Genomic DNA, 60,948 nt, shown 5'->3' with positions numbered 1-60,948 from the left:
CGACTCCAGTGGTTAAATCCATATCTTCTGAAGTGATATGATAGGTGTGAGTGAAAAACAGATCAACATTTAAGTCCTTTTTTGTATTTTGATTTATGTACAAGCCATGCCTTTTTAATGAATGAAACTACGTCTTTTCGAATTTTGATCCTGTTGTATCCCTAATATTAGAATATTTACGGTAAATGCTTTTACTATAAACGATTGTGTGTTGCTTATAGGTATTTAGCACTGATGAAGGGTTGATCCCGAAAACATTTTGCTACTGCACTTGGCAATTTTTGCACATCTTTTGCTCTGTTGGGACCTATGTAAAAATTAATTGATGTGAGAGATTTTTTCCTATTTTGAGTACAAACTCATCGTTTTACAGTCATGACATGAACCATGATTTGCTGCTCACTATATGCTCTCTAGAGTGCATTTTATCGTACAAAAATGTTGGAAATATCAATAGTTTTTTCTGCTAAAAGCTTAGTTTGTTAGTGGTACACTAGCATATACATGACCTCAGAGCTAACATGCATAAACCCTCAAAACAGCAATTTTTATTTTATGGGGTCTTGTGCCTGGGGACAGTAAAATGAGTTAAAGAAACAATGCTGTTTTTATCCAAATGTTTTATTATAAAAGACTATCTTGAGCCCCAAATTATAGTATATTTTCCTAATAAACATGACAATTAAATTAAATTTAAAAGGAATTTGAATCAAGGACTTAATTGAGTCCCAAAATCATATATTTTTTTAAAAGATGACAATAAAATGACATTTAAATTGACTTCAAAAAGAGTGAATTTAAATATTCGGTAAACATTTAGATTCAAACTAATACAAAATTTATATTCATGTGCCTGGGGTCACTGAAATGGGAATACAAAGGGGGAAAAAAGCTGCTTTTTATCAAAATGTTTTTATTACAAAGGCCCCAAATCATATAAATATATATTTTTAAATAAAAGATGACAGTAAAATTACATTTTAATTGACCTAAAAAGGAATTTGAATCTAAGTATTCAGTAAACATTTAGATTTAAATAGAGAAAAAATATACCCATGTGCTTGGGGACAGTACAATGAAAACAATACTGCTTTAATTCAAATGTTTTTAATTACAGATTAAAAAAACATTTAGATTTAAACTCCATGGGAACAATAAAATGAGTAACAACAAAAAAGACTTATATCAAGGTATTAAAAGTTTTAAATCAAATAAAAATAGTTCTTGGCAACAGATAGTTATTGGGTGCTGTAGTGTAAATGGTCCATGCTGTGGCACTTTTTAAAAGTCTAATTGGCAGCCAGTCATTGGCACTCAGATCCAGTGAACCAGTGCCACAGAGAAGGCCGATCCGACAGCTAGCCCAAACGTGAGGAAGAAGGACATGATGACACCAGCAGGCTCGGCCAACTCCCGCGGAACAACTTTAGGCCCGTAGATCATGGGAAGCGTGCCCAGGTACCCATTGGAAATCCCCAGCAGGCAGACGAACACCACGGGGAAGAGGTCATGTGCAAAAAACACATTGTGCAGGTGGTACCGCGGTTGATAGTTGCAGAACACGAACAGCGGAACCAAGACAGTTCTGAAGAGGACCAGCAGTGGCAGTTTGCGACTGGTGGGTCCCGGTACCTGAAGCCAGGCGGTGACCTGACGGCCGCAGAAGTCTGCGACATTATACAGTAAAAAACTAGTGAGGGGCACAAAGTACGTAGAAGTCCAGGGGTTTCCAGAGTCTTTATTCAATGATTGGATCCCAGAGGAGACGGCGGGGAATATCATGATGGAGATGAAGAAAACGTAGAAGACACAGAGGCCCAGCACATAGATCTTCTTCAGTATTGGTATGAGGGGTGGCACAGATACATTTGTTGGGTCTGAGCTGCTGTTGTGGGTGTTAGACTCACTACAGGATATAGAAGCCACTTCCATGTAGTATCTGAGAGACAGAGAGAGAGACTCACGTTAATTTCAGGTGTAAACAGGGCCATTGAGGTGACATTCAGTTCTCATAGCAGGGTCCTGGGACAGAAAGAACAGGGTAAATTAACAAAACAAAAGCAGCAGCACACAGCCTCGGGATATCCTCTACAAAGAAATAACAGCATCTTCAAGTCACTACTGTATCGAGTTATCAGGCCGTTAAGCATTCCCATGTATACCCTCCTGAGACCAGGGCACGACTGCTTTGTGCATTTTTCATTTCCCTTTTTGATTTGTAACTAGTACTGTTTTTTTGAAGAGCAAATAGTTTTCCTAAAATGTATGTCCTCATATGGGGACAGTGGGACTAAGCAATGTTAAATAATACCAAATAATACATTTATTATATTTCCAGGAGTGTTAGTTATTCATGTTTTTGAGACGTTACATAAATTACAGCTAATTTTCTGTAAAGCTGCTTAGGACCAATGTGCTTTGGGAAAAGCACACACTAAAAAAATAAAAAATAAAAAATATACAAAAATGATTTGACTTTTGTCACAAAACTTTTTTTTCTACTTTGACAACAAAATCTCAATGTTCTCTCTTTGCACTGTCAAACAAACAAGTGCTAGCAAGTGCTGAAGCATTTTATCAATCAGAAATTAATTCTAATCAAAGTAATGGCCAGCATTATCCAATCACTGCCAACCATGTTAAAATAAAATTATACATTATAAATTCTGAATCTAAGTACTGATTACTATTGTCCCATGTCTACCAAACATGCTGAGTGGTCCAAACATCATCTGCAGCCTGAAACTGAACTTTTGACCGGAAGTCAGGAGTGAATGCACTTAGCTGCATAGGAAAGCTATAGGATGCTGCCTTGCTCCCTATTTAGTGAATGACTTAACCTCCAGTGTGCTGTCTGTCTGCACTGCTCTCAGAACAGTTTGAAATGCACCTTATTTTCATCCTAACTCCGTACAGCCTCTGAAAGTTAAATTTTTTTAGCTTTTGGATGAATACATCGATTCTCAGTGTGATAATGCACAATGAATATAGGATTTCTTAGGTGAAAAAACAAAACAAAAAGGCCTATAGTCCTCGCCTGTGGTCATTGTGTTTAACAGCGTGCAGCTTCGCGATAAATCAATGAAATTTTCAAAATGGCATATCGGATGAAACTAGAGACTCTAGTCTTTTGACTCAAACAGAGTTCGGTTTAAAAAACGTACTGAGGTTTCTTACCAGATGTAGTTTTTTTGCCATTCTCCCAAAGACATCTGTGATCAGTGTTGTTTTGTTCCATGACATGGTGCATCAAATGTTTAACCCCTTACTGACAGCCCAGAGTGTCCTGAACTGAGATAGTCGCTTAAATGAAATTAAATTATGCATAGCGAAGACAAAACACACAGTCCACGCAGGAAGACGCGGGGTCGCATGAGGATACATAATGGTAGAGTTTGTTGTACTGCCTTTATGATGATTTTAATTACAAAAAAAAACAAACATTGTGTTAATGATATCTTGGTTCTAGTTGCACATGACAAAATTAACGACTTGCAGTTCAGTAAGTTTTTGATTCACTAAAAAGAACAGGCTGATAAGTCTTTCATTCTATCCACCATTTTCCTGAACACAGAAGTGTTCCATGATTTGACTGTTTTCAATTTCCGGTCTCCAATGTTTTCACTCGCATCAGCGAATATTCTTAGCGGGTAATGTAATGTTTAAGGTATTACATTCATAAAAATAGCTGAAACTTCACAGAGTCGAGATGACTATTTTTTTTTTTTATAGACAGGGCCTCACCTGAGTGTGTAGATGACATGAAGCAATGGTCAGAGGTTAGTTACATTGATATCATAGCATTAATTATTGTTGTTATGACAGCCAACAACCTGCCCCTCACACAAAGGTATCGTATGTCTTCAGAACACTAGGAATATAGTGCATGAATATAACAGAGCATTTAGTGAACTACTTTTATGGTGATTTTTTGGAGCTCAACAGAATTTGCCACTGAGACGATTGTGCTAAACCGCTTTTGTTCCAAATACTCAAACCATATTTTTTTATTTGTATCTATGTTTTATTTATACAGTGCATTCAGAAAGTATTCAGACCCCTTCATTTATTTCCACATTTTTTTATGTTGCAGCCTTATGCTAAAATGCTTTAAATATTATTATTTTTTTTACATCAATCTACACTCCATACCCCATAATGACAAAAAAGCTTTGGAACTTTGGATAACTTTGGAAATTTATTAAAAAGAAAACACTGAAATATCACACTGACATAAGTATTCAAACCCTTAACTCAGTACTTTGTTGAAGCACCTTTGGCAGGGATTACAGCCTCAAGTCTTTTTGGGTATGATGCAACAAGCTTTGCACACCTGGATTTGGGGATTTTCTGCCATTCTTTTCTGCAGATCCTCTCAAGCTCTGTCAGGTTGGATGGGGACCATCAGTGGACAGCCATTTTCAGGTCTCTCCAGAGATGTTCATCTGGGTTCAAATCTGGGCTCTGGCAGAGCCAGTGTGCTTAGGGTCATTGTCCTGGTGGAAGATGAACCTTCGGCCCCGTCTGAGGTCCTGAGCGCTCTGGACCAGGTTTTCATTAAGGACATCTCTGAATTTTGCTGCGTTCAGCTTTCCTTCAATCCTGACCAGTCCCCCAGTCCCTGCCACTGAAAACACCCCAACAGCATGATGCTACCACCACCATGCTTCACCGTTGGGATGGTATTGTGTTGGTGATGAGCGGTGCCTGGTTTCCTCCAGACATGACGCTTGGAATTGAGGCCAAACAGTTCAATCTTCGTTTCATCAGACCAGAGAATCTAGTTTCTCACAGACTGAGAGTACTTTAGGTGCTTTTATGCAAATTCCAAGCAGGCTTTCATGTGTCTTGCACTGAGGAGATGCTTCCGTCTGGCCACTCTGCCATAAAGCCCAGATCGGTGGAGTGTTGCAGTGATGGTTGTCCTTCTGCAAGTTTCTCCCATCTCCACACATGATCTCTGGAGCTCAACCAGAGTGACCATCGGGTTCTTGGTCACCTCTCTTACCAAGGCCCTTCTCCCCTGATTGCTCAGTTTGGCTGGGCAGCCAGCTCTAGGAAGAGTCCTGGTTGTTCCAAACTTCTTCCATTTAAGAATTATGGTGGCCACTGTGCTCTTGGGAACCTTCAATGCAGCCAAATTTTTTTGTAGCCTTCTCCAGATCTGTGCCTCGAAACAATCCTATCTCTGAGCCCTGCAGGCAGTTTCTTTGACCTCATGGTTTGGTTTTTGCTCTGATATGCATTTCCAGCTGTGAGATCTTATATAGACAGGTATGTACCTTTCCAAATCATGTCCAGTCAATTGAATTTGCCACAGGTGGACTCCAATCAAAGTGTAGAAACATCTCAAAGATGATCCAGAGAAATGGGATGCACCTGAGCTAAATTGCAAGTGTCATAGCAAAGGATCTGAATACTTATGTCAGTGTGATATTTCAGTTTTTTCTTTTTAATAAACTTGCAAAGTTATCAAAAATCTGGTTTTTGCTTTGTCATTATGGGGTATGGAGTGTAGATTGATGTGAAAAAAAAAAAAAAAAATCTAAATAATTACATTTAAAGCATTTTAGCATAAGTCTGCAACATAATAAAATGTGAAAAAAATTAAGGGGTCTGAATACTTTCTGAATGCACTGGATCTATTTTTTTGAATTGTATGAAAAATCAAACTGAACTGAGTAGTCTTTATATTCTTTCCTTAAAAAGGATAGTTCACCCATAAGTGAAAATGTTCTCATCATTTACTCACCCTCATGCCATCCCAGAGAACACAAATAAAGATTTTGAGAAAAACATTTCAGCTCTGTAGGTCCATACAATGCAAGTGAATGGTGGCCAGAACTTTGAAGCTCCAAAAATCACATAAATCCAGCATAAAATAATCCATTTGACTCCAGGTGTTATATTCTATCTTCAGAAGCGATATGATAGTGTGGGTGAGAAATAGATCAATATTTAAGACTTTTTTTATCTCCATTTTCACTTTCACATTCTGAAAGTTTAAGTGGACATTTACAGTAAAAAGGATTTAAATATTGATCTGTTTCTCACCCAAAATTGATTAGATTGCTTCAGAAGACATGGATTTAACCACTGGAGTCATATGGATTACTTTTATATTACCTTTATGTGATTTCTGGAGTTTGAAATGTCTGGCCACCATTCACTTTCATTGTATGGACCTACAGAGCTGAAATATTCTTAAAAAAATCATAAGTTGTGTTCTGAAAATAGAAAATAAAGACATTTTATACATGGCATGAAAATGAGTAAAACACATAATTCATGAGAAAGAATTTTCCCTATCATAATGTGCATATTTAAAAAAAAAAAAAAAAAAAAAAAAAACTAGAGCTAAATTAATTGTTTAATATAAATTCTAATAACTAAATAGGGACAGTTTCATTTTATGTGATTTGTGTTCAGATTATGTGAAGGCCAAAAAAGGTTATGTAATATTGTCTATTAAGTTTTTAAAAGTCAAAGACCTGATACAGTATGTTATAAAAAAAAAAAAAAAATTTAAAATTAATCTTGAGATGAACTTTTAAAACTTTGCAACCATAATCCATATATTTTAAACAATACAGTCTGGTAAATGGCAAAGCAAGTGTGTTTGCTTTGCCTATAATTTAACTAATTTTATTACACGGCTCTCTGGAATACTTGATTCAGATTGGTCAATGGCGCCATCCAGTGATCAGATATTGCTCTGTAACAACCGTATATCTGGGAATTAAGACATATCAGACCACTAATCTCTCTCTTGATTCTTGGCTCACTGTGCAACCTCTACAAGTAAGCTAATGAAATAATTTCAACTCAAATCAACGTTTCAGGTGCATTTATTTATTTATTTGGCAAGTAGTCTTGTAATAGGCTGGATAATGAGTTGTCAGACGGTCATTTTTACAGAGTAAACACCAACAGAACTCCGACGCACGCCGGAGGTGGATTTCAGGTGTTCAGCGATTTCTTTCTTCTCAAATTACATAATTTAAAAGCAAATCAATATTATATGTCCATGTATTTATTAATTTGGTTAGTAGCTGATCACCCTGTCGGGGTTTATTATGCAATAACAACTGGCTGACTGTACATTATCCCTTACTTATATTTTTTGAAAAGTAAACATATTTAAATGTTATTTAAATCCTACTATTGCCAGAACTATTTTTTATTAATTTTTTTGAGTGAAGAAAAGTCAAATGGGTATGGAGTGACATGGGGGTGACATTACATTTCAGGTGAACTATTCACAAAGTGAGCACCAGTAATCTTCAGGCTTCATACAGTGGTACATCAGCAACTGCTGATCTTTACATCATAATGGTGTCATGAAACTGTGGTTTGACCCCAGACCAGTGATGAAACTCATGGACTCACTAACAGCACCACAGTTCCTCTTTCTGCTCTCACTCAGTCAAAGAACAGTGTGAATATCAGTGGCAATTTCTCAGGGTCAGCAAAGCCTTCTCTGCTGGCGTAACATACCTAATAAATAAATATATTTTCATCCTTTTCATTTACCTTTTTGCCTATGTATTTTCAATTGCTTTCCACTCCTAATTCATCTACAAACGAATAGCAAAAAAAAGAGAAAAAAATGTATCCAATCAGAATTTATTCCTCGATGCTTACAAGCAAAATGTGACAATTGTTTCACAAATCACATGCCCGAAGCCGAACGCGAGTCTGAGCTCCACCCCTTAAGCCTTCAGAATTTCTGCAGAATCCCGCAACACTGCAGAGAATAGGCATCTAAATTCAGATTGTCAGATTCATCAGCCAATCAGAATGATTTATTTGTTCTTGGTGGGTGTGGTCTTTAGGATATGTCCCAGTCCAGGCCTTCTAGCTGGCCTTGAGTGACACAATCACGCTTTAAGTTCTGTACATAATTTGAAAGCAAAGAATACGAGATCTTGTTGATGAATCGCTGTCATCACTGCAGCTATAGCCATTGAGAAAGAGATCCTTATGGATTTAAAAACCGGAGATGTTCTGCATGATCGTGCGATTGATTAACTAAATAGGAAAGGAGGACTGATTTTCACTTCAAGCAAATTGGTAAGTGCTTTTTCATTGTTATAGCAACATCAGGAGTTTTCTAAGTGTAAATTAGTCTGCTTGAGCATTCAGTGTCGGATAAGTTTTGAAAAGTAACCATGTACCCTGACGAAACAAGATTTATTGCAAGCAAAATTTAAATCGCATATATTATTAGAGAGCTTTTTCTTGGTATTAGACCTCCTTGGTTCTGACTTTCGGTTTTTAAAATGTCAATTGGTATTATTAGTTGATTGCCACGTAGCCTAATGTATGATAGGCATACAGTCTCTAATTCATTGTGAAACTGAGTTTTCTTAATGGCATGAATTGCACTGAAGGCCTAGACTTCAAATGCACGGGCCGCGGCTGGTGAATATCATGTGCAGTGGTTGTATAAGACATACTCTTGAGGCAAATGGAAGACAACCCAGTTGTACCTGTATTCCTGTGGTCACGTGAAGTGTATTGAAATGTTCATAATGGTGAGTGGAGGTATGATGGTATATAAACCCCTTTCTTCTGTTCATAACTCATGAGGGATCTGTGCTACATGTTAACGAGACTCACTCACCGTGAGTAAGCCAGTCTGGGCAGCAGCAGGTACATGAAGATACAGAGCAGAGTGAAGACATCAGCGGTGAGGAAGTAAAACAGCGCACTGTTGGACACGTCACTGGCGGCAGCCAGATCCACTATTGAAGCCACTGCGCTCAACATGCCGCCCATGGCCTGACCTGAACACAAGGGAAACAAGCTTACAAGCTTATTTTTATAATAATAATAATAAAAAAGATTAAAGCAATAGTTCACTCAATTTAAATTCTGTCATAATTTACTCACCCTCATGACCTTCCGAAGCCATCTGACTTTCATTACTTTCTTTCGGGAAACACAAAAGGAAAATTATTGTTGAATATCCTAGCTGTTCTTTACCATAAAATTAAAGTGAACAGAGACTGGGGCTGTTAAGTTCCAAAATGACAAAAAAGCACAGTAAAAGTGGTCCATACCACTCGTACGCCATATTCTAATCTTCTAAAGCTAGCTGATGTCAATGACATTTAGTGACGAGACACTTTAGAACCAATGACATACCACCCCAATTCCGAAAAGGTTGGGAGAGGATGAAAAATGCTAATAAAAACAAAAAGGAGTGATTTGTAAATTATATTCACACTTTGATATATTGAAAGCACTACAACTAAACATTATATGATGTTTTACCTTGTGATACTCTGTCATTTTTGGGCATACAGATAAGTGTAAAACATCATTAGAGACTATAAAGGGTTTACTTTTGTTTGTGTACATTCACAATAACAACAAAACCTTGTGCTTTTATAAAATAAAGAAAATAAACAGGGTGCGCTTTCAGCCGTCTCTGTCTCCACGAGCATCTTTCTGAAACACGTCACAAAAATGAACTGAAACTCAGCGAATACTTATCAAACAAACATGAAACATATGTATAAAGAAAGCTTAAAATGTCTACTTTTAAATAAAACTATTCAAATTTAAAACAAATATTGCACGCTATTCACACAGTAATGTGCTGAGGCGATCAATGCAAATGGTAAACGCCCCAACAATGCCTTAAAAAACATCAAGTTCATCCTCAGATTCATTCACTTTCCTGCATGTTTGGAAGATGGCACGCTACACAGGTGAGGAAGCTCTACAGATGGTCCTGGATAGTGACGAAGAGTTCACATTTTCCTCAGAAGAAGAGCGGGACTCTGACGATGAACGTTTGCATTTTGAAGAGCGACTTGATCCAGCCGAGGATACAGTTTCGGATGAGTAAGTCTTTACTTACATTAGTTGACATGCTATTTTATATAAACTTACATATTTTACTAGTTGGACTATTTCCAGAATTGCCAGCCAGTATTCAGAGTATTGAAATTTGAAATAAGTCCTAATAGGCAAGTTTTAGTTACATTTAAATGTTGTTTCAGCTAAACCAGGTATTTAAATTGTATGCTGTATGATATCAATATGATATGTAATATGGTATAAAAATAATATGAATGTTTAGATTATATTTTAACTAGTGTTTATGCTGCCTCATTATCATCAATGAAGCTTGTGCTTGCAAATATCTGTTCGGGTGTAAATGTGTAAAATGTGCTTGTAAATATGCCCATATTAGAAAATCAGCATTTTAGAATGATTTCTGAAGGATCATGTGACACTGAAGACTGCAGTAATGATGCTGAAAATTCAGCTTTGATCACAGGAATAAATTGCATTTTACAATATATTCAAATAGAAAACAGTTATTTTAAATTGTAAAAATATTTCACAATATCAGTTTCTGCTGTATTTTGAATCAAATAAATGCAGCCTTGCTGAGCAGAAGAGACTTCTTTTAAAAACATTAAAAAATCTTACCAATCTAAAACTTTTAAATGGTAGTGTAGGTCTAAAGTTTTTAAGTAAAGTCTTTATGTAAAGAAAATGTCAGATTACTTCTTTTAACTTAAACTTGATTTTGTGAATAAGCTACAAACAATACATTCAATCATTAAGTCTCCTCACTTTCATTCTCTCTCAGGGGAGGGGTCTTTGTCTCCTCAGGTGTGAATCACATCAATATTCATGATCATCCACGCCTCCTTGCATATGGCCTTTCTAACACGAAAAGAGTCTTACAAAAGTTAAATGACTATATTGTTTTGTATGAATTAGTGATCAGAATAGTTTTCACATCATTTTGTAACAAAAATTCTGGGCAACAAGATCCAGTCCTCAAAAGTCTTGTAAACAAATGTTTAGTATGTGTTATATGGCCTTATTTCAATGACTTAAAATTTTTGTTTTTTCAAAAACCATGCATAAACATTATTTTCTCAAAAATACAAACATGTACATACATGTTGCTCACATATTATTGTAGCCCAGTTTGTGCTGAATACAGTGTTATCAGACGCTAGCCTGATAAATGTCAATATATTTTAAACAATACAGTCTGGTAAATGGCAAAGCAAGTGTGTAAAAAAGCACAAATGTCAAGGCATGTCAAAACTTCTCTAGGGCCCAAAACACCCTCAGACCCCAGAGGGTTAATGGTGCCCTCACAGATGTGCGAGTTACCCATGCCATGGGCACTGACACACCCCTGGCCCATACAGACACTGGCTTTTGGACCTGACACTGATAACAGCTTGGATGATCCTTTTCCTCTTTGGCCCGGAGAACACGACGGCTGTGTTTTTCAAAAACTATTTGAAATGTGGACTCATCGGACCAAAAAACAGAGTTCCACTGTTCTACTTTCCATCTAATGGGGCTTTTCCACTGCACGGTACAGCTCGACTCGACTCTGCTCGCTTTTTGGGGGTTTTACACTGTGGATAGTACCTGGTACCTGATACTTTTTTTAGTACCACCTCGGTCGAGGTTCCAAGCGAGCCGAGCCGATACTAAATGTGACGTCAAAACCCTGCAGATCACTGATTGGTCAGAGAGAATCGTCACTACCAGCGTCACTGGATTTACGACACGGGACATCAACCCGCTAGTTTTAAAGTTAGCAACAGCGACAGCAATATCATTTGTTCACGTGACTTTCGAATTGTACAAAGAAATGGCTGTGCGCAAAACCACGCCGTGGTCAATAAACGAGGTGCAGGCGTTCCTCTCGTTAGCGACGAACGAAATGACGTGAAACGAAAAAGTCTTTCAGGAAGTGTCACAGCTGTTAGCCGCACACGGCTACCACCGGACCTACCGACAGTGTAAGGAAAAGTTTTCTTAAACTTTTCTTTAAAAAACTTAAAAGTGACTACAGAACCATCAAGGACCACAACGGCCGGAGTGGTTCAAACAGAAGAAAGTGGAAGTGGTTCGACGAAATGGACGCTATCTATGGCAATAGACCGGCGAGCAATGGGAGGGAGAGTGCCCTGGACTCAGCGTTGTTGGAGTCCACGATGGAGGATGGTACGTTTTGTTACGTTAACTCTATATTCTGCTTGAAAGCTTCTCTTTATTTAGTTGACCAGCTACTGGAAAGCTTGCTTCAGAAAAAACCAGGCCAATTTAACTGTTACACTTGTGTAACATCACCATGCAACAACTGCTTTATGCAGCACAATGAGCTAGTAGCTAACAGCTAGCGGTCATGTTACTGTTTATGGTCAGTAACGTTTGTGTTGCGTTTAAGATGATGTCATGGCAGTAGAGGCGGCACAACTATGACGATCAGCCTATAATCCCACCCACGTTGAGGCGGCACTAAACTGCAATGGAAAAGCAAGCTCAGAAAAGTAAAGTGAGCAGAGTCGAGTCGAGTCGAACCGTAATGTGCAGTGGAAAAGTGCCGATGAGACCGAGCCCAGGGAAATCAGCAGCGCTTCTGGACAGTGTTGATGTAAGGCTTCTGCTTTGCATAGTAAAGTCTTAACTTGCATCTGTAGACGCAGCGGCGAATGGTGTTGACTAACAAAGGTTTACTAAAGTAATCCCAAGCCCATGTTCATGATATCCATTACAGATGAATTATGTTTTTTAAGACAGTGACGTCTGAGGGATCAGAGATCACACGTATTCAAAAGTGGTTTTCGTCTTGCCATTTAGGCACTGAGATTTGACCATATTCCTTAAATCTTTTAACTATTTTGTGCACTGTAGAGGGTGAAATGCCCAAAATCCTTCCAATTTGTCTTTGGGGAACATTGTTCTCAAAGTGCTGGATTATTTGCTGAAGCATCTATTGGCAAATTGACAAGTCTCGAATGATCCTTGCTCTTGAAGGACTAGGCTGTTTTTGGAGGCTCCTTATATACTATAACACGATTGCCTCACCTGTTTAACATCTCCTGTTTCACATCGCCTTGTTATTTCAACTCGTCAAATTGTTATTAGTCTTAATTGGCCCCTGTCTCAACGTTTTTGGAGCATGTTGCAATAATCTGATTTGAAATGACTGTACATTTTCAAAAAACAATGAAATTCACAAGGTAAAACTTCATATAATGTTTACTTGTAGTGTTTTCAATTTAGCAAAGGGTGAATATAATTTACAAATATAATTTATATTTGTATAATTTACTACTTTTTGTTTTTATTAGCATTTTTCATACTGTCCCAATTTTTTTGGAATTGGGGTTGTACAAAGCTATCACATGGCTTTACAAGACTTGGAATATTGGTCATTTGGGCCATATCAATGGTGATTTAATGGTACTTTTTGGTCATTTTGGAGCTTGACAGCCCCAGTCCCCATTAGCCTTCAATATATGGAAAAAAGCAGCTAGGATATTCTTCAAAAATTCACCTTTTGTGTTTCAAGGAAGAATGAAAGTCACAAAACATGAGGGTGAGTTAATAATGAATTAATTTCAATTTTTGGGGTGAAAATAATATGATGATAATATAATGATTTTTTGTAGCATAACCTATGATGAAATGTGCATTCTGTGTCATGCATGCAGCTGCACATTCAATAACTGCAATCGAAAGCATACTCAAATTCCTACACATTTCTACCAGTATATTGATTTAACCAGTATATTGCCCGCCCCTTAATTCCTTTAATAGCATTGATTTCCATTCAATTGACTCATGAGGATGAACATTCAGACACTGAACAGTACCTGATATGAGTGCTTGAGATATCCTCATGGGAAAGTGGCCACTGATGCCAAACACACTGCCCGAGAAGATGTTGGATGCTCCACTGACCAGCGCCACACTAACCAGTGTTCCCTCAAAGAACTGGATCCTAGAGCCAGACACGTCCACTTTCACCAGCACTGTGGTCACCACAAACACAAGCAAGATCACAAACAGAGAGAAGAGGATCCGCACCTGAGAGGACAACCTTGAAAAATACACATACACAGTCACAGGGAGAACCAATCAACTAAATATTGTTTATTCAACTTCAATATCCTGTGTCACAACCTACATCACAGTTACAACAGCTTATTAGAGCACCTAAACAATGCTGCACACCCAAGTCATACTAATCATATAATCAAACCAGACTTTTACATTCTCTGAAGAAAACTGCAGTGCTTGGGTGTTCTGGGTGGTTGCTTTCTGGTCTCAAAAGAGCCAACCCCCAAGTCTCGATTATATTCTGGTTCCCAGATAAGGCTCACTACTTCTATGTACTGGTTAAGCCTATATTTTTTTAGCCCACATTATCTTCCGCCAAGCTGTCTGTTCTAATATACATTTTTTTTCTCTTGGTTTAAGCTAGTGACAGACACCCCTTTTACACCTGGTATTAAGATGCATCTTGAGTGATCCGATCACATGTGGTCAGACGAGAAACATCGCTGTTTACACCTGGTCTCCTATGACCACTTGTATTCAGATTTCGAGGGGAGGGACTCTGATTTTGTGATGACACACACCAATATCTATGTTACTGCATGATATTAAAGCACAACAAAGTCAGAAGAGACAAAGAATGCACGGAAAAAAACGGCACGCTTTTCCTCCCAGGTGCAGCTGAAATCTAATCTAAGCACAAACGCAACATTTCAAGCAGAATTATCTGTTATTTTAGTGGATTTCCTATATTAAAGTAGCTTCAGATGTCTGTGTTTCTCATCTGTGTCCCTGTATATTGATATCAGACACACTAAAGATGATCTGTGAAGTTCTCGTGCTTGTGTATGTTTCCACTTTTTCAAACATTTCAGATCAGACAATTATTTCCTTTTAAAGCTGCTCGTAACAGGCGAAGTTTAAACACTTGTTTTAGCACAGCGGTTGATTGACAGGTGAGGGGTTGTGCTTCGCTGCTGTCCGGGACTCATTCAGGACAGATTAGCGTTTACACCTCAAATGCGATGTGGTCACAATCATTTTTGACTACCTACGTATGTGGTTTTTGTGATCCGATCCGATTTTAGACCCCATTTACACCTGTATTTAGCGCCTACCACATGTAACTGGATCACCTGAAATGCATCTTAATGCCAGGTGTAAACAGGATCAGAATAATATATTGGCCAGGCTGATAAATCTGCCAATTATTGGCCATTTTTAATATTATCTGCAATTCAAAAATCTACCGAAAGCCTTGTCAACATATAATATAGTAAACATTTTCCATTTTCAATGTTTTCAGTGAATTAAGAGTAAATATAGAAAATATAGGTTTATTTACGAATTTCGAACGCGTTTTTTTAGTATAGCGTATTATATTTATTTATGATTAAATATGTGGTTAACATGTTCACTGTTCCTGGTTTAATACAAGTTAAGCTCAATTGAAAGCATTTTTTGCATAATGTTAATTACCCAAAAATATTTTAACTCGTCCCTCTTTTTTTTTTTTTTTTTTTTTTTTTTTTAAAGAAAAATCGCGATTACAGTACTTACAATGGAAGTGAATGGGGCAAGTCCATAAACATCAAAATACACTTTTTCAAAAGTATAGCCAGAAGATATACACATTATATGTGTAAAGTAAAAATTATTGTAGTGTGATAAAATCTGTGATTTAGTGAAGTTACAGCATTTATCAGATTACAGAGTTTACTGGTGTTTAAGTTGTAAAACTGAATATAGCATTACACAGAAAAGGTTAGTAAGTGATTTTATCACACTTGAATCATGTTAACATGCATAATGTTTACATCTTGTGGCTATACTTTTGAAACTGTGTGTATTTTAACATTTATGGACTGGCCCCATTCACTTTCATTGTGAGTGCCCTAATGTAACAATGACGTGGTGTTATTTCATAAAATAAATCAACTGCAGTCTCATTCCCGAGAAAGAGAGCTTTTGTTTGATATATGACTCAACTATGTCTGTAATGTTTGTGCAATATGTAAAATGTTCATATTCTTAGTTATGCATCATCAAAATGACATAGTGGGCGGAGGGTATTCAAGCCTTAACATGTTACTTTATGTAAAATACATGCAAAAGTGATGAACTTTGGTGAAAAGTAGAGGTCCTAAGCTTTTAGCTTTCTTTTCAATAAATGAGAGCGAGTCAAATTTTTGCATGTGTGTGTGTGTGTGTTAATCAACATTATTCCACAAATGCTGTCGATTGAACTGAACCTGAAACATTCCTTTAAAACTAAAACTAAATGTTTTGTGATTTGAAAAGGTAACTGCTACTCTAAAAAGCTAGTAGAAATTCAGGAGGGAACTCATGGGTCAAACATGCTAATTCTCTTCCTGGCTTCAGGACCACAAACTGAACAGTTCAAATGTATTATGTATATATCAGCATTACATCGGCCATCAGTCACTTGGCTTTCTAGGTATCGACAGCTGCCATTAAAAACCCCATATTGGTTGACTACTAATTTAAGCATAAACCTTGCAAAATTTAAAGGAATATTCCAGGTTCAATACAAGTTAAAGGGATAGTTCACCAAAAAATGAAAATTCTCTCACCATTTTCTCACCCTCATTCCATCCCAGATGTGTATGACTTACTTTCATCTGCTGAACTCAAATGAAGATTTTTAGAAAAATATCTCAGCTCTGTAGGTCCATACAATGCAAGTGAATGGGTGCCAACATTTTTAAACTCCAAAATCCACATATGGGCAACATAAAAGTACTCCAGACAACTCCAGTGTTTAAATCCATCTCTTCAGAAGAAATATGATAGGTGCTGGTGAGAAACAGATCAATATTTAAGTCCTTTTTCACTATAAATTCTCCATCCTGCTCAGTCAATCTCCAATTTAACTTTCACTTTTGCATTCTCCTTCTTCTGTTTAACATTCTTCATGCACGTCGCACCCTACTGGCTAGGGAGGAAAACGTATTAATTTTCAATTCAATTTTATTTATAAAGCACTTTAAAAACTACAGCGTAGACCAAAGTGCTGTACATTAAAAGCTAGCTTGCAAGACAAAGCTTAAAACATAGAAATTTACATAAAAATGCTCAAGTGGGAAATTCACAAGTGGGTCTGTTTAGCACTTAGTTCCATTATGATGTTGCAAAGACTACAGAGAACAAGTGCATCTTAAGATGGGTTTTGAACATATTTATAGAGGTAGAGGACCTGATGGAAAGAGGTAAATCTTTCCACAACCTTGGGGCAGCGACAGAGAATGCCTGATCCCTTTTGCAATTTATTTGTGACTGGCGAGCATGAAGAAGCAGTTGACTGGCAGATCTCAGAGACCTCTGGGTACTGTTGAAGGTAATACCATGTAAAGATTTAAAAACATACAACAACACTTTATATTGTATTCTGAACTGAAACGGTAACCAGTGAAGGGAGGCCAGGATTGGTGGCATATGGTCCCTCTTCCTGGTATTAGTCAAGAGCCTTGCTGCAGTGTTCTGAACCAGCTACAAGCAAGACAACGAAGACTGACTTATACCTACATACAAGGCATTGCAATAGTCAAAGCGTGATGACACAAAAGCATGAATTCATTTCTCCAGGTCATTAAATGAGAGGACAGGTTTAAGTTTAACAATAGATCTCAATTGAAAGAAACTACTATTTACAAGAACGTTAATCTGTTCAATTTAAATTCTGAGTCAAAGATGACACCCAGATTTTTTATATGGGTATGCATATTGGACAAAGGGGCGCTAGACTGTCTGAAATATACTTTACACAGTCACTAGGGCCAAAAATTATAACGTCTGTCTTGTTCTCATTTAACGAGAATGTTTTTATCCATACCACATTTTACATAATCCAAACACTCTTTAATATTTTACATATACATCATCACCAGACTTCAAAGGGAGGTACATTTGTGTATCATCAGCATAAAAAGGATACGAAATGCCATGTTTTTTAAAAATTGAGCCAAGTGGAAGCATATATAAGGAAAATAAAACTGGCCCTAAAATAGATCCTTGAGAGACCCACAGGTGATAGAAGCTGAGGATGATGAGAAATTTCCAATCTTAACTGAAAACGTTTTACCATGCAGGTAGGAGGTAAACCACCTTAGGGCCATGCCCTGAATGCCAACATACACTGGAGACAGTCAATGAGGATCGCATGATCAAATGTATCAAATGCTGCACTTAGATCCAATAAAATTCAGGCAACACAACTACTAGAATACATTCTTAGCAACAGATAATTCTGTGCTATGGCCAGCTCTAAAACCGGACTGAAAATGATCAAAGACATTATTCTTTGTTAAAAATGAGGTAAGCGGAGTAAAAACCACCTTTTCCAAGATCTTTGTCATAAATGGTAATTTAGAAATTGGTCGAAAATTTTTCAGGACCAGAGGGTCTAAACTAGGCTTTTTAAGAAGGGGCTGGACAACCGCATGCTTAAAACAAGATGGAACACAGCCATTAATCAAACTGCTATTTATAATGGACAGAATACTTGGACCAACCATGTCATCCAGCTCAATTAACAGGTGAGGGGAAACCACATCATTTGGAGAAGTTGTCTTCAGATGTGCAACAACATCCCTGATTTGTGAAAGTGACACTGGCTCAAACTGACTGAAAATATCAGAGACAGCAGTCAGAACAGATGGGTCAGACACTGGAGGTGTAATGGAAGATCTTATGCTATCAAACTTATGAATAAAAAACTTTAAAAACCTTTCACAAGTGTCTGTAGATGGATCAGGAGAGAGTACCTATTGGATTTAGTAATGAATTTATAGGATTAAATAGTACTCGCGGGCTAAGGGAATTTTGTTAAATAATATCAGAATAATTAATTTGCTCTTGCTTTTTTAACTGTTTTTTTTTATACTTAGACAAACATTCTCTCAGGATCTCATAAGACAACTTTAGCGTATCTTTCTGCCATTTTCGTTCTGATCTCCTGTCTGAGAGACCGAGTATTATCATTTAATCATGGTTGTGATTTAAGTTTACGTCTCTGACGTAAACGTCTTAAGTTAAGGCCTGGCTCGCAGTCTTCGCTCTAATTCATCCCAAAGGTGCTCTATCGGGTTGAGGTCAGGTCTCTGTGCAGGCCAGTCAATTTCTTCCACACCAAACTCTCTCATCCATGTCTTTATGGACCTTGCTTTGTGCACTGGTGCGCAGTCATGTTGGAACAGGAAGGGGCCATCCCCAAACTGTTCCCACAAAGTTGGGAGCATGGAATTGTCCAAAATCTCTTGGTATGCTGAATCATTCAAAGTTCCTTTCACTGGAACTAAGGGGCCAAGCCCAGCTCCTGAAAAACAACCCCACACCATAATCCCCCCTCCACCAAACTTCACAGTTGGCACAATGCAGTCAGACAAGTACCGTTCTCCTGGCAACCGCCAAACCCAGACTCGTCCATCAGATTACCAGATGGAGAAGCGTGATTCGTCACTCCAGAGAACGCGTCTCCACTTCTCTAGAGTCCAGTGGCGGAGTTCTTTACACCACTGCATCCGATGCTTTGCATTGCACTTGGTGATGTATGGCTTGGATGCAGCTGCTCAGCCATGGAAACCCATTCCATGAAGCTCTCTATGCACTGTTCTTGAGCTAATCTGAAGGCCACATGAACTTTGGAGGTCTGTAGCGATTGACTCTGCAGAAAGTTGGTGACCTCTGCGCACTATGCGCCTCAGCATCCGCTGACCCCGCTCTGTCATTTTAGGTGGCCTACCACTTCGTGGCTGAGTTGCTGTCATTCCTAATCGCTTCCACTTTGTTATAATACCACTGACAGTTGACTGTGGAATATTTAGTAGCGAGGAAATTTCACAACTGGACTTGTTGCACAGGTGGCATCCTATCACAGTACCACGCTGGAATTCACTGAGCTCCTGAGAGCGGCCCATTCTTTCACAAATGTTTGTAGAAGCAGTCTGCATGCCTAGGTGCTTCATTTTTACACCTGTGGCCATGGAAGTGATTGGAACACCTGAATTCAATTATTTGGATGGGTGAGCGAATACTTTTGGCAATATAGTGTATGTCCTAATAGGCAAGTTTTAGTTAAATTTAAATGCTGTTTTGGCTAAAGAATGTGTTTAAACTGTATGCCGTATGATATCAATATGATATGTAATATGATATAAAAATAATATGAATGTTTAGATTATATTTAAACTAGTGTTTATGCTGCCTCATTATCATCAACAAAGCTTGTGCTCGCAAATATCTGTTCGGGTGTAAATGTGTAAAATGTGCTGTAAATATGCCCGGTCGATGAAGTGCGCAAAGTGCAAAAGAAAATGTATAGTCAGATTACTTCTTTTAACTTAAACTTGATTGTGTGAATAAGCTACAAACAATACATTCAATCATTAAGTCTCCTCACATTCATTCTCTCTCAGGGGAGGGGTCTTTATCTCCTCAAGTGTGAATCACATCAATATTCATGATCATCCACGCCTCCTCGTATATGGTCTTTCTAACACTAAAAGTGTTAGAAAACTGAAAAAAGCACAAATGTCAAGGCATGTCAAAACTTCTCCAGGGCCCAAAACACCCTCAGACCCCAGAGGGTTAAGCCACGTTTCCGTAATAAATAAAAAATCCAGCTCACTTGATGGAAAGAAATCATTTAAAATAAAAGTCTTATTGGCAACGGATCTAGCATTAGAGTTAGGAGTATGATGAAGCCAGGGCGATCACATCAACAATCCAGTGAGAAAGTCTTTGCTTGGAGATGGACATTCCTTTTGTGTGTCCTCCATAGTACAAAGAGCTGGTCAGACAGTCTGAACTGGCGGGTACACTCAACATATGTGTGTAGCACTCGCACAAGGCATAACAAATGCAAGGACTGTTCCTCATCCGAATTAAATGGAGGAGGGAAAAAGGCTTGAAGGTGAACCACCTGAGCTCTGAAAGGCATGGATAAAATCTTAGGCACATAGCCTTTTCTGGGTTTGACATTGGCTTTTGAAAGTCCCGGACCAAACTCCAGACATGAATTGTCAACTGATAACACATGCAAATCACCGACCCGTTTTACTGAGGCCAGAGCCAGCAGTAATGCAGTCTTAAGAGAAAGCACACGCAATTCAATAGAGTCCAGAGGCTCCCAAGTCGGGACTGTAGCCGGGCGAGGAGGATTTAGCCACCTCGCTCCCCTAAGGAACTTTATGATCAAATCATGCTTGAGATAGTTGCTACATAAACTTTGAGCATTGACGGAGTGAGCCCTGCGTCCAATCGCTCTTGAAGAAATGCAAGAATTTCAGGAATGGGGCAGTTCACTGGGTCATGAAAAGCACCAATTAGTGAACACATTCCATTTTAGTGGGTAAAGTCATCTCGTAGACAGCGCTCTAGCCTGTAAAATGGTGTTCATAAACGACTGAGTCAATTCTGGCACGTTTAGTGCACTCCGTTCAGAGGCCACACATGCAGGTTCCACAGCTTAGGCTGAGGATGCCAGATTGTGCCCTGCACTTGAGAGGAGTTACCTCCTCAGCGGTATTTCCCATGGAGGGCCATCCAGAATCTCTATCATTTCTGGAAACCAGGACTGATTGGGTCACTTCGATGCAACCAATAGAATTGTTTCCTTGTCCTCTCGGACATTGCATATGACAGAGTGAAGGAGGCACACCGAGGGAAATGCGTATTTGCAGGCCATTTAAGGGCCACTGCATCCACTCCTAGCAGAGCTTGGGACTTGGAGTACCAGAGGGGACAGTGGGCGTTCTCCGCAGAGGCAAATAGATCGATCTCCGTTTTGCAGAATATTTCCCAAATCCTCAGGACTGTCTGAGGATGAAGTCTCCATTCGGCCGACATCACTCCTTGGCATTACAACAGGTTCCCATCGTAATTCAGATGGCCTGGGACATATATCGCCCGCAGGGAGAGGAGATGGCACTCACTCCACAGGAAGAGGTCCACGCCAGGCTCATTATTGACAGCGAATTAATTCCGCCCTGGCAATATACGTACGCCACCAGTGTCATGTTGTCCGACTGAATCAGCACATTGTGATTCTGTTTCTCAGAATGAAAAGCCTTCAGGGCTAGAAAGACGGCTAACAGTTCCAGGCGGTTGATATGCCACACCTTCTTTACACCTGTCCAGGACGCATCCGTGGTCACTACTTTCCACTTGAAAACCTGACCCAGCATAACACCCTGACGGTAACAGGCTGGAGCTGTCCATGGTGCTAGAGTAGCCAGACAGCTGCAAGTTACGGCAATGCGAATGCGACCCCAGCGCCATGCATGCCGTGGCACACGACGCTTGAGACAGCACTGGAAAGGTATCATGTGTAAGAGACCTAATGGTACGATGGCGGAAGCTGCCACCATGAGAACCAACATTATTTGAAAATATTTCAGTGGAAGAGCTTTCCCCAGTTTGAACTGAGACAGACACTGAAGAACGGTCTGAAGGTGCTCACTCGTGAGGTGCACATGCATGCTCACCAAGTCGCGTGGGACCCCCAAAAAAGAGTTTTGTTGGCTGGGGGGAAAAGTTTGCTCTTCACCCAGTTGTCATTGAGACCCAGACTGTTCAATTGCTGAAGTAGATCTCTGTGCTTGCACAATAGAGCCTCTGATTAGGCTAGTAATAGCCAATTTTCAAGGTAATTCAGAATGCGCCCGCCATTCAGTTTCAACGGGGCGAGTGCCACATCGATACACTTTGTGAGCGTGGGACAGACCACAGAGTATTACAGTTCTAAACAATCTCTATCATGTTTTCTGTGAGGAGATTGTGAATTTTCTGCACACCGCACCATCACACCCCATTTATAATGGGACTGTGGATGACAGGACACCGTTGGTGAAATACGACCCTTGTGGCATTCCATATTGGAGCGTGTAGCATTGCAGTTTTAAACAATAACTATTGAGCTTTCTGCAAGGAGATTGTGAATTTTCTGCACATTGCACCATCACACCACATTTTTCAATGGGACTGTGGATGATACGACACCATCGGTGAAATATGACCCTTTTGGCGTTCCACATTGGAGTGTGTAGCAGAATGTGTGTGCATCTCATGAAATGAGTGCTTTGCTCTTTTGTGAGTACGTTCTTATTGAATGCAATACACAGAAAAAATAATTTGAGTAACATCCCGGTCGTGGAGGAAGGAAATAATTAGGATGCCACAGACCACACAGGGCAGTGATAGCATACAAAACACACCTCAAGTGTTCCCTACTTAGTGAATTCAGGAGGGAAGATTAATATCAAACTGGGAGAAAGGTGGCTGGCGTATGACCCGAATCGTGCAGCTGTGTCCGACCGTCTTTAAAACCCAGTCGGACATGGCCGTGAGGGCCTGCCACTCATCCGCGGAGCAGGAAAATGCTGTGTCAGCTCGCTCGCTAGATGAGACTGAGTGCCACTCACCACAGGGCAACTGTTATGCACAGTATTCAATACATGCCTCAAAGTGTGATTAGTAATGAGGAATGAAATAATCAGGATGTCACAGACCACACGGGGTGATGACAGCTTTTAATATACACACCTGAAGTGTGATTTGAAATGATTCATTTTCCCACCTAGTGATTTCAGGAGGGATGAAAATAATTAGGATGCCACAGACCACACAGGATGGTGACAGCATTCAATATACAGACCTCAAGTGTGATTAGTAATGATTAATTTCCTCACAGTACAGTGCACAGTACACATCATTTTAGGAGGGAATCACTTGAGACAGAGCAACAACATCCTCCGTGGACCATTCGCAGTCTCTGATGCTACGAGGAACATGGCATCATCTTCATCGTCAGAACCGCCAAACGTAACAAGGTCCCGCACTCCACCGGAGGACCGGAGCTTGTCACGCATATAATATATAGGCAAAGCTGATCAAGAGAAGATCGAGGGGCTTGCAGGGCTTGCGCTAGCACTAGATCCACCTCTGATTCATCTAGATCAGTCTCTCGGCCCCGCCGTGCCACCTCGTGTGATCCCTCTGGAGTCACAAAAGGGCAAGTGGGAGAGCGTGTCGGATCGTCCTCGTCCCTCAGAACGAGGTCGATCTGAGAGCAAAGCATCTTGAGACTCATGCTCTCACAGTGAGGGCAATCGGTCTCCATAAGAGCTGCTTCGGAGTGGCAGCAGCACAAGCAACGAACACAGCTCTCATGACCTTCTGACGACTGGATGTGCCGCTTAAAACAATTAAGGAACGACGTGTACACGCAAGTGGCCCTTTTGTGATTATATATACACACACACAGTACTGTGCAAAATTTTAGGCACTTGTGAAAAATGTTGCATAGTGCGGATGTCTTCAAAAATAATGCCATAAATAGTTTTCATTTATCAGTTAATATCATACAAAGTCCAGTAAACATAAAAAAGCTAAATCAATATTTGGTGTGGCCACTTTTGCCTTTAAAACAGCCCCAATTCTCCTAGGTACACCTGGACACAGTTTTTCTTGGTTGTTGGCAGATAGGATGTACCAAGCTTCTTGGAGAATTCACCACAGTTCTTCTATCTATTTAGGCTGTCTCAGTTGCTTCTGTCTCTTCATGTAATCCCAGACTGACTTGATGTTCAGTGGGGGGCTCTGTGAGGGCCATGACATCTCTTGCAGAGCACCCTGTTCCTCTATTATATTCTATTCTATCTGCAAAAGTAATGTTTGGGAGTCTAAAATGTATTTTTCCTATTGACACACTAAAGCTGAAGATATAGCTGCCCATTTGTCTTGGAAAAATGCCTCCAGGTCATGCAAAGTCTTTGGTCGTCTTGCATGAACCGCACGTTTGAGATCTCCCCAGAGTGGCTCGATGATAGTAAGGTCAGGAGACTATGATGACCACTCCAGAACCTTCACCTTTTTCTGCTGTAACCACTGGAGGGTCAACTTGGCCTTGTGCTTAGGGTCATTGTCGTGCTGGAAATTCCAAGAGCGTCCCATGTGCAGCTTTCGTGCAGAAGAATGCAAATTGTCTACCAGTATTTTCTGATAACATGCTGCATTCATCTTGCCATCAATTTTCACAAGATTCCCCATGCCTTTAGAGCTCACACACCCCCAAAACATCAGTGAGCCACCACCATGCTTCACAGTGGTGATGGTATTCGTTTCACTATAGGCCTTGTTGACCCCTCTCCAAACATAGCGCTTATGGTTGTGACCATAAAGCTCTATTTTGGTCTCGTCATTCCAAATTACAATGTGCCAGAAGCTGTGAGGCATGTCAAGGTGTTGTCATTTGTGGCATTGGCACAGTAAAGGCTTCTTTCTGGCAACTTGACCATGCAACTAATTTTTGTTCACATATTGTCGTATTGTGCTCCTTGAAACAACCACACCGTCTTTTTCCAGAGCAGCCTGTATTTCTCCTGAGGTTACCTGTGGGTTATTCTTTGTATCCCGAACAATTCTTCTGGCAGTTGTGGCTGAAATCTTTCTTGGTCTACCTGACCTTGGCTTGGTATCAAGAGATCCTCAAATTTTCCACTTCTAAATAAGTGACTGAACAGTACTGACTGGCATTTTCAAGGCTTTGGATATCTTTTTATATCCTTTTCCATCTTTATAAATTCCATTACCTTGTTACACAGGTCTTTTGACAGTTCTTTTCTGCTCCCCATGGCTCAGTATATAGCCTGCTCAGTGCATCCACGTGAGAGCTAACAAACTCATTGACTATTTATCCACAGACACTAATTGCAATTTAAAAAGCCACAAGTGTGGGAAATTAAACTTTAATTGCCATTTAAACCTGTGTGTGTCACCTTGTGTGTCATGGCCAAACATTCAAGGGTATATAAACTTTTGATTAGGACCATTTGGGTGATTTCTGTTATCATTATGATTTAAAAAGGAGCCAAACAACTATGTGATGATAAATGGCTTCATATAATCACTATCCTTAAATAAAAGACAGTTTTTTTGCATGATCAGTCATATTTTCAAAATCAATACCAAAATTTCACAATTTCTGCCAGGGTATGCAAACTTTTGAGCACAACTGTGTGTATATATATATATATATATATATATATATATATATATACACACACACACACAGACACACACACACATACTGTACATACATACACACACACACACACACACACACACACAATATCAACAATAAGCTTATAAGGACACAAAACTCCTGCCGAAGCACATCAGGGAATCAGGATGCTGAAGCGGCCCGTTCACCAGCAAAGCGTCAAACGGCGAGGCGGAGTAAATGTTCACTGGAACACTGCAGGGGAGCGGAGAGTCTTCTTGTTGCCATAAATATCTCGCCCGCTGACTAGTGTATGCCGACGGCAAAGTTGTAGAGGGCTTCTAGACGAGAGAGATGCTCGCAGTCTCGAGGGAAGAAAATTCTGAGGAATGGTGTTTGCGCGCCCGCTTACATACCGGACAGCTTTGTGCCTAAAAGGGTGGGGCTTAAACACCATAGCCAATCTTAGAATTGGCCTTATTGTAGAAGGGTTTCAACTAGGTCACCGGAAAGGATTTTCCCATATGCGTCAGCATGACGCAATGTTGCGTGAACTGAATCGTAAGGGAACAACATTATGCCACAAATGCTGTTGATTGAGCTTAACTTGTATTGAACCCGGAATATTCCTTTAATATTTACATTTATGCATTTGGCAAATGCTTTAATCTAAAGTGACTTTCAGTGCATTCAAGATATACATTTTATTAGTGCATTCCCTGACAATTGAACCTAATCTTCCCTTGGTAGCCTGCAGAGAATAAGCAGAATTTGCCCTTGTTTACATTAAAGATAAAGGACAACATTTGAAATATATTTTTTCAATCCAGATTGTGTGATCCAATTGCCATCATCCCTATTCAGTTAGTCTTTAGACAGAAAAGCAGTGTGTCTATTAGCCAAAACACTGTTTTCAGGATTCACTCTTTCAAATCAGCCAAATGTTTACAACAAAGTCACAAAAATACATTCCTGGAGATGAACCTGGGAAAAGGACACAGTGAATCTTTGTTCTTTAAAATAGTACAGGAATTGGCAACAGTTATAAGTCATTATCCACTGGCAATGACTGACCCGGATATTCGTTAAAATGTCTCCTTTTGTGTTTCGCTAAGAGAGAAAGTCATACAGGTTTGCAACGATATGAAGGTGAGTAAATGATGACAGAACTTTCTTTCTTTTTTTGTTTTTTTGTACGGTGAACTATCCCTTTAACAGGAAAAGAGGTGAAGTGAGTTTGGGTGTTTGTGTGTTACCTGTTGACCAGAAGGTAGTTGATGATGAGACACACCACTGAGGGAATAGTGGAAGCAATGGCAAGGTAACTCTCAAAGTAGTCCTGCCCCCCAGACAAAGAGAAAGAGGAGAGAAGCCATTTATAAATTAATCACTTCTATTCTATGTGTCACAAGCAGTCTGAAAACATAGGAATAATGTACAGTCAGCCAGTTGTAATCAGGACCCCTGATTCTTACCAAAGAAATAAAATAAATGTGCATGAAAACTGTTGAAATTATTACGCGAGACACAATACATCTACTGTATGTACGAAATCCCCATATTGGCCAACCACTAATACGAAACAAGAGTTTCTTGCAATTTTCAGATGATCAAACATTTAAAGATTTTCAAACTTGATGGGACAGTTCATCCAAAAATGTAATTCTCTTATCATTTACTCACCCTCATGCCAGCCCAGATGTGTTTGACTTTCTTTCTTCTGCAGAACACAAATGAAGATTTATAGAAGAATATCTCAGCTCTTTATTTTGGGTGCCAACATTTTGAAACTCCAAAAATCACACAAGTCCGCATAAAAGTAATCCGTAAGACTCCAGTGGTTAAATAAACGTCTTCAGAAGTAAAAGATAGGTGTGGGTTAGAAACAGATCAATATAAATCCTTTTTTTACTATAAATTCTTCTCTCAGCTCAGTCAATCTCCACTTTAACTTTTACTTTCACATTCTTCTTCTTCTGTTTTTGGCGATTCACATTCTTCATGCACATCGCCCCCTACTGGGAAGGAAGAACAATTTCTATAAAAAAAAAAGGATTTAAATATTGATCTGTGTCTCACCCACATATATCATACCACTTCTGAAGATATGGATTAAAACAATGAAGTTGTATGGATTACTTTTATGATGACTTTTATACAGAAAGTCGTACACAACTGGGATGGCATGAGTGTGAGTAAATGATGAGAGAATTTTCATTTTTGGGTGAACTATCCCTTTAAGATGCTTCTTAAGATGATTGTTTCTTAGTACAGTTGAAGTCAGAAATTTACATACACCTTAGTCAAATATATTTAAACTCAGTTTTTCACAATTCCTGACATTTAATCATAGAAAACATTCCCTGTTAGGATCACTACTTTATTTTAAGAATGTGAAATGTCAGAATAATAGTAGAGAGAATTATTTATTTCAGCTTTTATTTCTTTCATCACATTCCCAGTGGGTCAGAAGTTTACATACACTTTGTTAGTATTTGGTAGCATTGCCTTTAAATTGTTTAACTTGGGTCAAATGTTTTGGGTAGCCTTCCACAAGCTTCTCACAATAAGTTGCTGGAGTTTTGGCCCATTCCTCCAGACAGAACTGGTGTAACTGAGTCAGGTTTGTAGACCTCCTTGCTCGCATATGCTTTTTCAGTTCTGCCCACAAATTTTCTATCAGACTGAGGTCAGGGCTTTGTGATGGCCACTCCAGTACCTTGACTTTGTTGTCCTTAAGCCATTTTGCCACAACTTTGGAGGTATGCTTGGGGTCATTGTCCATTTGTAAGACCCATTTGCGACCGAGCTTTAACTTCCTGGCTGATTTCTTGAGATTTTGCTTCAATATATCCACATAATTTTCCTTCCTCATGATGCCAACTATTTTTTGAAGTACACCAGTCCCTCCTGCAGCAAAGCACCCCCACAACACGATGCTGCCACCCCCATGCTTTACGGTTGGGATGGTGTTCTTCGGCTTGCAAGCCTCACCCTTTTTTCCACCAAATATAACGATGGTCATTATGGCCAAATAGTTCAATTTTTGTTTCATTAGACCAGAGGACATTTCTCCAAAAAGTAAGATCTTTGTCCCCATGTGCACTTGCAAACTGTAGTCTGGCTTTTATATGGCGGTTTTGGAGCAATGGCTTCTTCCTTGCTGAGCAGCCTTTCAGGTTATGTCGATATAGGACTCCTTTTACTGTGGATATAGATACTTTTCTACCTGTTTCCTCCAGCATCTTCACAAGGTCCTTTGCTGTTCTGGGATTGATTTGCACTTTTCGCACCAAACTACGTTCCTCTCTAGGAGACAGAATGCATCTCCTTCCTGAGCTGTATGATGGCTGCATGGTCCCATGGTGTTTATACTTGCGTACTATTGTTTGTACAGATAAACGTGGTACCTTCAGGCATTTCGAAATTGCTCCTAAGGATGAACCAGACTTGTGGAGGTCCACAATTTTTTTTTCTGAGGTCTTGGCTGATTTCTTTTGATTTTCCTATGATGTCAAGCAAAGATGCACTGAGTTTGAAGGTAGGCCTTAAAATAAATTCACAGGTACACCTCCAATTCAGTAACACCTCCTATCAGAAGCGAATTGGCTAACTGTCTAAATGCTTGACATAATTTTCTGGAATTTTCCAAGCTGCTTAAAGGCACAGTTAACTTAGTGTATGTAAACTTCTGACCCACTGGAATTGTGATATTGTCAATTAAAAGTGAAACAATTGTTGGAATGTTTTTTTTTTTTTTTTGTGGTAATGCCTCAAATGCTGTCGATTGAGCTTAACTGTCTGGTACTGAAACAAAACTATTATTTTAAATGCTATAATGATGCATTTGCAAATCTGTATTGGTGAATATCAAGAAACACATCATTGGGGGGTAAAATGTTCTGAATTGAAAAGTCTTAATGATTCTAAAAATAGGATACAATGAAAAGTTACCTGGACATGTTTTTGTGACATTCGCACTTAGAGCAAAGAAATAAACATGCCAGTCATCCGAAGTGATAAATCTCACACTCCCTTGAGAAATATGTCACATGCTTAAACTGGCAAAGGTGATAATAGCTCATATGCTCTTGATGAATGGCACATGCACAAACTCATCCACACAATGAGTCACATAGTGGCAAACATTCACTTTTACCCTTTCCTGTCCAGCTAGATCACAATCTAATTTGAGCAGAAGTGAGAGTGCCTATGAATGCTCAACTTCTAGAATTTAGAAAATTTTAAAATGACCGGAATACTGTTTATTGAAAACAGCTGACTAGAAAACTTGAAAATAAAAATGAATCCAAACACTAGCTCTCATTATCTACTCATTTACTGAATCTTATGGTCTTTCTTCCTGTTTAAAAGCATGTGGTCTGCTTTTACCACTCTGTGGTAACTAAAAGAGAAACACAACATAGTAATCAACACACTTTGGTACACACTCACCGGCCACTTTATTAGGTACACCTGTACACCTCCTTATTCATGTGACTATCTAATCAGCCAATCATGTGGCAGCAGTGCAAGGCATAAAAAACATTCAGATATGGGTCAGGAGCTTCAGTTAATGTTCACATCAACCATCAGAATGATGTGATCTCAGTGATTTTGACCGTGGCATGATTGTTGGTGTCAGACGGGCTGGTTTGAGTTTTTCTGTAACTGCTGATCTCCTGGGATTTTCACACACAACAGTCACTAGAATTTACTCCTAATGGTGCCAAAAACATCCAGTGAGTGGCAGTTCTGCAGAAAAAAATGCCTTGTTGATGAGAGAGGTCAACAGAGAATGGCCAGACTGGTTCAAGATGACAGAAAGGCAACGGTAACTCAGATAACCCCTCTGTACAATTGTAGTGAGCAGAATAACATCTCAGAATGCAGAATATGTTGAACCTTGAGGTGGATGGGCTACAACAGCAGAAGACCACGTCGGGCACTTTATTAGGCCCATAGCATTTCTAATAAAGTGCTTCGTGAGTGTAGAGCGCAACAGTCTGGTTCCAGAAATAAAAATTCCATTAATTTTTTCCATAGACTAATTGATTTTCAAGATAACTTATAAACCTTTAAATCAGACCCACCATGAGCTCCGAGGTTGTTCATCGATGGTATGTTTTTGTTGAAGTCATCAGTCCGCATTATTTCAACTTCATTGTTTAAAAACTCTGTTTGATAGTGGCATTCCTGGTGAACAACTACATTACCCATGATCCAGCAGAGAAAGATCCACCAATCAGAGAACCGCAGCCAACAAAACAAGCCTGGAAAAGACCGTCCATGCCCTTAACGCACTGTGAATGACGCTATCGAATCGGCCTCCCTTCACCCTTAAAATTACTTTTAAGAGTATTTTATTTTGCATATTTTGCAATAAACGTAAAGTATATTGACTTCTACTACAACCAACAACCTAACATCAATAGTTTTTTATTTTTCCATTGTTTTTCATTCAATGATATCATTCGCAAGGCTTCATGGGATTGTAGTTTGTGCCCTCATGAAAGACGTGAAGTACACAGTCTTGTACTTTTATCGTTTTGTCCAATTTTTTAACACTATTTTGCCTCAAAGCAAGGTTTGTGATGTTGTGATTCACCTCGGAGCTGGTTGTTTTGGTTCATGGCTTAGAACTCTTTTATGAAGGATTTATGAAAAGTCTATGGAATAAATGAATGGGGAAAATACTTCCAGAACCCAGATGGCTGAAAAAGTGGCCAAGCACTCTTGTGCTCTATTACATGATGCACTCATTTAGAAACAAACAGCCAGTGGGCATAACTGAATAAATAAATAATAAAAAAAAAAAATACAAGCACTGCTACATAATTATTTCGTATTAAATAAAAATTTCCTGCAAGAATATCGTGATACTGTCACTGTGATCACTAATGGACATTATCAAAAAACAAGACAGATTGTGCCCGTTACTACAGTAAACACATCTTCTAGTTTTCACCATGAGTGATCCTAGTACACCATAAAAGGCTCAAAACTGCACTTGTGGTTCTGCAAGATGTATGAAAAAATAATTTCAGTTCTCTGAAATATCACAAGACCACAAAAATCGTGGGGTGGGCAGAAAGCATCTGCATCTTTAAATAAATTTGCTAGCAAGGATGTGATGCTCGTGCCTAAGACAAACACAAGTGTCAACTGACATGATATTCTGGAACACATGGTAGGCTGCATCAGTTCTTTAATAAAAGAGAGAAAGCAAGAGAAGGAAATGTCTGGAACTGTACTGCATACTGTGAGGTACATACTGTATATTTTTTTTTTTTTTTTTTAAATAGCCTGTAAAACAGTATGCAGTTTGTAACATTATATATTTCAAACATTTGTAAGCTACACTGTTGTCACACAACCTCACTATGTCGCACATTTAATTGAGCAAGTTGTGTCCAGTTATCATGTTGAAAAAAATTATAAAAAGTTATTTTGCATTTGAAATCAATGTTAAATCCTGACATAGTGCCCACTATTTTTTTATTGTATGCGTAAGCATTATGCAATACTAAACATTTCAAATGGAAGCATGCAACTTTTTTGTAACATGACAGCATGTTTAATTCAGTGAGTGGTGTCCCATTATCATTTCAGATATAAACACAGTTATTTTATTCATTCATCACACTAAAAATGAGAGGTCTAGTTGAGCGCACTACGTGATGGGATTTATTGCAGTAATTATGGGATGTTTACTGCTTATATAGGCAGCTGCCTTCTAAGGCAAAAATGGAACCTCACAAGTGACCGATTTGAAACGTTCTACATAGGCAGCAACTCTGTGCATCATACAAATAGCACTCCTCATGCAAAGTGCATGGTTGACTTGATTCTTAAAAACTTGATTTCAGTAGAATTTGGCATTAGCATGTTGCTAAGCTAACAACACAATAATCTAATGCAAATACAAATACAAATTACACACAAATATTCTCTTCTTCCGCCATCTTATAAGCTTTTCTTCACTGTGCTTGTTGCAATGCAATTTTCCAAAACAAGGTACCTTAGATGGCAGTACCTCATGCAGCCTACCTTTTGGAGCTGCCTTAAACTGCTGCCTATATTGGCAGCTCACTAGCTTGTTGAATCACTTCACTTTTGGCCATAGCATATAGTGACATGTAGTAAACACCTCAACACAGATATAAATATAAAAAGTCTTACGCTGAGTTCATTGTGTTGTTCCTCATGGCCAGCAGGGCTGGAGTTGTTACTCAGCTTGTACAGCCAGTAGTGTTTGGCTGTGATGAAGAAATTCCAGGGCAGCAGAGAGCCGATACCCATCAGGAAGAAGATGATATACACCCGATTATAGGAGTCCTCCGGGCAGTGACGGGCCCCCAGGGGTCCCGTGGGCTGCTGCTGCCGGGTGAGCAGCGGGGAGGTGTCGCCCCCCGTCTCCTCACCCTCAGGATGCTCTTCATCAGACATGGAGGAGATGATGGTGGGAATGTAGGAGGAGTTCACGCTGGCCTGTCCCAATGGTTTACCATCCATTCTCAAAGAGACGGCATGGAGGGGGGGAAAGGAAGGTTAAGGATGGTAAATGTGAGGGGTGACCAAGAGGGATAAAAGAAGCCTGGAGGGGAAAGAAAAAAAGAGAGTGGCACATTATAAAAACAAAATAAAATCGACATTATTAAGTACATATTTCCCCCACAAATTCCTATTATCAAAATGCAAAAGAAAAAAAAAAACTAATATATATAGAGTGCATCCGGAAAGTATTCACAGCACTTCACTTTTTCCACATTTTGTTATGTTGCATCCTTATTCCAAAATGGATTAAATTCATTATTTCCCTCAAAATTCTATTTTATTAAAAAAAAAAAAAAAAAAAATATTACATGTACATAAGTATTCACAGCCTTTGCCATGACACTCAAAATTGAGCTCAGGTGCATCCTGTTTCCACTGATCATCCTTGAGATGTTTCTACAACTTGATTGGAGTCCACCTGTGGTAAATTCAGTTGATTGGACATGATTTGGAAAGGCACACACCTGTCTATATAAGGTTCCACAGTTAACAGTGCATGTCAGAGCACAAACCAAGCCATGAAGTCCAAGAAATTGTCTGTAGACCTCCGAGACAGGATTGTATCAAGGCTCAGATCTGGGGAAGGGTACAGAAAAATTTCTGCAGCATTGAAGGTCCCAATGAGCACAGTGGCCTCCATCATCCATAAATGGAAGAAGTTTGGAACCACCAGGACTCTTCCTAGAGCTGGCCGCCCGGCCAAACTGAGCAATCGGGGGAGAAGGGCCTTAGTCAGGAAGGTGACCAAGAACCCAATGGTCACTCTGACAGACCTCCAGCGTTTCTCTGTGGAGAAAGGAGAACCTTCCAGAAGAACAACCATCTCTGCAGCACTCCACCAATCAGGCCTGTATGGTAGAGTGGCCAGACGGAAGCCACTCCTCAGTAAAAGGCACATGACAGCCCGCCTGGAGTTTGCCAAAAGGCACCTGAAGGACTCTCAGACCATGAGAAACAAAGATTGAACTCTTTGGCCTGAAACCAGGCACCGCTCATCACCTGGCCAATACCATTCCTACATTGAAGCATAGTGGTGGCAGCATCATGCTGTGGGGATGTTTTTCAGCGGCAGGAACTGGGAGACTAGTCAGGATTGAGGGAAAGATGAATGCAGCAATGTATAGAGACATCCTTGATGAAAACCTGCTCCAGAGCGCTCTGGACCTCAGACTGGGGCGAAGGTTCATCTTCCAACAGGACAACGACCCTAAGCACACTGTCAAGATAACAAAGCAGTGGCTCCGGGACGACTCTGTGAATGTCCTTGAGTGGCCCAGCCAGAGCCCAGACTTGAACCTGATTGAACATCTCTGGAGAGATCTGAAAATGGCTGTGCACTGACGCTCCCCATCCAACCTGATGGAGCTTGAGAGGTCCTGCAAAGAAGAATGGGAGAAACTTCCCAAAAAATAGGTGTGCCAAGCTTGTAGCCTCATACTCAAAAAGACTTGAGGCTGTAATTGGTGCCAAAGGTGCTTCAACAAAGTATTGAGCAAAGGCTGTGAATACTTATGTACATGTGTGTGGGGTGTTTTTTTTTTTTTATAAATTTGTAATGATTTCAAACTTCTTTCACATTGTCATTATGGGGTATTGTTTGTAGAATTTTGAGGAAAATAATGAATTTAACCCATTTTGGAATAAGGCAGTAACGTAACAAAATGTGGAAAAAGTGAAGCGCTGTGTGTGTATGTATATATGTATATATATATATATATATATATATATATATATATATATATATATATATATATATATATATATATATAAGGGGGGACCTACACAATATTAGGCAGGTGGTTTTAATGTTGTGGCTGATTGGTGTATATGCTAATACATATTTTAATAAATACATTATTAAAAAGTATTAATAAATAAATGTCCATAAATCAATAAATATTTATTTATTAATATACAGAAATACATCAAGGTGCACTGAAAAAGTGATTTTACATGCTATTTATTTTTTATTGACACATTTCATTATTAATTTTTTCACACATTTTACCTGAAATTTAGAATTTTACCTTTATCTCCTTTTTGAAAGGTCACTTTTTCAAAAATAAAGTTATAATAAAAACAATTTCACTACCAAAAAGCAAAAGCACACCTCTTTTCAACAAGCTTTAGAAGGTTTCATTCATGGCTGTAGCCAAACGGTACAGGATGAGTGACATGTTGAAGTTTAATACTCAAGGTTAGGGGGTTTTGAGTATAAGCAATAGTAGGTGATGCTCACCTTAGCAAACACCACTAATAAAGTGGAGGGAATCCGAAAGCTATTAGAAACATTTCCAAGAAAACATAAAACCTCACACAGAAAGTTAGTGTGCCCATCTTACTTACCAGAACTTCAGCCCCTCATCTGCTGTGAGATGCTCTTAAAATCTCATCCTGAATAAGAGATGCTGTCTGCTCAAACCCAGTCAAGAAGTAAACGCTGAAGTCACAGAGCTGCAATGATAGAGAGAGCATGTGAGAAAACAACTCCACTGCATTACTCACGGTAAACCAATTTTCACACCATTTAGACCAGAGCACACACGTCTGTTATGAAGCACAATCCCTCTCTCTCTTTTGTAGCGTCTCAGTCCCGACCGTAACACATGTATCACACAAGGAATGCTTTAAATGCATCGCTCACATGCTTCTGTGCAGTACTAAGGGATTTCTAGGACACAATCACATGACACCACAGACAGAGAACAAAAAAAAAAAAAAAAAAAAAACGCTATTTACCTAGGAATATACAAAGATAGCATCCTGTGTTATCAACCTCCACACTATTAGTATCCTATAAAAGTGTTGTGTATATTTTATTTGCTATTATTAAATTGTATTTTAAATACATATATATTACATTTTATATTAGATATTGGTATCAACATCAGCCTTTAAAAACTAAAAAATGTAAATTAGTTGACCACTATCATATAAGCCATAAAAGAGTATACAGCTGTAAATGTATAGCCTGTATTGCATACCTCATCGATCATTTGGTCTTGGAAACTGTATCAGAAACTGTACGTCACATTCCTTTGCATACATGAATCAACTCAAAACTGTACCCAGCTGACAACATTATCAGCGCTTTTTTGTTTGAATTGTCATGTCGATACTCACACAATAGCTAGCTCAATAGAATTCATCTTTTTTTTTTATTTCCACTTGGCACAGAAAGACAATAACATCACACTGTCTCGGAACATAAACAACAATTTGTAGTGAACTAGTAGACAATGGCAGTAGCAAGTGAACTTCTCTCACACGATTTCAAATTAAAAGCCCCACTGCGAAATAAAATGTCTGTTTTCAAAACAGAGGAAAGGACGTGCAATTTCTCTGAGCTTGAAAGAAATTGTAGTTAATAGTGGATTTAAAGTGTTAAAGATGAAGTCTCAATTGGTGGGCCATCTTCTTTAGCTAAATCAGCTCAATTGAATCTGTCTCACAGCCTGTAAAATAACATCGAACGTCCACAGTTTTATGGTAATTAAATACAATTTGGAATAATAATAATAATAAAAAAAGCACAGCTGAAGTTAAACTAAAGTTGACTCACTCTAAATACACTAAATCAACTGAACTAAGACATAGACATGTTACAAAAAGCAGCTGGCTACTAACAAATCTTAACAATATAAACATTCATCTCAATAACAATCTAAATTACAGCAATATTTCTTTATGTAAGTGTGATGCTTCTGTTCTACCCACTCCTTATGGGACTTGAACTGGCTTCTCCAGCATGGGAGGCGGGTGCACTAGTGATTGACACTAGAGGCTTTAGCCTCCTTGAGTGTGTTTGCCTCCCATGCTGGAGACGCCGGTTCAAGTCCCATATGGAGCGGCTAGAACAGAAGCATCACACCTCTTGAAGTCAGGAGAGTGAGGTATATACACATTGCACAGCTATCTATCAGATGGCTCCTGTTACACTCACCCCCCTAAACCTCAATCCCATCCGGGTCACGGCACCATTGTGATGCCCCTGTTCTACCCACTCTGTATGGAACTCGAACCGGTGTCTCCGGAATGGGAGGTGGGTGCACTAATAAGGAGGCTAAAGGCTACAGCCTCTAGTGTCAGTCGCTAGTGCACCTCTTGAGGTCAGGAGAGTGAGGTTTATACACATTGCACAGCTATCTATCAGCTGGCTCCCATTACATAAGGTATAATGTGTAGTATTATTTGAATGCTCTAGCAACAAGAGTTCTGTGATTTTAAATGGGATCAATTGCAACTTTTTGCCTCATTTAAAAGTTTTAATGTAAAAGCACTGGTGAGAAACTTTATACTTAAAGCTGCCTTGCTGCCTCAGTTAAAGGCTGCCCCGTTCACAGCGCCAGCGACATTGTCGCTGAATGTTGCTAGTCTAGTCTCTGTACTGTGAAGTCACTAGTGAGCGCTCCTACTGCAGTCGCTCTAACGTTATAGGTTGACTACACAACTGGCCATAGCTTTAGAAAATCTGATCACAGATAAAGTGTACTGCTGGTAAAACTAAGATATCATTCTAATTTGACAAGGAATCAGTTATTTTGCCTCTAAAAATGAACATTCTGCAAGGGAGAGTGTTTTTGTATAAACTGCAGCAGTGATCGATGCATCATATCATTAGCAACACGAACAATCTATCAAAATATGAATCTAACTCACTCAAAATGGCAAAAATGTCTGACACAGTTTTCCATGCATTGTTGTTTTATTATATCCATGCATGTGGCTACAGAAACAGTGAAATCCCTCACAACATTATAACTTCTCTATCTTGCCTGCACTCAACAACAGTATGTCACAGGAGACGGATGACGTAAGCTCCGCTGTCTTCACTCTCATTGGTAGTCGCTCCCGAATGTTGCTCATCATTTGCATAAAGTTAAACTTTTCCCAACTCTGTCGTGACACTCGCCAAGCCCGCATTTTGTCGCTAACGGTAACTGTGGCCGGAAGTCGCTCTGCTCACATATGTATGAGATTGTGTTGCTTTGTCACTCTGTGACACTGGCAGTGTGAACGGGTCTTTAACCAACAGCACTTTTTTAATTAATGGAACTCTTAAGGAAATCGGTATTGGAACAGTTTGAAAGGCACCTGATTTTCATCCTACCTCCATATACAGTCTCCGAAGGCAGCACTTTCCAGCTTTCGGACGCAACCATGAAGTGACCAGTAAACGCATGCATATGCTTATGCTGTACTGCTGGTAATACTAAGATATCATTCTAATTTGACAAGGAATCAGTTATTTTGTCTCTAAAAATTAACATTCTGCAAGGGAGAGTGTTTTTGTATAAACTTTGTCACTTTGTCATTCTGTGACACTGGCGGTGTAATATTTCCTGCAATATTATGAAGTAATACTCTATATTATATTTTATACATTTAATAATTTTCTTTATTTATCACACATTATACATTTGCACATATACAGTGAAATTCTTCTTTTTCACATATCCCAGCTAGGCTGGGGTCAGAGTGCAGGGTCAGCCATAATACAGCACCCCTGGAGCAGATAGGGTCAAGGGCCTTGCTCAAGGGCCCAACAGTGGCATCTTGGCGGTGCTGGGGCTTGAACCCCTGACCTTCTGATCAGTAACCCAGAGCCTTAACCGCTGAGCTACACTGCCCTAAACCCATGAAATATAAACATTTGAAAAAATAAATAAATACTCATTATTTTAATAATGTAATATCTTTTATTTAAAAAAAAAAAAAAAAAAAAAAAAAAAAAAAAAAATATGCCATGTAAAAGTTTGAGATTTCTGGTTCCACAAAACAATTTGAGCTTTGGTTACTTGAAAAGTAGGCTTTGTCAGGGCTTTTATTTTGAAAACATGTATTTCGCTTGTTTCTTCTGTGTTCGCCTGGCGGTGGTGTAGTGTGGTGTGAAATCTGAAAACGGGTGAGGGCTTTGTAAAAACAACAGAAGATGGCTTATACGCAAATGTTTTTAATGTTTAATAATTTGTCTCAGAGTGCTTTTAATTTATTTTGTTGTCTATTTGATGTGTGTGTTTACATCTGGAAGACATTTTTTTTTTAGATTGTTTGCACTTCTGCAATATGTCTATAAAGTAGATTTAGATTATAATGTAATCTTTTTTTCATACTACCAATATTATTTAATTTTTTTTGACAGACAATGGCCGATAAAGATTCAGCCGATGATTATCCCACTGAAATTGAGGAAAATCTCAATGATTTCGAGTCATCTGTGAGCTCTGTCCAGAATGTGGTCCAAACCCTTGTGTCTGTCTCTAGAAGTGACCGGCTGCTTAAGGTAAGTGGAAACACATTTACAAATGATCTGTAACATATGAAGGGCTTAGTGTAATGCTTTCCTTTCCTTTTCTTTTCTTTTTAAGCTGGATCCTCTTGATCAAGCCAAACTGGATCTGATGTCTGCGTATGCCCTCAACTCAATGTTCTGGAGTAAGTTTTACCTTACCATAAAAGCTTTCTTTAATTGCACAGCTAAGTATTTCAAGTTATATATCGACTCAAGTTAGTTTGATCTTATTTTCTTAGTGTATTTGGTGACACAAGGAGTCAATCCGAAAGACCATGGGATCAAACAAGAATTGGTAAGAAAGGATTGTCCCATTGCAAAACTAATGCTCAGTCACAAAACCTAATGAGCTGCCTGTGTAGGCAGCATTTTAAAGCATCATAGGCACACTCTTGACGCAAAGGCTGTTCTAAAAGGTAGGCAGCATGATTATGCTGCTATGTAATATACCTATGGCAGCTTATTAGGTTTAGTGACAGAAAATTACACACTTCAGCTTTCAAAAGCAGTTAACATCCTCTTTCAACTTACAGGAGAGAATCAGGACATACATGAATAAAGTGAAGGAGATCACAGACAAAAGAAAAGCTGCACATTTGGACAAAGATGCAGCATCACGGTTTGTTCGTAATGCACTGTGGGATGCAAAGGACAAGAAAAGAAAGGACACAACTGAACATTCCCATAGAGGAAAACACAATAGATTCACTTGAGCTCGAGCTGACTGAAACGCACGTAGCCTACTGTGCATTTTCAGAGGTTTTTGCGTGCCTTGTCGCAAATATTTTGCTGACTTTGGATTATTCAAAACCAATATTGCATCATTGCACTGACAAACAACAGTGCTAACTCACTGAAAAGGTTCTGTTGCTTAATGAATCACTTGTGCATGGAAAAGACTGATGATTCATATTTGTTTTCCTAAACAGCCAAATCAAACGGTGGTCTCTGGCCTTATACTGACACCTAGTGGCATGGATGCATCATTAAACAAAAAGGTTTCGGTTACTGATGCCTAGATGTAATCTGTTGCACAGACCTCTGCAGGGGCAGAAATACATTACTTACACTTTAAAGTAGGTAATAAGACTTGTTCTCAGAGAAAATATCTTAAATGCATTTTATTGTTCTTGGCAAATTGTACCTTGTTTTAATCATAAACCACATCAAATAACAGTCAGACATTTCAAGTGTTCAAATACATGCACAGATGAATAGACAATACTATTATTGCCTAAGGGTAATTTAAAATTAAAATACTCTCGTGATTTCCCTCTGTTGAATTAATAAATTCCTAAATCAAAAAATGTAGGCTCATCTAAAATGTTTGTGTGACCTGCTGCCTGGGTCTCGCCACGGAATCAAAAATTAAAAAAGGTCATTCGTATTTTATATCTCACAATTTTGACTTTATTTCTCTTTATAATTTGCAATTCCAAAAAATAAAGTTGCAATTTTGAGTTTATATCTCGCAAGTGTGATGACCTTATTCACACTAGCGCCATCTGATTTAACGAGGCTGTGAGGGCAGACTTGCAGTCTCTTCAGATTAACATTTTTATTGGTTGATTGTCAAACATTAACACAGAACAAAGCAAAATATACATCCACAGAGTCAACCATTATCCCATCATGGGCTATGTCTCCATCCTCCAACTGACATCGCCAGCAGGTAGGTGCATCTTTTAGACCAAGCCTAAACAATCTAGAGGGAGTCTAGTAGAAACTATGCAAAATCTTAAACTGAATAACGCGTACCCTAGACATAGTTTTAATATTTTAAAGAATACTTTCCCACTTCCCATCCTCCAATATCAAGTTCAAATCTCTTTCCCATAACCTCTTTAGAGCTGTTAAGGCCCCGTCACCAAGACTCTGAATCAACGAGGAGTAATACACTGATGCTTCATGACCCTTTCCAAAGGCTGTGAGCACCATACAAAGTGTCTGCGGCTTTAGGTGGTTGTGTACTACCACCAAAAATAGAACAAAATAAATGGTGCAACTGTAAATACCTGAAAAATTGAGACCTAGAAATCCCAAATTGCTGTGTTATATTTTCAAATGATCTCAAAACTCAGTTTTCATAAAAGTCACCAAGTGTAACAACACCCCTCTCCATCCATTCATTCCAGCAAAAGGGGCACTTGTTAATACATAATTTGGGGTTCAGCCACATGCTTGAGGAAACATTTATGTAAGTATCAAAATTGAACATACGAGAAACCTTTGTAAATAATGGGATGCATTTTTACTTCTCTAGGCAATTTAATAGAAGGACTTTGCAATGAAGATATTGGGGTATGGACCGCTTGTTCAGTGTTGTACCAGGGAGGGGCTCTCTCAGGTGGAAGAGACCAATGGGCCAAGTGTCTAAGATTAAAAGCATAGTAATAAAACAAAATTTTGGGCAAGCCTGAACCTCCTTTGTCAATTGGTCTATGTAACTTACTGAAATGCAACCGAGATTGTTTACCATTCCAAATAAAAAACTTAGATATTCTATCAAATTATTTAAAATAAGAAAGAGGAACTTCTAGAGGGAAAGACTGCAGTAAATAATTGAATTTGGAGATACAATTCATTTTTTTTTTTTTTTTTTTTATAACATTGACCTTTCATGCCATAGACAGAGATAGTGAAGCCCACCTATCAATATCACATGAGACCTTTTTCATTAATGGGTCAAAATTAACTAACTAAATCTCTCCAATTTACTGGAAATAAAATGCCTAAATACCGAATGCCTTGCTTGGGCCATTGAAAGGTGCCAAGCTGGAAAGCTGTTGTAGGGCAATATAATGTCAGAGCAAGAGCTTCCGATTTAGACCAATTCACCCTGTATCCTGAAAATTTGGAGAAAGAATTAATAATTCTGTGGAGGCTAGGCATAGATCTTCTAGGATCGGGAACAAATAATAATATGTCATCTGCATAGACTAAAAGTTTATGCACCACACCTCCTGCATCAATGCGCTTCAACCTTGTGCATAACAGTCCCAACTGGTGTCCATGGCTCGGAAATTCCGACCTTCCATGCACGCTCACAAGACTCTATAGTCTCAAATGTGATGTGTCAAGCCAATCAGCTCACATGGACGGTGTATGCTGATAGGTCCCTTGACATGTAGTCGAGTACCCAATCAACTTTAATCTAACATCTTTGTCTAACATTTAAATTAGCTGAGTTAGTTGCAGGTAAGCCGGTTTCACTGCAGCATGCTATGAGAGTTTTCTCTGAAATCCTCCACCAATCTGCTACATGGGGATTGTATTTAGTAGGTCTAATTGTACAGTAGTATGTCATTCATGCTCGATGCATGATATCTTGAGTTTATCTAATTGTACAGCAGCAGCAGTAGCATGTCCACATGCTTATCTTAGTATGTCTGTGTATGTTTTAGCAGTAGCAAGTCTCCGTACTCACTCTGCAGCAGCAGCATAGCAGATGTAGTCCGCCAAGACCAAAGTACTATCAATATGTCATACCCACATTAACATGATAACAATGCTTAAGCCATATAATACCTTTGTGAGAGGACAGGACCGAAATTCAGGTCATTATTAATGAACATCTTTCCCTCCACTGCAGCTCTCACATCTCATTCTCCATCCCAATTTTTGAACTGCCATGTTGAGTTCAGTAATTACACACATGCGTCAGTGACATTAAACCAGTGTGAAAATTACTTTTACATGTATGTATTTGGCAGATACTTATAAGTGACTTTAAGGTATACAGTACATTTATCAGTATGTGTGCTCTCTGGGAATTGAACCCATGAACTTTGTGTTGCATCAGGCTCGACCAGTTTAACTACAGGAATGTGTTGTATGGTGTCATGGCACCATTTTTGGAATTTGTACGCAATTGCAAATGAGATTTCAGAGCTTCGGTGAAGGCGAAGATTATCTGTGAATAACGACTTAAATTTCAGTCTGTTCCTGGCACAAAGTATATGACCGACTACAGTAAGAATAAAGCTTGCAAGTCATATGGACAAATTTTATGATCTTTTTCTGATGTTGTGATTCTTTTTGGAGCTTTGGAGCTCTATGGTAAAAGGTCTGCATAAAGCTTCTTCAAAATGTATCTTCTTGTGTTCCACAGAAAAAGTAATAGCCCTGTCTCTCTAGATTTAGGCATAGACTGGGGTTAAAGGACTAGTTCACCCAAAAATGAAAATTCTCTCATCGATTTCTCACCCTCATGCCATCCCAGATGTGTATGACTTACTTTCTTCTACAGAACACAAACAAAGATTTTTAGAAGAATATTTCAGCTCTGTAGGTCCATACAATGCAAGTGAATGGTGACCAAAATGTTGACTCTCCAAAAAGCACATAAGGGCATCATAAAAGTAATCCATACAACTCCATTGTTTTAATCCATATTTTCAGAAGTGATTTGATAGGTGTGGGTGAGAAACAGATCAATATTTATGTCCTTTTTTTGCTAGAAATTCTTCTCCCTGCCCAATAGGGGGTGATATGCATGAAGAATACAAATAGCCAAAAACAAAAGAAGAAGAATGTGAAAGTCAAAGTTAAAGTTAAAGTGGAGATTGTGTGAGCAGGGAGGACAATTTATAGTAAAAATGGAATTTAATATTGATTGGTTTCTCACCAACACCTATCATATCACTTCTGAAAACATGGATTTAATCAATGGAGTCGTATGGACAGGGTTGGGGAGTACCAGAATACATGTAACGGGATTACGTATTTAAAATACAAAATATAAGTAACTGTATTCCACTCCAGTTACAATTTAAATCATTGGTAATTAGAATACAGTTACATTCAAAAAGCAGACAGAGAAGTAAGTTTGAAGTAAGTTTGGTGCCGAGGAAATAGAAATAAACCTTGTGTAAATTGTCAGCTTTACATTAAGCTAAAATGTTATTTCTAGCCATTTTACTTGCACATGTTACCAGGCACGATCATATTTTTTTTTTATCAAGAAAATTCACTGTTTACAGTCTCCAAGCCACATAGCAGCTTGCTACAATAATATATAATGGCCACAGGTGTGTGTGTATTTATTGGCATTTTACAATGGCTTACACAACTCTTCCAATCAAAATTTAGACAGTCAAATCAAATGCGTTGCATTGTGCAGAAAGTAGTATGTTGTTTCGAACATTCTCTGTGTGTGATGAATGCCTGACTGAATAAATGCTATATGAATAGATGAAGTTGTGGGGAGAACTCAGACTCCTCTCACAGCCTAAAGATTCCTCATGACCTCACTGGTGCTGTTGTTGGATCAAAATATATGGTCGAGGCCTGGACCCAAGAGGGGCTGCGCCTGCCATGAGTGATGGAGCGGAGCCTGACCCAGGGGCTGTTTACACTAGCACACCAAACATTCTTCACACTCATTTATGCCACCTTCCATTCACCTTGTGCGGTGTAGAAGGATAGATTAATCAGGATAAGAGACATTTATTTACCCTCACTGAGCGAGAGCGGGACAAATTACTTTTGAAAGTCAGACTCGGCTGTGAGCCGAAGGGCCCGCAAGCTCTCCCCCTCTCTTTCCTTTTTCTCTCTCACAGGGCTTTTGCATTAAAAGGAAATTACGCCATGCTTAAGGCACTCGTGCAGGTTCTGAGTCTTAAAGGAGTAGGTCACCCCAAAATTAAATATTGTCATTATTTACTTACCTTCATGTCATTCCAAACCCGTCTGCTGTTTCTTCCCCACCGTGGAAGACAAAAGGAGAACTTTTGAAGACTCTTTAAACAGTTCCATACAACAACAGTTCATGTTGTTCAACAGTTCAACAATAGCCACACCTGTCAAGCTCGAAAAAGGACAAAACAACACCATAAAAGCAACATAAAGGAAGTCCATACGACTTGTGCGCTATATTCTAAGTCTTCTGAAGCCAAACGATAGCTTTTTGCAAGGAAAAGACTGAAATTTAATATGTTTTTCACTGCAAACCTTTCACTCTGCACTAAAGCGGATCTGAAATCTCAAAATTGGTGCGCCAATGTGCCACCCCAGGCTTAACATCACTCGCTAGGTTTCCATCCAAGTTGCAGATTTAATTTACGCACAAAATCGCAAAATCATAAAATCGTAAAAACAATTTGCTAATAAATAAGCGTTTCCATCCCATGTGTTTTAGCGAACAAAATGGTCATTTCTGGGAAAATTGCTGCAAAATATTAATAAAAAGTGGATGTTGAAGCTACTTTGGCTCTCTTCTTGAATGTAATAATGACTTGTGGTTTATAAAAAATAAAAAGATTCTGACTAACTTCATGTTTGATGATATTCTCTGAGCTAATTATGTATTCACATGGCTTTCTGAGGCAAAGTCATTACTTTTTTGATGTGCATCTGCAGTCCTATATAAATTCTCTAGGAATTCATATATTTGGTAAATGTGTTTCAGTCGTAGTTTATGTGCATGTTTTCTTACCAAAGAATATATGTTTTTTTTTTTTTTTGTTAAGTTTTATTTGCATCTCGGTGTTTCCATCCAGGATTTTTTTTATGCAATATCCCAACATTTTTTATAAAAATAATTTAATGAAAACCCAGCTATTGACACAAACTTAATTGTGTGTCAAATCTGAACCCAACACGCCATTTTAAATATGCCAAATGGAGAGTAACATTTGAGAGCTGCAGCAGAGGGGAAGATTTTCAGTGAATAATGACTTTAATGTCTGTCTGTCCCCCAAACAAAACTGTTATATGATTTCCAAACTTGGAATATAGTACACATAATTTGTAAGGTGTTTTTGTTTTGTTTTTTTTTGGTCCTTTTTTGAGCTTGACAGACATGGTCACTATGAACGGTCAGTGACAAGAAAATAATTTAAAAAATAACCGCAAAATAGCTTGGAACAACATAAAGGTGACTAAACACTAATTTTATTTTTGGGTGAACTGAAATAATATTTTATTATAATATTATAATATTAGTGTTTCTATAGCCAAGAACAATTATGGACATAAGTCATAATAGATGCCATTTTTAACAAAAATAAGGCTGTGAGGTATAGAGATAGAGTTGTGTGCCTTGATGTTAAAACATACGCAATTTACATCTCATGCATTTTACACAGTATGCATTGAATGAACTTTAATTATATGCATCACAACTGTCTTTAACTGCAAATTAAATATTGTGTTTAGGCAGGCTAGGGGGTGATCACCTATCATTTATACTTCTTGCTCATAATGTACCCATTCAAAAGAGTGTAAAGGGTCATTTGTTATTTTTAAAGCAAATTTGTGTGAATTTTGACCAAATGCTTGTTAGAGTTTAGAAATTGTTGCAAAGCTTTGAAAGAGCTTCTTCCTTAAGGTCTGTCTTCAGTGATGGATCTTGCATGCTGAGGTGGTGTGTAATGGATTTGATCCAACACACTGGTTTATTCAGTAGTCGAAGGGAGTGGACCGCAGCTGTCGCTACATATATTTCCTGAAGAATGTTTCTGCCTTGTAGCTGAAGGCTGTGAATTCAGGTTTCTCCCAAATGTCAGATTATGGGTTTTAAAGAGCGTCTGTATACACACATTGTAGAGGGAAGTGTGTGTTGTGTGTTTGTAAGGAAGATGAGCGAGATCAAATTGGCCCTGTTAAACGACAGCTGGCATTAGCAAAGCAGCTGACCAACATTTGTCCGGTGGTCATTATCCTTTTAACCAGTGGTTCTCAACAGTTTTTTACTTAAGGACCCAGATAGTATATTAGACATAAAGTTGTAATCTAACATAGTACAAGCATTTGTGTACCGTAAAAAGTAACAAAAATGTCCTTAAAACTATGAAATTATGTACAGTATCTCTCTACTGCTGTCTAGAGTTTCAGTTACTTTGAATTATACCTATTTTATCCTAGGCTGTAGTCGCTGGTAACAAACAAACAATTTTTATCATGGCTATGAGGTCTGGGGCAATAATAACACTAGTTATGAAATAAAAATGTATGATGTTGAAAAGATTTAATCTACACTGTAAACACTAATGTTGTTATTACTGGAAAAAATGAAACATTAAATAAATTTAAACTAAAATACATTTGATCCTTGAACTTATCTATTTTCAAAATCTATAGACTTAAGATTTTAAGTGTTAATAACTTAAACTATTGATTAGAAAATTGAGGCTATGTGGTTTATTTAATGATTAACCTAGAATTGGGTATAATCTTCTTTATTTGAGCTGTGTTATTGTATGATCTAAATTTGAGTTAATTCAACGATTTTTTTTTAAGTAGAAACAATGTTTAAATAGCAAATAAATAGTAGTAAATAGCTTCGAGTTAGTTGCATGTAGCTCCCTTAACTTAAATAGTTAAGTTTATGCTAAATAAACACCAAATTAAGTGAACTTAATTACAAGTTTTGGAGACACTATTACTAAATTCAACTGAGAGAACGTGTTTACTCAATCAACTCAGTAAAGTCAACTTATTAGTGTTTTCAATGTTTAAAATAATTAATATTACTTCAGTAACAAGGTTGCAGACTATTCTTGGTCTATTAACTCATCTAGGCCATACATTTAAGTTTTAAGGATGTAACCCATTTAAAATAATTATAATGTAGGCCCCACTATTTATACTTTTGCTTTAAACACATAAAATAATTACTATATAAAGACAAAAACTGATCAATAATATTAATAAATACCCAATAAATTATTATTACCATGATGTAAGCCTTTATTTTAGTTAAATAAATATCTAAAAATAAATAAAATAGATTTTGTACCTTTTTTTATGTTTTTTTAAAAAGTACAATTCCTAAGCTATATGGTGATCTGAAGACAAAATAAGATAAGTGGCAAAATATCCATATCATTATTGACTTATAGTTATTTAAAAAAAAATTTTTTTAATTAGTATCAGCCAAAGATTTTCATATAGTTACAATGGTCTCGAATCATCCCAAATGATACAAATCGTTCTCCTCTATATGAATCAAATGGTATTACCATATGATGCAATCATTGTACCATAGTACTCCCACTGTACTTTTTGGTCAAGGAGTGCATTTGTTCAAGGACGCTAAAGAAGCTTGACTTAGATATTTGTAATTATCTAGAAAAAAATTTATTTTGTTGTGTGAAGGAGTGTGAAGGTTATGGAAAGGTATTCCAGCACTGCTCATTCCCCTCCAATGAAATAAACACTTTAGAGAATGTCAGGAGAGGCTCTCTTTCCCATGTGATGTTAGTGTTATATGGCTGTATGTGGGAGCTCAACACTGATGTGAGTCCAGTGTAACAGTGGTTAAGGGTGCAGTAAAGTCTGGGCCCTTCACTTTTATGATCTGAATGAAGGAGTTGGAAAACACTAGTGGGAAGAACAGCTCCCATTCCAGCTTCTCTCTCAAACTGACTGTGTACAAGACTGAATAGCATGGAAAGAACCCCTAATCCATTTCAAAATGATTTGCATTAATTAACAAATTTTGCCCTATAACTATTTCCCCTATATCTTCACCATATCACTATAAACCCCCTGGGGGGCTTTTACCTCAAGTGTATGGGCTCCCTCACCACCACCTCACCACCAATCAAAACACCATTCTGTTATCATTTCTTTTTACACAAATTATGTTGCTCCATCAAAATGCAAATTTCCGTAAAGGTGTGCCTTTAGGCCATTTAACATATTGATCCAAAATAATTCCTTATTATAATAGCTTTTTATTTGATCAGTTTGTTTGTTCTAGTCTCAATAATCAGTGAACCAATGACTCTCTGTGATTTATAAGATTCCAATTTATATCCAAGTCTGCCATGAATCCATCTCCACCAACTTCTATAATGCTGAAAAAGTATAGCGCTGAAAACGACCACAAGGTGGAACTCTAAGACAGCTTATATTTCTGAACTGCTGACCACATTGGCATGTAACTTGAGAGTGGAATGCCTCTAAACCTCTAAAAACTGTAAACAAATTAGCACAGAGACTGGTGACAATTACACAAATTACACTAAATAACAGAATGATTGGCAATAATAGTTGAAGCAATGGGATTCATTTTACTCTTCAGTAGAGTTACAACATAAAATATATATGACTTAATCTGATGTTCACATTTTTACTTTATTTTAAACTTCGACTAACCAAATTGCTAAAATGATAACTAGCCATATAAGCCCTAATTATAATATAGGCTATGCTGATATAAACAGACAAAGTTTCACTCTTCTAACTTGCTCTCTTAAAATTGTTTAGCCTCTATATGGGTTCTAGCAGGTGTTCTTTAACACTTCTGTGCCTGAAGGCGTCAATGCACGAGTTTACTTTGAAGACAGTTTTGATGGAATGTTTCTCTGGGCCACAAGGTCCAATGAAGCCCTTATCTTCAAGCAAACTATGCAGCGAAAGCCGTGTTTCCCCTCTGACTGAACTTGAATGGAGATAAATAATTCTTGTGTGTAGGAGGGAATGATGTCTCATGTGGAGTTTTGGAAAAGCTCTCGGTGAGACAGCTGCTGTCTAGACTGTCACCCTGACATCACGGTTGTGCCGCAAGACTGAAGAGGAGCTCATGACAAGAAGCTTAGCTGATCCTCGCAGCCTGTAAACTTATCTGCTCTCCTTTAAACATCCTCTGTCTGTGTCATACCTACTTCTGGAGCAAAGGAAAACACAAGCCAAGGTGATCATATGACTCATGAACCCACTACACCTGAATGCAATGCTTTTTCTCTATAACTGTTCAACTGTGATGCAGGTGGACATCATTTCAAAGGTTCACAGTCATTCCTTAAAGGGATAGCTCACCCCAAAATGAAAATTTACCCCATGTTGTTCCTATGGAGCCCCATAGAGGACAGAGAGATAATTTATTTTCATATTTATTTAGATATTTATTTATTTATTTATTTTTTTGTGCTACCTAGTTTAATAGTTTTGCATACTCTCGCAATTACTTTGGGTTCCCTCGCAATAAATTAATTATGATTTTACTACAGTAACCATAGTTGAACTATTGTATTTGTAGTTAAACCACAAGATTAACCATAGTTCCTATAGTCATGGTTACAACAATATTACTACAGGAAAACCATGGTTACTATATGGGTACTACAATATTACTCTAGTAAAACCATGGTAAATTTATTGCGGGGGAACGCAAAACTATTGCGAGGGAATGCAAACATTATTGTGAATGAACGCAAACTATTGCGAGGGAACGCAAAACGTATAGCAAGGGAACGCAAAAATTATTGTGAAGGAACGCAAGCCATCACGAGGGAATGCAAAACCTGTGACAAGGGAAAGCAAAACTTATTGTAAGGGGAATGCAAGCCATTGTGAGGGAATGCAAAACTTGTTGGAAGGGAATGCAAACTATTGTGAGGGAATGCAAAACTTGTTGGAAGGGCATGCAAACTATTGCGAGGGAATTCAATATATAGTGAGGGAATGTAAAACTTGTTGCAAGGGAATGCAAACTATTGCAAGGGAATGTAAAATTTTTAGCGAGAATCCAAAATTTATTGCAAGGGAATGCAAACTATTATGAAAGAATGCAAATCTTATTGCGAGGGAACTCAAAACTTGTTTCAAGGGAACTCAAACTATTGCAAGGGAACACAAAACTATTGTGAGGGAATGCAAACTATTGCAAGGAAATGCAAAAGATATTGCGAGGGAACACAAACCACTGCAAGGAAACGCAAAACTTATTGTAAGGGGAATGCAAGCCATTGTGAGGGAATGTAAAACTTTTAGCAAGAATCTAAAATATATTGCGAGGGAATGCAAACTATTGCGAGGGAATGCAAAACTTATTGCGAGGGAACAAACTATTAAGGGAACTCAAAACTTATTGCGAGGGAATGGAAAACGTATTACAAGGTAATGCAATCCATTGCAAGGGAATGCAAAACTTATTGCAAGGGAACTCAAACTACTGTGAGGGAACTCAAAACTTGTTACAAGGGAACTCAGACTATTGCAAGGGAATGCAAACTATTGCAAGGAACTGCAAAAAGATATTGCGAGGGATCGCAAACCACAGCAAGCGAACACAAAACTCATTGTAATGGAAACGCAAGCCATTGAGAGGGAATGCAAAACTTGTTGTAAGGGAATGCAAACTATTGCAAGGGAAGGCAAAACGTATTGCAAGGGAACGCAAACTATTGCAAGGGAACTCAAAACTTATTGCCAGGTATTGCAAAACTTATTGAGAGGGAACGCAAAACTTCTTGCGAGGGAACACAAACTACTGCGAGGGAACTCAAAACTTGTTACAAGGGAACTCAAACTATTGCGAGGGAACTCAAAACTTGTTACAAGGGAACTCAAACTATTGCGAGGGAAAGCAAAACTATTGTGAGGGAACGCAAACCACTGCAAGCGAATGCAAAACTTTTTGTAAAGGGAACGCAAGCCATTGTGACGGAAAGCAAAACTCGTTGGAAGGGAACTAAAACTATTGTGAGGGAACTCAAAATATAGTGAGGGAATGCAAAACTTGTTGCAAGGGAATGCAAACTATTGCGAGGGAATGCAAAACTTATTGCGGGGGGGAATGCAAACTATTGCAAGGAAACTTAAACTATTGCGAGGGAATGCAAAACTATTGTGAAGGAACGCAAACTATCACAAGGAAATGCTAAACTTATTGCGAGGCAACGCAAACCATCGCAAGGGAACGCAAAACTTTTTGCAAGGTTAACACAAGTCATTGCGAGGGAATGCAAAACTGGTTGCAAGGGAACTCAAACTGTTGCAAAGGAACTCAAAATATAGTGAGGGAATGTAAAACTTGTTGCAGGGGAACACAAACTATTGCAAAAGAACTCAAAACTTATTGCAAGGGAATGCAATCCATTGCAGCCCTCTGGCGGACGACAGTCTCTCTCCCTCAAACTGGCACCTCCGGCTAGTCTTTATCCCCCTCCTGTCTGATTAGCCTGATTCAGGGCTGGCCGTGTGTCCTCACAGCCCGGCCCCGCCCTCCTCCTCGTCACAGAATGTAAAACTTGTTGCAGTGGAACACAAACTATTGCAAGAGAACTCAAAACTTATTGCAAGGGAACACAAAACTTATTGCGAGGGAACTTAAACTATTGCAAGGGATTGCAAAACTTATTGCAAGGGAGCATAATCCATTGCGAGGGAATGCAAAACTTATTGCAAAGGAACTCAAAACTATTGCAAGGAAACTCAAATTATTGCGAGGGAATGCAAAACTGTTGTGAGGGAATGCAAACCTTTGCCAGGGAACACAAAACTTTTTGCAAGGGGAATGCAAACCATTGCGAGGGAACGCAAAACTTGTTGCAAGGGAACACAAACTATTGTGAGGGAACTCAAAATATAGTGAAAAAAATGCAGAACTTATTGTGATGGAGCACAAAACTAGTTGTGAGGAAACGCAAAACTTGGTGAAAGGGAATGCAAACTCTTGTGAAGGAATGCAAAACTTATTACGAGGGAATGCAAACTATTGCGAGGGAATGCAAAACTTATTGCGAGGGAACGCAAAACTTATTGCGAGGAAATGCAAATCTTATTGCTAGGGAACTCAAACTATTTTGAGGGAATGCAAAACATATTGTGAGGGAACGCAAACCATTGCAAGGGAATGCAAAACTTACTGTGAGGGAACACAAAACTTACTGCGAGGGAACGCAAACTGTTTCGAGGTAACACAAAACTATTTCAGTAAATTAATTCCCTCCGTCTTTATGTGGCTCCCTATGTTCCAAACCTGCATGACTTTCTTGCTTTCATAGCACACAAAATGAGATGTGGTTTGCTGGCTAAGTAAGACCAGAAAACCACCTTAGGCTAGTTTTTCACCAAGGACGGTCTTAACACAAATCACACATCAGCATTACTAACAATAATTCCACATAATAGAATCAAAGACTCAATAGAATAGAATCAAAACTTCTTCCCTAGTAATTCTGCTGATTCAGGCCCAGTGCAGTTGTAATATAATGCATTCTAAATGAGGACTGGCAATGCAACTGTCGCATTCTCGACCCTTTCCTGTTTTTCCTGAACAATGTGCAAAGCTATTAAAAGCAGCCCTGCCAATAGTAGGAAATACCACTGCTGACGCGAGCTGTCTGAGTGGCTAATGATGATTATGCTTGATTGAAGACGAATGTGCCATTAACTAATAGAGCGTTATTCTCCTAGTCTGAGGTTCGCCAAGTTCTTCCCCTTCAAAGGAGCCCATTGTACTTCAAGAGAGAGTAAACAGCCGGTCCCAGAAAGCCATGCTCTCTAGAGTTTAAAGAAACATCATCTACTAATATCACCCGGCCAGGCACCTACAGGTGTGACCCTGCTCTCACAACTCAACTGACACTGAGGAGAGCGATCTTCCAGCCTGCCCTTTTCCATTCTGATGGGAAGGTCAAAGAAAAAGCATTCCGAGTTATCTGTGAAGTGGTGATGGGAAGATACACAGTTTATAACATGCAAGGCTTAGTCCAGAAACTCTACGCAAGTGTTCAAACACGATTGCTTGAACAACACATTGCATATCCGTTGACGTCCTGACAACATGGATTGTCTGTAGGACTACAAGAACACACACAGTCTCAAGCCCTTCACTAGCATCCTGAGCAGCAACGACAAATGTAGAAGACAGGGAAAAATATAAGTCCATTTCACACGTTTAAGAGCCCTCCAAAAATTGGACACTGGTTAAAAATGTACTATTTTATGATGTTGTAATTGTGATTTACATGTTGCTTGCAAAATAAATGACTCCTTGGAATACACTGTACTGTTAAATGGCCATCAAGCGCAATTACATGCACGATCTTACACCGATTATGCTCAATAAGCTGACAATGTGTTTGGTTATGTAAATGACCTTTTAAACTGTTCTTTTATGGGGGTAAGTTAAACAAAAATCTATTGGCATATGTACATTTTTGCCATTACCTCGATTTCCCGTTGCTTGTCCTTTATCGGCATTCTTACAGGCTTATACAATGGTTTATAATGCATGTGTAAATGACTTAATAGTCATTAATGCACCCATTTAAAAATAATTAACAATGGGAACATTAATGTACAGTGTTACCAGATTTTCAATGAGATAAAAAGTGTATGATTTGATTTATCCATTTAGAATTGATTGGATTGTAAAAAGTGGGTGTTACTTACCAGAATGGAGCCTGGTGGTTGGACAGGAGGGGTTGAAAACATAGGAGGGATTTGTGATGTTGGCTTAAAAATATTGTTTCAATAAATTGTTTCAGAGGTCGGAGCAAGTTATTACATTGTGCCCAAATTAACTGTGCACAGTAAGACCAGATATGTGCTCTACGAAAGTGAATAGAGTCAATGTTGATTTCATGCTGTCTTTAAGGAAGTTATGCTATACATGTTGCTGGAGAGGGTGGAAAGGTAGACACTGACATTCTTGCCTGTTTATTTGTAAATTTTTCCCCATGTCCTTGCATGAGGATGCCAGTCATGAGAATGTGTGTATGGAACTGAGTTTTCAAGAGTTCTGTGAGGTCCATGGGTGCAGATGGGTAAACAGTGGCAAATAACAGCCTATGCTCTGTCCCTGGTACGGAAGTCAAGGCGACACCAACAAGGCAGCTCAGAGACACACATATACATACACACAGGGGGTGAAAGATAGCACTGCATGTTATTCCAGTGTGCCAGAATCTCCACAGTCACCTGCCCACCCTAGCGTTGGTGTTTCAATGACACAAAGGCCAAATACCTCCCTGCTAATATTGACTCAGATAGTGGAAAGGATATTGATGGGCCTTCCTGTGTACACAGGAAGAACAGTGGCATTGTATCAAGATACTTCCTTAATGCAGAGAGGAGACCTCTTTATCAGTGGTTGTGTGAAGAGAGCTTATGTAAAGTTGGGTTCCTGATAACAACTCATTCATTTTGCTACCAATGACAGCAGATGCACTGTTATTCTGTTTGCTCAAATGACAAGCCAGCAAGTTGATAAAGCCTGTAGTAGACATAGACCTTCATTTTTATTGAGGACACAAAGCGTTAAATATGACATCACTTCCTAAGGAGAACAAATAAATAATTGCTAGAATAATTCAATTTCATGCCCATTGTCATACCCTCTCAGACAACATCTTCTCCTTACAATTACATCACTCACCAGCAGGGGCATCCATCACCTGAATTCTGACATGGACTCGTAATGGGCTGCCCCTGTACCTCATTTGTGCAGTATTATATTTACTCCATTTACTTGGCGTAACAACCCCATGCTTACACCACCGAGGAAGCAAAGGTGGCTTTCTTCACTGCTTGAACCCTTACCCATCCCACGATGGCCATGGTCACATATAGCAATGGTTCCCTATCTGTCACTCACTCGACTTTGTGTTGATGTAGTGACACTAGGGGTCACTCTTGGGAGCCCATGACACCTCTGGTCTTTGATAAAAGGCTAATGAAAATTGGCGAGTGGTATTTGCATGCCACTCCCCCGGACATACGGGTATAAAAGGAGCTGGTATGCAACCACTCATTCAGATTTTCTCTTCGGAGCCGAACGGTCATGCTCATTGAGCTGAATTCTACTGTTCATTCACCTCTGCTGGATCTGATGGCGCATTTCAGCGGCTTCTCCTTCCTCTGCACTGGTGCACTGCAGAGAACTCCCCTGGGCGCTTCGGCAGAAACAAAGAGAGTATATTTTCTGAAAGAGCTTTTTCCTCTAAAAGAGTTTATCTCTCTAAAAGAGCGGCACACAAGGAACGTCTTTTTAAAGATGCCTTTCCGATTGTGTGTTATTCCTGGTTGCGGCTGTTACCTCTCAACTTCGCATGGTCATGATCGCTGTCTTTCGTGTCTGGGCGCGACCCACATGGAGGCAGCGTTTTTGGATGGTTCATGTTCTCATTGCGAGAACATGACCATGGCAATGTTGCGGTCGAGGCTTGCTTTCGTAAGAAAGCAAGCCACCCCAGCAGCTTCCCGCCTCGGTCCTTCTACCTACGGGTATGAGGCCAGCGCGGCTAGCACTGGGGGCGATTTGGTGACCCCAATGGGATTGCCTCCGCCGGGTATCCCCCCACGGACCTCCCATTCCCCAGCACGCTCGTCTGCCCCAGTCAGGCTTCCAGCTCACGTCGTCCCTGACGGCTAAAGCCTACAGCGTTGCTGGACAAGCCGCCTCTGCCCTGCATGCCGTGGCTCTCCTGCAGGTCCGCCAAGGTATTGAAAGAACTGCACGAGGGTAGTTACACCCCAGATTTGATGCAGGAACTGTGCTCGGCGACCGACCTCGCTCTCCGAGCGATGAAGGTCACAGCGCGGTCTCTCGGGCGGACGATGGCCACATTAGTGGTCCAGGAGCACCACCTTTGGCTCAACCTGGTCGAGATGGGTGAGGCCAACAAGACACAGTTTCTTGCTGCCCCCATTTCCCAGGCTGGCCTATTCGGCGGCACCGTCGAGGACTTTGCCCAGCAGTTCTCGGCGGTGAAGCAGCAGACAGATGCTATCTGGCACATCCTGCCCCGGTGTGCCTCAAGATCCCGCACCCTGTCTGCTCGTCGCCAAGGGCATCCCCCTGCGGTGACTACACCAGCTCCGCCGCAGCCCGCCCCTTCGGCCCGGCCCTGGCGTGGAGCCCACCTCAGGAAGCAGATGCCACCCATCTCACAGTCAGCGCCTAAGAACCCATGGAGGTCGTCAAAGCGCCCCTGAGACGGGCGATCCAAGGACGAAGGAACCCACTCACCTGGAGCTGGTAAGAAGACCACTCCATCCCCCGGTGGAAAATCTTTTGTTGCCTTTTTGTTTGATTTCGCCGCATGCCCAAGTGACTGCGGTACCCAACAGTTCAGCAAAAGAGCGGTTTCCTTCCTCCCTGGGTCACATTTCGGTGTGCACGGTCGTCATCAAGACCACCATCCACGGGTTTTTCCTTGCAGGATTGGCGCTCCAGCGGTGGTCTTTCCACCCCTGAGTGCCCAGCTGTGGCACACAGCCACCCCCAATGTGGCAGTCTCCACGGGCTATGAGGACAGACCTCTTCCTCCCCTGTCCCAGGCTGTTCTGGGGGTGGTCACAAGGAGCCAAGTAAGTGCTTTGATGTCCCTAGACTCAGCAAAGCCACGACGTGGTATGGTACCTCGAGCTCCACCCGCCGCGAGGCCCCACCTGCTGGTACATCCAACGACATTGTCCCCTTGGTCCCCCTTGCGCGGAACTTGGATGCGTGGCTTGCGCTTTCCAATCCGTCATGATGGCTGATCTGGACCGTCCGACTCGGCTATCGATTCAGTTCGCCAGGCGCCCACCCAGGTTCAGTGGTATTCACTTCACCTTGGTCAAGAACGAAAACGCTGCCACCTACGGAAGGGCGCGATAGAACCTGTCCCTCCAGCCGAGATGAAGAAGGGGTTTTACAGCCCCTACTTCATCGTACCGAAAAAAGACGGTGGGTTGCGGCCAATCTTGGACCTGCGAGTACTGAACCGGGCCTGACACAGACTCCTGTTCAAGATACTGACGCAAAAACGCATTCTGGCGAGTGTCCGGCATCAATATTGGTTCGCGGCGGTAGACCTGAAGGACGCATACTTCCACGTCTCGATCCTTCCTCGACACAGACCCTTCCTGCGGTTTGCATTCGAGGGTCAGGCGTATCAGTACAAAGTCCTCCTTTTCGGCCTGTCCCTGTCTCCTTGTGTCTTCATGAAGGTCGCAGAGGCTGCCCTCGTCCCGTAAAGGGAGGTGGGCAGTCGCATTCTCAACTATCTCGACGACTGGCTAATCCTAGCTCACTCTCGAGACATGTTGTGCGCACACAAAGAGCAAGCTCCTCCCAGTTCAGAGCATCTCTTTTCTCGGTTTGGAGCTGGACTCAGTCTCTTTGACAGCGTGCCTTACGAACGAGCGCGCCCAGTCGGTGCTGGCCTGTTTGAAGGCGTTCAAACAGAAAACAGTGCCTTCACTGAAACTTTTTCAGAGGCTCCTGGGGCATATGGCATCCTCGGCGGTAGCCACCCCGCTCGGGTTGATGCATATGAGACCGCTTCAGCACTGGCTTCAGACTCTTGTCCCGAGATGGGCATGGTGCCACGGGACGCATCGCGTGGTCATCACGCCGGTCTGTCACCATCTTTTCAGCCCTTGGACCGACCTCTCATTTCTATGAGCAGGTGTTCCTCTAGAATTGGTCTCCAGGAGCATCGTGGTCAGGACAGATGCCTCCAAAGCGGGCTGGGGCACTGTTTGCAATGGGCACACAGCCGCCGGCCTGTGGACGGGCCCACGACTGCATTGGCACATCAACTGCCTCGAGTTGTTGGCAAATCTGCTCACCCTGCGGAGGTTTCGGCCATTGATCCAGGGCAAGCACGTGTTAGTTCGGACAGACAACACGGCAACGGTAGCATATGTCAACCACCAAGGCGGTCTGCACTCTCGTTGTATGTCACAACTCATCTCCACCTCTGGAGTCAGCAGCACTTCAACTCACTGCGAGCCACTCACATCTTTGGCAAACTCAACACTACAGCAGACGCGCTATAACGGCAGGTTACCCTCAGGGGAGAGTGGAGAATCCACCCTCAGGTGGTCCAGCTGACTTGGAGTCGATTCGGACGGGCACAGGTGGACCTGTTCGCCTCCCAAGAATCCTCCCACTTCCTGCTCTGGTACGCCCTCACCGAGGCTCCCCTCGGCATAGACGTGCTGGCACACAACTGGCCCCCTGGCCTGCACAAATATGCGTTTCCCCCAGTAAGCCTACTTGCACAGACCATGTGCAAGGTCAGGGAGGACGAGGAGCAGGTCGTCCTGGTAGCACCCTACTGGCCCACCCAGACGTGGTTCTCAGACCTCACGCTCCTCACGACAGCCCCCCGGCAAATTCCCTTGAGGAAGACCTTCTTTCTCAGGGACGGGGCACCCTCTGGCACCTGCGACCAGACCTCTGGAATCTCCATGTCTGGCCCCTGGACGGGATGTGGAAGACCTAAGACCTGTGGTGGTAGACATCATCACTCAGGCTAGGACCCTCTCTACGAGGCACCTGTATGCCTTTAAGTGGCGTCTGTTTGCTAAGTGGTGTTCTTCCCGACGGGAAGACCCCCAGAGATGCACAGTCGAATCAGTGCTTTCCTTCCTGCAGGAGAGGTTGGAAGGGAGGCTGTCCCCTTCAAACTTGAAGGTGTATGTTACCGCCATAGCAGCACACCACGACACAGTCGACAGTAAGTCCTTAGGGAAGCACGACCTGATCATCAGGTTCCTAAGAGGCACCAGCAGGCTGAATCCCTCCAGACCGCGCCTTGTTCCCTCATGGGACCTCTCTGTAGTTCTTTAGGGTCTACAGAGAGCCCCCTTTGAACCTTTGCAGTCAGCCGAGCTTAAGGCACTCTCCTTGAAGACTGCCCTCCTGACTGCGCTCACTTCCATCAAGAGGGTAGGAGACCTGCAAGCATTCTCTGTCAGCAAAATGTGCTGGAGTTTGGTCCGGGTTACTCTCACGTGATCCTGTTCCCAAGGTTCCCACGACCCCTTTTAGGGACCAGGTGGTGAACCTGCAAGTGCTGCCCCAGGAGGAGGCAGACCCAGCCCTGTCGTTGCTTTGTCCGGTGCGCGCTTTACTCATCTATTTGGATCGCACGCATAGCTTTAGGATCTCTGAGCAGATCTTTGTTTGCTTTGGTGCACAGCGGAAAGGAAGCGCTGTCTCTAAGCAGAGGATCACCTACTGGCTCATTGACGCCATAACTATTGCATATCACGCCCAGGACATGCCACCCCCTGTAGGGCTACAAGCCCATTCTACTAGGGGTGTAGCGGCTTCCTGGGCCCTAGCCAGGGGTGCCTCTCTAACAGACATTTGCAGAGCAGCAGGCAGGGCAACACTCAACACCTTTGCAAGGTTTTACAACCTCCGGGTGGAACCGGTTTTGTCCCAGGTAGTGGCACGCAATACAAGGGGATAAGCCCGGGATAGCCGGCCGGGTGTATCGCTTGCACATAGCACCTTCCACCTCCTTTTGAGCTGAAGACATGCGCCATTAATTCCCAGTAGTGTTCACAAACTTTGTTCCCTGGTTGACTTCCTCCGAGGCCTGTGGCAGTCAAGTTTTTGGAGAGACTCGCTGCCGGCCCAGTACACGTGCTAACTAAGAGTCCTTTTCTGGGGTAGGTGCTCCGCATGTGGCGGTTCCCTGTAAGGTGAACCCCATGCAATATATATCTTCCGCTAATTCGTTTCCCTGTTGGCAAACTGTGTCTTCCTTGGGCAGAGCCC

General features: G+C 40.1%; 2 protein-coding genes across 5 annotated transcripts; one reads left to right on the top strand and one right to left on the bottom strand.

The window, feature by feature from the left end:
- Window positions 1–525: 525 nt before the first annotated feature.
- On the bottom strand, window positions 526–36,652 carry LOC127413704 (equilibrative nucleoside transporter 3-like). 4 transcript variants are annotated; one of them, XM_051651055.1, is made up of 9 exons: window positions 36,400–36,647; window positions 35,961–36,086; window positions 35,762–35,869; window positions 33,041–33,455; window positions 27,115–27,197; window positions 13,656–13,882; window positions 8,896–8,934; window positions 8,627–8,789; window positions 526–1,939 (listed from the first exon to the last, which is right to left on the bottom strand). In XM_051651055.1, exons 4-9 carry the CDS (start codon window positions 33,371–33,373, stop codon window positions 1,315–1,317), a joined length of 1,470 nt encoding a protein of 489 aa, XP_051507015.1. In that variant the 5' UTR covers window positions 33,374–33,455; window positions 35,762–35,869; window positions 35,961–36,086; window positions 36,400–36,647; the 3' UTR covers window positions 526–1,314. The 4 variants fall into 4 exon arrangements, with proteins under 4 accessions (XP_051507015.1, XP_051507016.1, XP_051507014.1 ...); XM_051651056.1 differs by lacking the exon at window positions 35,961–36,086 and having other exon boundaries at window positions 36,539–36,652; XM_051651054.1 differs by lacking the exon at window positions 35,961–36,086.
- A 2,620-nt stretch (window positions 36,653–39,272) lies between these two features.
- Window positions 39,273–42,074, top strand: LOC127413716 (nuclear nucleic acid-binding protein C1D). The gene is made up of 5 exons (XM_051651081.1): window positions 39,273–39,320; window positions 39,558–39,698; window positions 39,784–39,850; window positions 39,947–40,002; window positions 40,241–42,074. The coding sequence occupies exons 2-5, from the start codon at window positions 39,561–39,563 to the stop codon at window positions 40,418–40,420; spliced, it is 441 nt and encodes a 146-aa protein (XP_051507041.1). The 5' UTR covers window positions 39,273–39,320; window positions 39,558–39,560; the 3' UTR covers window positions 40,421–42,074.
- The last annotated feature ends 18,874 nt before the right edge of the window (window positions 42,075–60,948 follow it).

The sequence above is a fragment of the Myxocyprinus asiaticus genome, chromosome 23 (assembly GCF_019703515.2).
Source record: "Myxocyprinus asiaticus isolate MX2 ecotype Aquarium Trade chromosome 23, UBuf_Myxa_2, whole genome shotgun sequence".
NCBI lineage: Eukaryota > Metazoa > Chordata > Actinopteri > Cypriniformes > Catostomidae > Myxocyprinus > Myxocyprinus asiaticus.
This window is presented reverse-complemented; position numbering and strand designations above follow the sequence as displayed.

Coding starts and splice junctions, on each gene's coding strand:
- LOC127413704 (XM_051651056.1), bottom strand. CDS start 33,373: ATGGATGGTAAACCATTGGGACAGGCCAGCGTGAACTCCTCCTACATT. Junction 8,935..13,655: donor ATCTCAAGCACTCATATCAG/GTACTGTTCAGT, acceptor GTTTCCCGAAAG/AAAGTAATGAAAGTCAGATG. Junction 8,790..8,895: donor GGCTTCGGAAGGTCATGAGG/GTGAGTAAATTA, acceptor CCTTGTGTTCAG/GTCAGGCCATGGGCGGCATG.
- LOC127413716 (XM_051651081.1), top strand. CDS start 39,561: ATGGCCGATAAAGATTCAGCCGATGATTATCCCACTGAAATTGAGGAA. Junction 39,851..39,946: donor CCTCAACTCAATGTTCTGGA/GTAAGTTTTACC, acceptor TTATTTTCTTAG/TGTATTTGGTGACACAAGGA. Junction 40,003..40,240: donor ATGGGATCAAACAAGAATTG/GTAAGAAAGGAT, acceptor TTCAACTTACAG/GAGAGAATCAGGACATACAT.